Raw genomic sequence first — 71,655 nt, 5'->3', positions numbered from 1 at the left:
GCCCATCCCTAGTTGCCCGAGGGCAGTTGAGAGTCAACCACATTGCTGTGGCCCTGGGGTCACATGTAGGCCAGACCGGGTAAGGACGGCAGATTTCCTTCCCTGAAGTGACATTAGCGAACCAGATGGGTTTTTCCCACAATCGACAATGGTTTTACGGGAGGCACGGTGGTTAGCACTGCTTCCTCACAGCGCCAGGGACCCAGGTTCGATTCTGGCCTCGAGTGACTGTCTGTGTGGAGTCTGCACGTTCTTCCCGTGTCTGCGTGGGTTTCCTCCGGGTGCTCCGGTTTCTTCTCACAGTCCAAAGATGTGCAGGTTAGGCTGATTGGCCATGCTAAATTGCCCCTTAAGTGTCCAAAGATGTGCAGGTTAGGTGGATTGGCCATGCTAAATTGTCCCTTAGTGTCCAAAGATGTGCAGGTTAGGTGGATTGGCCACGCTAAATTGTCTCTTAGTATCAGAGGATTAACAGGGTAAATATGTGGGTTATGGGGCTCGGGCTTGGGTGGGATTGTGGTCGGTGCAGACTCGATGGGCCGAATGGCCTCTTTCTGCACTGTGGGGATTCTATGGTCAATTCTTAATTGCAGATTTTTTTTATTGAACACACATCTTACTATTTGAAACTTTGCCGCCGTGTTGCCCACCTTACAGCAGTGACTTGGCTTCGAGCCGGACCCCATCGACTGTCAAGTGGGTTGGGGTCACCCTGGGGGGCTGAAAGGCCGCCATGAGAAGGTCATTTTCTCTCTCCCCTCACTGCAGTCTGGCCGTCAGCAGTCAGTCAGCGGGATAATGTGGTTTGAGAGTTCGGTAGCTGCCCCGCAGATATTGGGAGGCCCTCGGGGAGGGGGGCGGTGGGGGGGTGACAGGTTGAGCTGCAAAGGTTCGGCAGCGACGGAAAGGAAGGAACACCATTCCTATCGATCAATTCATCACCCACCTCCCCCCCCCTCCACCTCTCCCTTCTCCCCAATCCTCTCTTCACTCCATCCCTGACGACAGCTTTGCCAAGTCTCCGGCTGATCTCAGGTGAAGATGAGTGAAGAATTCAGTCTGACTGTCTCTCTCTCTCTCTCCAGGCACTGGGAACTGTGAGGAACAACGCTGCTCCCTCCTGGTCAAAGAGCAAACGGCAATCATCCACTTACAGAACACGGTGGCACGGTGGTTAGCACTGCTGCCCTCACAGCGCCAGGGTCCCAGGTTCGATTCCCGGCTTGGGTCACCGTGTGGAGTTTGCACGTCCTCCCCGTGTCTGCGTGGGTTTCCTCCGGGTGCTCCGGTTTCCTCCCACAGTCCGAAAGATGGCCGTGCTAAATTCTCCCTCAGTGTACCCGAACAGGCGCCGGAGTGTAGCGACGAGGGGATTTTCACAGTAACTTCATTGCAGCGTTAATGTAAGACTACTTGTGACACTAATCAATTTAAAAAAATTACTTAATTACTTCTTTAGACAATTACCTTCAATCCGTGCCCCCTCATTCTCAAGCCTTTCAGCAGCGGCAACTTGTGGCATTTGTCCCTTTAATAGGGCGACCCCTCAAGAGGGTCACATGCCCCAGGTAAACCAATCAGGGATCGGGGTGGCGGATTGCCCGAGCAAGCGTGGGCTTCTGCTTCAGTTCAATCCTGGAAACTGAGTGGCAGCTACGCGGCTGCAAGCCTCTGCATTATAGTTATATACAAATAAATGTCGCAGTGGCCAATTTAGCATGGCCAATCCACCTAACCTGCACATGTGTTGAACTTGCAGGGGCCCTGGCAGACATATTTAAAATGTCAGTATTCACGGGGGAGGTGCCGGATGATTGGAGGGTGGCTCATGTTGTTCCGTTGTTTAAAAAAGGTTCCAAAAGAAATCCGGGAAATTATCGGCCAGTAAGTTTGACGTCGGTGGTGGGCAAGTTATTGGAAGGTGTGATAAGGGATAGGATCTACAAATATTTGGATAGACAGGGACTTATTAGGGAGAGTCAACATGGCTTTGTGCGCGGTAGGTCATGTTTGACCAATCTATTAGAGTTTTTCGAGGAGGTTACCAGGAAAGTGGATGAAGGGAAGGCGGTGGATGTTGTCTACCTGGATTTCAGCAAGGCCTTTGACAAGGTCCCTCATGGGAGGTTAGTTAGGAAGGTTCAGTCGCTGGGTATACATGGGGAGGTAGTAAATTGGATAAGACACTGGCTCAATGGAAGAAGCCAGAGAGTGGTTGTGGAGGATTGCTTCTCTGAGTGGAGGCCTGTGACTAGTGGTGTGCCGCAGGGATCGGTGTTGGGTCCATTGTTGTTTGTCATTTATATCAATGATCTGGATGATAATGTGGTCAATTGGATCAGCAAGTTTGCTGATGATACAAAGATTGGAGGTGTAGTGGACAGTGAGGAAGGTTTTCAAAGCTTGCAGAGGGATTTGGACCAACTAGAAAAATGGGCTGAAAAATGGCAAATGGAATTTAACGCAGACAAGTGTGAGATATTGCACTTTGGAAGGACAAACCAAAGAAGAACGTACAGGGTAAATGGTAGGACTCTGAAGAGTGCAGTTGAACAGAGGGATCTGGGAATACAGGTTCAGAGTTCCCTAAAAGTGACGTCACAGGTGGATAGGGTCGTAAAGAGTGCCTTTGGTACATTGGCCTTTATAAATCGGAGTATCGAGTATAAAAGTTGGAGTGTTATGGTAAGGTTATATAAGGCATTGGTGAGGCCGAATTTGGAGTATTGTGTACAGTTTTGGTCACCTAGTTACAGGAAGGATGTAAAGGCCAAAGATGTGCGGGTTAGGTTGATTGGCCAGGTTAAAAATTGCCCCTTAGAGTCCTGAGATGCGTAGGTTAGAGGGATTAGCAGGTAAATATGTGGGGGTAGGGCCTGGGTGGGATTGTGGTCGGTGCAGACTCGATGGGCTGAATGGCCTCTTTCTGCACTGTAGGGTTTCTATGATTTCTAAATAAGATTGAAAGAGTGCAGAGAAGGTTCACAAGGATGTTGCCGGGACTTGAGAAGCTGAGTTACAGAGAGAGATTGAATAGGTTGGGACTTTATTCCCTGGAGCGTAGAAGATTGAGGGGAGATTTGATAGAGGTGTATAAGATTTTGATGGGTATAGATAGAGTGAATGCAAGCAGGCTTTTTCCGCTGAGGCTAGGGGAGAAAAAAACCAGAGGGCATGGGTTCAGGGTGAAAGGAGAAAAGTTTAAAGGGAATATTAGGGGGGGCTTCTTCACGCAGAGAGTGGTGGGAGTGTGGAATGAGCTGCCGGATAAAGTGGTAAATGTGGGGTCACTTTTAACATTTAAGAAAAACTTGGACGGGTTCATGGATGAGAGGGGTGTGGAGGGATATGGTCCAAGTGCAGGTCAGTGGGACTAGGCATAAAATGGTTCGGCACAGACAAGAAGGGCCAAAAGGCCTGTTTCTGAGCTGTAATTTTCTATGGTTCTATGGTTCTATGTTTGGATACTAAAGGGCAACTTAGCATAGCCAATCCACCTAACCTGCACATCTTTGGACACTAAGGGGCAATTTAGCATGGCCAATCCCCCTAACCTGCACATCTTTGGACACTAAGGGGCAATTTAGCATGGCCAATCCACCTAACCTGCACATCTTTGGACACTAAGGGGCAATTTAGCATGGCCAATCCACCTAACCTGCACATCTTTGGACACTAAGGGGCAATTTAGCATGGCCAATCCACCTAACCTACACATCTTTGGACACAAAGGGGCAATTTAGCATGGCCAATCCACCTACACATCTATTGAGTGTGGGAGGAAACGGAGCACCCGGAGGAAACCCACGCAGACACGGAGAGAATGTGCAGTCTCCACGCAGACTTTGACCCAAACCAGGAATCGAACCCGGATCCCTGGCGCTGTGAGGCAGCGGTGCTGAATGTTTCAGTCTTCTCTGCAGTTTCTGGTTCAGATTTAATAATCCTGGTATCACAGATAAACCCGTTCTCCACCAACATTTACAGGCATGGCACCAGCTAACCCCGGAATAACCTCCTGACATGATGGCCTGGTGTTGAAATTGTCTGCATAACTGGTCTTGAAGCTTTCCCCAGGTCGCACTGTGACTATTTCCTTCAGCAGCTTGTTCCACTTTGAGATTGCCCCTGGGGGGAAAGATTGCTGAGGCTGAAATAAGTCCAATTCAGCGGATTCTGGAATTGGAAACAAGAACACAGGACGCTGGAAAAATTCAGGAGGCCTGGAAGCGGCTGCAAGGAGAGAGAAACAGAGTTAACATTTCGAGTCTGTTTGACTCTCCGTCAGAGTTAAAGAGAGGAGAAATGTGTTTGATGTTAACCTGTAGCTGGGAAGGATTGCAACAAGGTGTAGCAACCTTAAGAACGAGAGACAGATAGCCCCATGTGGGAGGGAGAGGGGAGGGGAGGGAGGGAGGGAGGGAGAGCGGGATGGTGAGGGAGGGAGGGATGGAGCAACGGAGGGAGGGAAGGAGAGCGGGAAGGTGTGGGAGGGTGGGAGGGAGGGAGAGAGGGAGCAAGGGAGGGAGAGAGGGAGGGAGCAAGGGAGGGAGAGAGAGGGGGCTGAGGGAGGGAGGGAGAGAGGGAGGAGGGAGGGAGGGAGGGAGAACGGTAAGGTGTGGGAGGGATGGAGGGAGGGATGGAGGGAGGGATGGAGGGAGCAACAGAGGAAGGGAGGGAGAGCAGGAAGGTGGGGGAGGGAGGGAGGGTGGTGGGTGGGGGAGGGAGGGAGGGTGGTGAGTGGGGAGGGAGGGAGGGTGGTGGGGGAGGGAGGGAGGAAAAATGGGAGGGAGCAAGGGAGGGAGCGAGGTGGGAAGGATGGAGGGTGCAAAGGAGGGAGGGAGAGAGAGAGAGAGGGAGGGAGTGAGGAAGAGAGAAAGGGAGCAAGATAGGGAGGGAAGGAGGGTAGGAGTGAGAGAGGGAGGGAGGGAGGGACGGAGAGAGGGAGGGAGGGAAGGAAGGAGAGAGGGAGGGAGGGAAGGAGGGAGGGAGGGAAGGAGGGAGGGAAGGAGAGAGGGAGGGAGGGCGGGAAGGAGAGAGGGAGGGAGGGAAGGAGGGAGGGATGGAGAGAGGGAGGGAGGGAAGGAGAGAGGGAGGGAGGGAGGGAAGGAGAGAGGGAGGGAGGGAGGGAAGGAGAGAGGGAATGTGTGAGGGAGGGAAGGAGGGTTATTGTTTGCAACAATAAATGTATGGGATTTTGTTTTTAAAAGGGGTTAAGTTGGAGGAGAAAGGTCGCAGTGTAATGTTGTGGAACTCAGTGTAGAGCCCTGAAGGGACATGTCAAATCAGAGGATGAGTCGCTGCTCCTGCAGTTTGCATTGAGCTTCACTGGAGCATTGCCACAGATCAAGGACAGCTGTGTGGGCAGGATTGTTGATGCATTATTGGAATTCTCTGGTGTTCATGCAGGCGGGATTCTCCGATCCAGCCACAGGTTTCCCAGCGGTGTGGGGTGGCTTCACTGGGAATTCCCATTGACAGCAGCGAGACCAGAAGATCCCAACACCAGGAAACGGCACGCCGCTCCCACCAGCGAGAGAAACTGCGGCAGGAGGTCGGAGAATCCGGCCCATTGCCTTTGCAGTTTGCGGGAATGACCACCTGATGTTTCGTCAATGCCGGAGGGCTTATCGACACCTCAGTGACATTGAAGATCCCACAGCAACGTTCCAAAAAGAGAAGGGAACTTCTCCCAGTGTCCCGGCCAAGATAATGGGCGCGATCTTACTGGCCGTTCACGCCACTCTCCCGCTGCAGCGAGGTGGGAGAATTTGGCGCCCAGCCAAATCTCCGTTCCCTACAGCGGAATGAGAAAACACCGCCAACGTGAACGGTGACAAGATTCCGGCCTTGGTGCCTCAACCAACACTGCCAGGGATGGCACAGTGGTTTGCACTGCTGCCTCACAGCGCCAGGGACCCGGGTTCGATTCCAACCTTGGGTCACTGTCTGTGTGGAGTTTGCACATTCTCCCCGTGTCTGCGTGTGCTTCCGCCGGGTCCTCCGGTTTTCTCCCACAGTCCAAAAATGTGCATTGACCATGCTAAATTGTCCCTTAGTGTCCAAAGATGTGCGGGTTAGGTGGATTGGCCATGCTAAATTGTCCCTTAGTGTCCAAAGATGTGCGGGTTAGGTGGATTGGCCATGCTAAATTGTCCCTTAGTGTCCAAAGATGTGTAGGTTAGAGGGATTGGCCATGCTAAATTGCCTCTTAGTGTCCAAAGATGTGCAGGTTAGGTGGATTGGCCATGCTAAATTGTCCCTTAGTGTCCAAAGATGTGCGGGTTAGGTGGATTGGCCATGCTAAATTGCCCCTTAGTGTCCAAAGATGTGCAGGTTAGGTGGATTGGCCATGCTAAATTGTCCCTTCGTGTCCAAAGATGTGCAGGTTAGGTGGATTGGCCATGCTAAATTGCCTCTTAGTGTCCAAAGATGTGCAGGTTAGGTGGATTGGCCATGCTAAATTGTCCCTTAGTGTCCAAAGATGTGTAGGTTAGGTGGATTGGCCATGCTAAATTGTCCCTTAGTGTCCAAAGATGTGCGGGTTAGGTGGATTGGCCATGCTAAATTGCCCCTTAGTGTCCAAAGATGTGCAGGTTAGGTGGATTGGCCATGCTAAATTGTCCCTTCGTGTCCAAAGATGTGTAGGTTAGGTGGATTGGCCATGCTAAATTGTCCCTTAGTGTCCAAAGATGTGCAGGTTAGATGGATTGCCCATGCTAAATAGATCCTTTGTGTCAGTGGGATTAGCATATTGGGCAGCAGGGATAGGCCTGGGTGGGATTGTTGTCAGTGCAGACTCGATGGGCTGAATGGCCTCCTTCTGCACTATAGGGATTCTATGATTCTATGAATTACGGATTAACAGAACCTTCGTGCTTTCTTCAATACCGTCTACAACTAAGGGCCTACATATTTTCCCCACACAGCAGCATTGCAGTGTAATTATTTCGATGATCAGAGGTAATAAAGCCTCTCTCAGCAAGAGCTGTGAAGCTCAGTGCTGCCACCTGGTGCCTGGACCCCCCCACTGCCTCTCTCCGTGCCTAACAACATTTGGCAGGAAACTGGGAGCATTCCATTACTGTGCAGCTAATTCTTGTTCGAGTGTCAGAACCTATACTTGTACAATACACACAGGGTAAAGGGAATGATTCACTACTAACTGGTACTGTGTGTGCCTCAGTTACTGATCCTGTACACTGCGCACAGGACCAAGAATAGTGATTCACTTCTGTCTGATACTGGGCATGTTTGGAATAATAATTTTAATATAAAATACCGACAGTGCAGAAGGAGGCCATTCGGCCCATCGGGTCTGCACTGACCACAGTCCCACCCAGGTCCTATCCCCATAACTGCATGCATTTACCCGAGCTAGCCCCTCCCTGACACTAAGGGGCAATTTAGCATGGCCAATCCACCTAACCTGCACATCTTTGGACTGTGGGAGGAAACCCACGCAGACACGGGGGGAATGTGCAGACTCCACACAGACAGTGATCGCAAGTCGGGAATCGAACCCAGGACCCTGGCGCTGTGAGTCAGCAGTGTGAGCCACTGTGCCACCGTGCTACCCCGTATATTATATATATCCATATGTATACATTAGTTATACATACATATCAATTTGGAATTTGAATTCAATAAAAATATCTGGAATTAAGAATCTACTGATGACCATGAAACCATTGTCAATTGTTGGAAAAACCCACTCCAGAGCCACAGCAATGTGGTTGACTCTCAACTGCCCTCAGGCAACTAGGGATGGGCAATAAATGCTGGCCCAGCCAGCGACGCCCATGTCCCACAAATGAATAAAACAAAATATATTTGATCCAGGTGCGAGTCTAACCTCGGTCACTGTCTGTGTGGAGTTTGGACATTCTCCCCATGTCTCTGTGGGTTTCCCTGGGTGCTCCTGTTTCCTCCCACACTTCAAAGATGTGTTGGTTAGGTGGATTGGCCATACTAAATTACCTTTAGTGTCCAATGATGTGCAGGTTAGGTGGATTAGCCATGCTAAATTGCCCCTTAGTGTCCAAAGATGTGTAGATTAGGTGGATTGGCCACGCTAAATGTGCATGGGGTTATGGGGATAGGGTGGAAGGCTGAGCCAAATGTCCCCCTGTGCATCGATACAATAATGTGGAGATGCTGGCGTTGGACTGGGGTATACACAGTAAGAAGTCTCATAACACCAGGTTAAAGTCCAACAGGTTTATTTGGTAGCACAAGCCACTAGTTTTCAGAGCACTGCCCCTTCGTCAGGTGAGTGGGAGTTCTGTTCACAAACAGGGCATTTAAAGGTTGGAATGCAAGTCTTTATAGGTAATCAAGTCTTAAAGGTACAGACAATGTGAGTGAAGCACAGGTTAAAGAGATGTGTATTGTCTCCAGCCAGGACAGTTAGTGAGATTTTGCAAGCCCAAGCAAGTCGTGGGGGTTACAGATAGTGTGACATGAACCCAAGATCCCGGTTGAGGCCGTCCTCATGTGTGCGGAACTTGGCTATCAGTCTCTGCTCAGCGACTCTGCGTTGTCGTGTGTCGTGAAGGCCGCCTTGGAGGACACTTACCCGAAGATCAGAGGCCAAATGCCCGTGACCGCTGAAGTGTTCCCCGACTGGAAGAGAACACTCCTGCCTGGTGATTGTCGAGCGGTGTTCATTCATCCGTTGTCGTAGCATATCGATACAATAGACAACCCATAGAGAAACAAAAACAGAAAATGCTGGAAAATCTCAGCAAGTCTGACAGCGTCAGTGGAGGGAGAATAGAGCCAACATTTCGAGTCCAGATGAGTCTTGCTTTTTATCCGAAGCAATAGAAACAGCAAGATTTACTTGGAAAAGACCACAGAGCAACAAATTATTGTTTCGCATGAGTCCAGAATCAAAGTCCAGCGCTAAATTCCTGCATTGAGGTCAGTACGTTGAAAGGATAATTCACATTTCCAGGAGAGGTGACATGCAATGAGATAGGCACGCTGGGGATGATTTGATTTGATTTATTATTGTCACATGTATTGGGATACAGTGAAAAGTATTGTTTCTGGCGCGCTAAACAGATAAAGCATACCGTTCAGAGAGAAGGAAAGGCGAGAGTGCAGAATGTAGTGTTACAGTCATAGCTAGGGTGTAGAGAAAGATCAACTTAATGCGAGGTAGGTCCATTCAAAAGTCTGACGGCAGCAGATGATTTAGTTTTGCAGGTAATAGTATCAAAGTTGAGAAGTTCCAGTCGCATCCTCTCCACTTCCACCCTGCACGGGGCAGCACGGTGGCACAGTGGGTTAGCACTGCTGCCTCCCAGCGCCAGTGAGCCGGGTTCAATTCCCGGCCTTGGGTCACTGTCTGTGCGGAGTTTGCACGTTCTCCCCGTGTCTGCGTGGGTTTCCTCCAGATGCTCCGGTTTCCTCCCATGGTCCGAAAGACATGCTGGTCAGGTGCTAAATTCTCCCTCAGTGAACAGGAGCCGGAGTGCGGCGACTCGGGGATTTTCACAGTAACTTCATTGCAGTGTTAAGGTAAGCCTTACTCGTGACTAATAAGTAAATAAACTATAAACAAAGGGTGTTTATTCCTTTGTCTGGGTTTCTAAAGTTGTTAATGTTCCGACCATTAAGGATTAGAAAGGAAGGACTCGATCAAAATATCGACACGATTCTCTTCCATTTTCACACTCATTCAGCACTTAAACTTTTTTTCCTAGAATTCCGCCCGTAGAGTTTTACAGCACAGAAAGAGGCCATTTGGCCCATCGAGGCTGCTCCACCATTCAATGGGATCATGACTGATCTGATGTGATAATCCTCAACTCCGCTTCCCCGCTTTATCCCCATAACCCTCGATTCCCTTACAGATTAAAAATCTGTCTATCTCAGCCTTGGACATACTGAACGACAGCCCTCTGCGGTCAAGAATTCCACAGATTCACTACCCTCGGAGAGAGGAATTCCTCCTCCTGTTTTAAGTGGGTGACCCCCTTACTCTGAGATGATGCCCTCTGGTCCAAGACTCTCCCACAAGGGGAAACAACCTCTCAGCATCTACCCTGTCAATCCCCCTGAGAATCCAATATGTCTCACTCTTCTAAACTCCAATGAGTACAGGCCCAACCTACTCACCCTCTCCTCATAACAAAATCCCTCCATACCCGGGATCGATCCCATGAACCTTCTCTGGACTGCCTCCAATGCCGGTATACCTTTCCTTAGATAAGGGGACCCAACTGTACACAGTACTAAAGGTGTGGTCTAACCAGTATAGTTTTAGCAAGACTTCCCTATTTTCATGCTCCATTCCCTTTGAAATGAAGGCGGACATTCCATTTGCCTTCTCAATCACTTGCTTTTTGTTGCTCGTGTTGCAGGACCTTATTGGAACCATCCCTACAGCGTAGAAGGAGACCATTCTGCCCATTGAACTTGCACTGATGACAATTCCACCCATCCCAATCCCCATTACCCCACTTATCTACCCTGCTAGCCCACATGACACTAAGCCCACAATTCACCATCCAGCACATCTTTAGACACTAAGGAGCAATTTAGCATGGCCAATCCCCCTAACCTGCACATCTTTGGACAGTAAGGGGCAATTTAGCATGGCCAATCCCCCTAACCTACACATCTTTGGACACTAAGGGGCAATTTAGCATGGCCAATCTACCTAACCTGCACATCTTTGGACAGTAAGGGGCAATTTAGCATGGCCAATCCACCCAACCTAACCCTAAGCGGCACGGTAGCACAGTGATTAGCACTGCGACTTCACAGCGCCAGGGACCTGGGTTCGATTCCCGGCTTGGGTCACTGTCTATGCAGAGTCTGCACATTCTTGCGATGGCTGCGTGTGTTTCCTCCGGGTGCTCCGGTTTCCTCCCATAGTCTGAAAGACGTGCTGGTTAGGGTGCCTTGACCCAAACAGGCGCTGGAGTGTGGCGACTAGGGGATTTTCACAGTAACGTAATTGCAGTGTTAATGTAAGCCTTACTTGTGACTAATAAATAAACTTTAAATTTAGACTGTGGGAGGAAACTGGACCACCCGGAGCAAACCCACACAAACACGGGGAGGATGTACAAACTCCACACAGACATCCAAGGCTGGAATTCAACCTGGGTCCCTGGCGCTGTGATGCAGCGGTGCTAACCACTGTGCCGCCGTGCCATCCTTGGACAGTGTGTCTACTCCCTGAACCATTAGATTATTGTACCCTTCATGTATTTACCCTTAGGACTAACTTATCCTTTGACAATGAGACTTTCCTTGTCTGATAAATAACTGGCTATCACTTTCTGCAGTGATTGTTGGGTCAGTGAGGTGCGAGCCCAGGATGATTTGTCCAGGATGATGGCAATTGGCAATAAATAGGTTTGTTACTCTTCACCGTTTTGGAGACGATGGAATTAATGATACTTTTCCAAACCTGGCCTCTGGGTAAAAATCAGCAGGCAACGAGGTGACAACAGGCAGTTATCTTTCCATTGTTTGCATAGAAGAAAAGCGGTGAAATTTCACTGTCAGGGCTTGTCAAGATCCTGTTTAAGCACGGGATCACAATCCCCCCATTCTTTCACCTCAGGATTGTACACTATCATCATTAAAACTATGTCGATTCGCTCATTTCCTTCCAGCCTGACCATCTCCCTATCTGTCACCGTATCAACCGCGGGACCCTGCCTTTCGAGTCTTAGAACTTTACACTCCAAATTAATGTCAACGGTTTGTTTATCTGTAGGATGGAAAAGCACAGGAGGCTATTCGGCCCACCGAGTCTGCAACGCCACAATCCCACCCAGGCCCTGTTCCCTTAACCCAATATATTTACCCGACTAATCTCCTGACACTAAGGGGCAACTTAGCATGGCTAGTCCACCTAACCTCCACATCTTTGGACACTAGTGGGAAATTTAGCAAGTCCAATCCACCTAATCTGCACACAGCATAGGAATAAGAGGCAATTTAGCATGGCCAATCCACCTAACCTGCGCATCCTTGGACACTAGGTGGAAATTTAGCATGGCCAAACCACCTAACCTGCACATCTTGGGACACTAAGGGGCTATTTAGCACAGCCAATTCACTAAACCTGCACATCTTTGGACACTAAGGGGCAATTTAGCATGGCCAATCCACCTAACCGGTGCATCCTTGGACACTAAGGGGCTATTTAGCATGGCCAATCCACCTAACCGGTGCATCCTTGGACACTAAGGGGCTATTTAGCATGGCCAATTCACTGAACCTGCACATCTTTGGTTCTTAATAAACGGTTGGTATAGTTTTTCCTGACACAATCTCAACTCATTCATGGAGCAAGCAAAACCTCAGCATGACATGGTGACAACACAAAACACTGACTGCAGATCGAGTGCTGAAAAATGGGATTAGAAGAAATTATTTATTTATGAGCGTCACAAGTAAGGCTTCCATTAACACTGCAATGAAGTTACTGTGAAAATCCCCCAGTCGCCACACTCCGGTGCCTGTTCGGGTACACTGAGGGGCAATTTAGCACGGCCAATCCACCTAACCAGCATGTCTTGGGAGGAAACCGGAGCACCCGGAGGAAACCCACGCAGACACGGGGAGAACGTGCAGACTTCGCACAGACAGTGACCCGAGCTGGGAATCGAACCCGGGTCCCTGGCGCTGTGAGGCAGCAGTGCTAACCCACTGTGCCACTGAAGACCTGCACAAAGGCGATGGGCCGAAGGGCCTCGTTCTGTGCTGTAAAATTCTATGACGCCATGGCGGAACCACGGCAACGTGGTTGACTGTTAACTGTCCTCTGCAAATGGCCCAGCAACCAACTCAGTTCAAGGCTTATTTAAGTTGGGTGACCAAAGCTGGACAATAGCACTGATTTCCCCCTTGGCTTGAGCAGCAGTTTTCACCTCCGAGCTGCTGGTGGCGCTGCAGGCGGGAGGAGCTGAGCCCCCTGAGGCCATTGCATCCACTCTTGTTATCCTGCGTCGCCTCGTTGGCATAACCGTTTTCACAGCGGGGAATGAACCGCCCCTTCCAGGTGACGACACCGAGCCGGCTGCGATTCCGATTGGTCGGGATCTTCGCCAGAAAGCGAATTTAATTGGTGCGCCGAGCTATCAATCAGGATCAATCACCACCTCCCGCCCCTTCCTGGTGGGCCCCACGTGGGGCCACGGGCGGTGATTGGTTGGTTTGAAATAATGCGAGGCGTTATTGGGCCAAGGGGCTGTCAGTCAAGGAGAGCGGGGCATCTGATTGGTAGAAGCTACTGTCAGTCAAGGAGAGTGGGTGGCTGATTGGCCGCGGGTTGTCAGTCAGCCAGGGTGGGCCAGTCTTCAGTTGGCCGGGGTGGGCTGTCCCTCCGGGGGGTGGGAGAGCGCCTGATTGGCCAAAGTAGCCGTCAGTCAGGATGAGCCAGTGCCTGATAGGTCTACGGGGCTGTCAGTCAGGGAGTTTAGAGGGTGTGATTGGCCACGGCCTGTCAGTCAGGGCGGGGCCAGTGTCCGATTGGTGGAGGCGGCTGTCAGTTAGTGAGGGCGGGCGGCTGATTGGTCGAGGCGGCTGTCAGTCAGTGAGGGCGGGCGGCTGATTGGTCGAGGTGGCTGTCAGTCAGGGCAAGGGAGGGAGGGTCGGAGCGGCCATTTTACGGGCGCCAGTCAGAGGGAGCGGGAGCGGTAAGTGGCTCGAGGCCGGCGGCGGTTAGAGCCGGGAACCGAGTGACTGACCCTCGGGGAGGGGGCGCGCGATAAACCCTCATCTTTAATCCCCCATTCCCCTCCTTTCTCTACAGCCTCGCTATGACTGTAACACTACATTCTGCACCCTCTCATTTCCTTCTCTATGAACGGTATGCTCTGTCTGGACAGCGCGCAAGAAACAATACTTTTCACTGTGTCCCAATACATGTGACAATAATAAATCAAATAAATCATCAACAAACATCAATCCCCAATTTCCCCCACCCTCTTCCACCCCTTCATCCCCCCCCCTTCCTTTCCCCCATTTCCCCCCCCGATTTCCCCTCCTTCCCCCCCATATCCCCCTTCCTTCCTCCCTGATATCCCCCTTCCTTCCCCCCTGATATCCCCCTTCCTTCCTCCCCGATATCCCCCCTTCCTTTCCCCCCCCTGATGTCTACCCCCTTCCTTTTCCTCCCCTTCCTTCCCCCCCTGATATCCCCCTTCCTTCCCCCCCTGATATCCCCCTTCCTTTTCCCCGATATCCCCCCTTCCTCCCCCCGATATCCCCCCTTCCTTCCCCCCCCGATATCCCCCCTTCCTTCCCCCCCGATATCCCCCCTTCCTTTCCCCCCGATATCCCCCCTTCCTTTCCCCCGATATCCCCCCTTCCTTTCCCCCCGATATCCCCCTTCCTTCCCCCCCGATATCCCCCCTTCCTTTCCCCCCCGATATCCCCCCTTCCTTTCCCCCCGATATCCCCCTTCCTTTCCCCCCCGATATCCCCCTTCCTTTCCCCCCCGATATCCCCCCTTCCTTTCCCCCCGATATCCCCCCTTCCTTCCCCCCCCGATGTCCCCCCTTCCTTCCCCCCCGATGTCCCCCCTTCCTTCCTTCCCCTCCCCCCCGATGTCCCCCCTTCCTTCCCCCCCGATGTCCCCCCTTCCTTCCCCCCCGATGTCCCCCCTTCCTTCCCCCCCGATATCCCCCCTTCCTCCCCCCCCCCCCCCCCTTCCTTTCTCCCCCCCGATATCCACCCCTTCCTTCCCCCCCCGATATCCCCTCTTCCTTCCCCCCCCGATATCCCCTCTTCCTTCCCCCCCCCGATATCCCCCCTTCCTTTCTCCCCCCCGATATCCCCCCCTTCCTTACCCCCCCGATATCCCCTCTTCCTAGCCCCCCCAGATATCCCCCCCCTTCCTTTCTCCCCCCCCTTTACCTCCATCACTCAGTCAACTGTCAAAACATGCACAAAATGTGTTTGAATTGACATTACTGCAGCTCATGAGAAGCACCCAATCCGAGTTTCCAACGCAGAGATATACAAACTCGAAACGCTAACCCTGTTTCTCTTCCCACAGATGCTGCCTGACCCGCTGGGTTTTTCTGGCACTGTTTTTCCGTCTCAGTACTCCAGCCTTTGTGGTATTCTGCTTTTAAGCTTATGCAATTTTCCTTCTCTTAAGTCTTATACACGTAAAAATTAAAGTTTGATGCTGTTCAACCATTATTTATACACATTGGTCACAGCGTGTTTCAAAACGTTATGGAAGCTCCAAAATTTAAGTTGAGGTGGCCCAGTGGGTTAGCACTGCTGCCTCACAGCGCCAGGGACCCGGGTTCGATTCCCAGCTTGGGTCACTGTCTATGCAGAGTTTGCACGTTCCTCGGGTCACTGTCTGTGTGGAGTCTGCACACTCTCTCCGTGTCTGAATGGGTTTTCTCCAGTTGCTCCCGTTTCCTCCCACAGTCCGAAAGATGTGCTGATTAGGTGCACTGGCCGTGCTAAATTCTCCCTCAGGGTACCCGAACAGGCGCCGGAGTGTGGCGACTAGGGTGTCTTCACAGTAACTTCATTGCGGGAATACATGCACTGTACTCACTAACATGGCTTCAATGAAGCTTCCCCTCAGCTAAGCCTCTCTTCATAATGCTCCGGTTTCCTCCCACTGTCTGAAAGACACGCTGGTTAGGGTGCTTTGACCCCGACAGGCGCCGGAGTGTGGCAACTAGGGGATTTTCTCAGTAACTTCATTGCCGTGTTAATGTAAGCCTTACTTGTGACACGAATAAAAAACACTTCAAATACGCAGACTCCACACAGTGACCCAAGTCAGGAATCAAACTCTGGCCCCTGGCGCTGAGAGGCAGCAATTCAAACAGTGCCACCCTGCTCCCGGAGGGTGCTTTCGGAGGATGTGTGTTGAATTGTGTCTTTTTCTTTTCCAAAACTAATTTGTTGCAACACGCTAAAATGTATCTACTTGGAACAATGAAAGGCCTTTATAGGCTGCGTAATGTGAGGGATGCGGCCTCCTGATGTTGGATCTCTTTTGTTCTCCCCTCTTCAAATGAAAGATTCCAGCAGCTGAGCAATGATGCGTCGTGATTCATGCCCGCTTGACTGCAAGGTCTACGTGGGTGACCTCGGGACCAACGGGAACAAGACCGAGCTGGAGCGTTCGTTCAGCTACTACGGGCCTCTACGCAACGTCTGGGTTGCACGTAACCCGCCGGGCTTTGCGTTTGTCGAATTCGAGGACCCGCGCGACGCAGCGGATGCCGTACGTGAGCTGGACGGCAGGTACCGAGAGTGCACGGGTGGGGGGGGGGGGGGGGGGGGGTGTGGGTGGAGGCAGGCGACTTTGAGGAGAGTACTGTGTATCCGTGCACTCAAAAGCAGGCGATGGCCTCGTGGTATTATCACCAGGCCAGAAACTCAGCTAATGTTCTGGGGACCCGGGTTCGAATCCCGCGGATTGAGAATCTACAAATGACCACGAAACCATTGTCAGAAAAACCCATCTGACTCCCTAATGTCCTTCAGGGAAGGAATTCCGTGGAATCCCAACACTAACCCGCGCATCTTTGGACTGTGGGAGGAAACCGGAGCACCCGGAGGAAACCCACGCAGACACGGGAAGAACGTGCAAACTCCACACAGACAGTGACCCAAGCCGGGAATCGAACCCGGGTCCCTGGCGCTGTGAGGCAGCAGTGCTAGCCACCGTGCCGCCCTAATTTGGCCGTCCTTACCCGGTCTGGCCTACATGCGGCTCCAAACTCACGGCAATGTGGTTGACTCTTAACTGCCCTCCAGGGGCAATTAGGAATGGGCAATAAAGGCTGACCAGCCAGCGACGCTCATGTCCCACGAATAAATCTCGAATTTCTGACACTGTGCCAGTCCCGATTATGAAGCTTTTAAACACTATCTAGTTACTTCAGTATCTGGAGACTGGAATGTGAAACAGCAGCAGTTTGTGTGAATTATACCAAGAGGAAACTTAATTCCGGAGACCCAAAATCATAGAAGCAAGTGTAGACCATTCAGCCCTTCGAGCCTGTTCCACCATTCGTTTTGATCGTGGCTTATCATCAAATTCAACATTCTGATCCTGCCTTTTCCCCCCATATCCCTTGATCGCTTTTAGTCCCACGAGCTATATTTAATTTCTTCTAGTGTTCACACTTCTTAAATTACCCTTCCTCCTATTCATGGACCTGGGCAAAATGGGGGTAGACATTCTATACCCTCTGGGATATGGTTAAAATCCCCCTGGTGGGGTAAGCTGTGGTCATGTGTTACCCTCATACCTGAGATTTCGATTCTTAATGCTATAAATGTTTAGTTTAGTGACAGGGTAGAGGCAGAGAGATTCTTTCCACTTAGAAAGGAAACCAGAACTAGAGGACACAGCCTCAAAATAAGGGGGAGCCAGTTTAGGACAGAGTTGAGGAGGAACTTCTCTCAGAGGGTAGTGAATCTCTGGAATTCTCTGCCCACTGAAGTGGTGGAGGCTACCTCGTTAAATATGTTTAAGTCACAGGTAGATAGATTTCTGATTAATAAGGGAATTAAGGGTTATGGGGAGCGGGCGGGTAAGTGGAACATAACCACTATCAGATCAGCCATGATCTTATTGAATTGCAGGGCAGGCCCGAGGGGCTCGATGGCCTACTCCTGCTCCTATTTCTTATGTTCTTAAGATTGATGAGGTCTTGAACATTTCTGTCAATTTATTGTTGACCAACCGTCGGTAGAAGTTTAGTGCTTTGGCACGGTGGTTAGTACTGCTGCCTCTCAGCGCCAGGGACCCGGGTTCGATTCCCAGCTTTGGGTCACTGTCTGTGTGGAGTTTGCACATTCTCGCCGTGCCTGCGTGGGTTTCCTCCGGGTGCTCCGGTTTCCTCCCACAGTCCAAAGATGTGCGGGTTATGTTGATTGGCCATGCGAAATTGCACCTTAGTATCAGGGAATTATCAGGATAAATATGTGGAGTTACGGGGATAGGGTTAGGTGGGATTATTGTCGATGCAGGCTCAATGGGCTGAATAGCCTCCTCCTGCACTGAGGGGATTCTAATCTATTCTATGATTTAAATCTCTACGGTGCAGAAGGAGGCCATTTAGCCTATCGAGTCTGCACCAACAACAATCCCACCCAGGCCCTATCCCCTTTATCTCACATATTTACATTACTAATCTGCCTGACATCCATCTAACACCTAAGGGGCAATTTAGAATGGTCTACCAACCTAACCCGCATGTTTTTGGACTGTGGGAGGAAACCAGAGCACCTGGAGGAAACCCACACAGACACAGAGAATGTGCAAACTCGACAGTGACCCAAGCCGGGAATTGAACCCGGGTCCCTGGCGCTGTGAGGCAGCAGTGCCAACCACCATGCCGCCCTATTATATATATTTTTTCTGAGCTCAGAATTTGGCTTTTCTCTATACCCATTCCTCTTGTCCCTTCCAGAGAACTGATTCCTATCAAGCCCTGATTCCAGTAGTGCTGACTGCCCTCCAGCACCTCATCTAAGTGGCTACCTTTATGTATGAACCTGAGCAGAGAGTGTTAGGCTGCTGCGCCCTGGTTCCTGTTCTAAGCTAGCATCCACGTAGATCTACTTTGCAGTGAATGTCACTAGCAGCAATCTAGGAGTCATGCGTTCCCTGTGCAGCCCACAAAAAGGCCAAAACTTTGTCTGATTTCAAGAAGAAATTAGATATAGCTCTCGGGGCTAAAGGGATGTGGCGGGGGGGGGGGGGGGGGGGATCAGGATATTGAATTCGATGATCAAAATGAATGTGGAACAGGCTTGAAGGGCCGAATGGCCTACTGCTTCTATTTTCTATAAAACCAATTGTTATTCAGCTGCTGCTCTGGCTGAGATGGGCAGCACGGTGGCACAGTGGTTAGCACTGCTGCCTCACAGCGCCAGGGGTCCATGTTCAATTCCCAGCTTGGGTCACTTGGAGTCTGCACATTCTCCCCGTGTCTGCGTGAAGTCTGCACATTCTCCCCGTGTCTGCGTGGAGTCTGCACATTCTCCCCGTGTCTGCGTGGGTTTCCTCCGGGTGCTCCGGTTTCCTCCCACTGTCCAAAGATGTGCGGGTTAGGTGGATTGGCCACGCTAAGTTGCCCCTTAGTGTCAGGGGGAGTAACGGGGTAAATATCTGGGGTTGCGGGAATGGGGCTTGGGTGGGATTATGGCAGGCGCAGACTCAATGGGCCGAATGGCCTCCTTCTGCACTGTAGGGACTCTGAACTACCAGAGCACAGACTGAAACTCGAACCAGGGAGCTTCTGCTTTGTGTGGCTTGGTGCCATCAGGGTGTCCCTGCATTCTGAAATGTTTGAACTTTGCTGGTAGTGGAATTTGGAACCATCTCATGGGGTCAAAGTGCAGGTACGCTGCCATAAACCCTTGTGGGTTGGTGAGTGCCCCCTCCCGTCGCGCTGAGGTTCAACAGCGCCGGGAGGAAGCGGGAACGTTTTTTTGTTTCCGTTCCTGTATCCCCAGCGCAGCTGATGCTGATCTCTGGATTGCAGGACATTGTGCGGAGTTCGTGTCCGAGTGGAGCTGTCCTCTGGCGAAAGGAGGAAGCGCTATCGTGGGCCACCGCCACCCTGGACCCGACGGCCACGTTACGATGAATCCCGTCATCGCAGTCCACAACGTAGACGCTACTCCAGGTGAGGGTGGATCCGTCGACACTAACCATTCTCTCTTCCCACACACACATACACACTTTCCTGCCCAGTCTGAGGGGTATGTATGGAAGTTGGAATTGGTAGAGGGATGGACAGGATTCCCATACCCAAGGCCCAGGGGCTGCAGAGTTTTGGTCAGGGTTGGGGGGTGGGTTGGTGATTGTGGGCACTGAAATTATGAAATCACTTGGGATAGAACCATATAACTGAACTATTGAGAACCCTAAGGGACTATTGCGCTATCATATCTGGGAATCTGAATATTTTGATACTGCCATCCTGGTCAGTATACTCACATGCATGTATCGGCAATACACAGGTCTTTGGTTTACGGTCTGCACAAATTTGAGGCCTTCAGTTTTACGTTGGGTAAGAGGGTGCGGTGGCACAGTGGTTAGCACTGCTGCCTCACAGCGCCAGGGACCTGGATTCAATTCCGGACGGGTCACTATCGGTGTGGAGTTTGCACGTTCTCCCTGTGTCTGCGTGGGTTTCCTCCGGGTGCCCCGGTTTCCTCCCACAGTCTGAAAGACGTGCTGGTTAGGTGCCCAATTCTCCCTCAGTGTACCTGAACAGGCGCCGGGGTGTGGCGACTAGAGGATTTTCACAGTAACTTCATTGGAATGTTAATGTAAGCCTATTTGTGACACTAATAAATAAACTTTAAACTTCATTTCAATTTCAGAGACTGAGGATTGATGGAACTTGCATTTTTTGGAAATAATCCTGGAAGCCGCTACAATGCTTTGTCATTGCAGTAGCCCCCTTTTCCCATTGCGTGCATAGATGTACTACTGCATTGCTTTGATGTCCAACAGTCCCTGTCAACAGCTGTTTCGTAGACTCGCTGAATCTACCTCAACTTTGACACATTATACCCGTTGGTGACACTGGGCGACTCCCAGCTTGGGCCACTGTCTGTGTGGAGTTTGCACGTTCTTCCCGTGTCTGCGTGGGTTTCCTCCGGGTGCTCTGGTTTCCTCCCACAGTCCAAAGATGTACGGGTTAGGTGGATTGGCCATGCTAAATTGCCCCTTAGTGTCAGGGGGACTAGCTAGGGTAAATGCATGGGGTTACGGGGATAGGGCCTGGGTGGGATTGTGGTCTGTGCAGACTCGATAAGCTGAATGGCCTCCTTCTGCACTGTAGGGATTCTATGATAAGCTCACCGAGTGTCTGGTTTAATACCACAGGAGGAATCTGGAGTAACCAACATGAAAGTCACAATTATTTTAGTAACATGGAGTAATCTGATTTGAAACCCGCTGGTAAATTTCTTAATCAGGTTGCCTCACGTGCATCGTGAGTTCTAACTCCAGCCTTAGGACCCTGAGAATTGGCTTTGGAACACTTGAAGGGACCCTGGATGTAACTGCGCCGCTCCTTCAAAGTAACTGCTGGAAAGAAGGATATCGGTGCTGTACTATAGGATGACTCGTCCTAAATTGAACAAAATGCATCACGTTTTTTGTTTGTCAGATTTCTAATCCAGCCCCCCTCCCACCTTTGTTTAAAAAAAACAACTTAACTGAGAATGCCTCAACTGTATTCTTAACAAGAGCTTTACAGAGCACATGATGCAATAGAGGAACGCAGCAATAGTGAAGGATTCCAGAAGACCAAACAGCAAATCATTTCTTTGCAAATGGAGGGCTTTGAGCTGGTCTAAAGCACTGTGCCACTGGTCGCTGCACCCTATCATTTTAATAATATCTGTTTAAACGGAGTTAATGGGAGAATAGACGACATTAACTCTCCAAAATGAAAGAATGTGCAAGATTATGGTAGCACAGTGGTTAGCACTGCTGCCTCATACTGCCAGGGACCCGGGTTTGATTCCGGCCTAGGGTGACTGTCTGGAGTCTGCCCGTGTCTGCGTGAGTTTCCTCCGGGTGCTCCAGTTTCCTCCCACACTCCAAAGATGTGCAGGTTAGATGGATTGGTCATGGTAAATTGACCCTTAATGTCCAAAGATGTGTAGGGTAGGAGAATTATTATAGAATCCCTACAGCACAGAAGGAGGCCATTCGGCCCATCGAGTCTGCACCGACCACAATCCCACCCAGGCCCTACCCCCGCAACCCCATACATTCACTTGCTAATCCCCTTGACACTAGGGTCAATTTAGCACGGCCAATCCACCTAACCCGCACACCTTTGGACTGTGGGAGGAAGCGGAGCACTCGGAGGAAACCCACGCAGACACGGGGAGAGCGTGCAAAGTCCACACAAACAGTGACCCAGGGCTGGAATCGAAGCCGGGTCCCTGGTGCTGTGAGGCAGCAGTGCTAGCCACTCTGCTGCACTAAAGTGAGGTAAATATATGGGGTTACAGGAATAAGGCCTGGGTGGGTTTGTTGTCAGTGCAGGTCACGCTATGGGGTTGTGACAGTGGAATGGGATAGCTGGAGTGTTTTTTCAGAGATCTGTGCGGATTCAATGGGCTGAATGGCCTTCCCCTGTGATTACCTGGTTTTTGAGCACTCCCCGTAAGTAACGTTTCCGGATCCGTTTCAAGGCACCAAGTGTTCAGAATCGTAAATCGCAATGAAAGTCAGTTAATTATTTTCCATCAGAACCTTGATGAGATTATTGGCTGGAAGTTGGTAGTGTTTAATAATGTAAGCTGTGTGGTAGTGATGTTCTCGAATGCCAACACTTATTGTTGCTGCACTCTGTGTTATTGACATAATAATGTTTGTACAGGAGGATGAGTCATTGATACCCTTACTTCCAGTCCAGAACAAATGATTCGGTCACCAGCCGATACAATGTCTGGCATATAATCCGCCCCGAGGGATTTCTGCTTTTTCAGGATGATGCAAATTTGGGATGCATTTTCCATCTGAGTGAAATTAACAAGGCTTGTGTCCATGAAATTAGACAGGAAGGATCAGCTGAGGGTTCCCCCCCACTTCCTGATGGCTGCTTGGTTGCCCCCCACTGAAATGTGTGTGCAGACATCGGGTGAGGTCACGATCAGACTAGGCTGTGGGCAGACATCACGGTCAAACGTTCTGAAACAATCTATTCACACGTAAATATGTAGCAGCCAGCCATGGAGCTGTGCTCGAGGAAAGTCAGGATGCCTTTTAGGGAGAAAATGGATCCCAAAAAAAGATTAAATTAGGGCTTGTGAGAATTGGTTTGTCTCTTTCTCTCTCTCTCTTTCTTCTTTCTCTCTCTCTTTCTCTCTCTCTCTCTTTCTTTCCCTCTCTTTCTTTCCCTCTCTTTTTCTCTCTCTCTCTCTCTCTCTTTCTTTCTCCCTCTCTCTCTTTCTCTCTCTCTTTCTCTATCTCTATCTCTATCTCTTTCTCTTTCTCTATCTCTTTCTCTATCTCTTTCTCTATCTCTTTCTCTATCTCTTTCTCTCTCTTTGTCTCTCTCTCTCTTTCTCTTTCTTTCTCTCTCTTTCTCTCTCTCTCTCTTTCTCTCCCTCTCTCTCCCTCTCTCTTTCTCCCTTTCTTTCTCTCTCTCACCCCCCCCCCCCCCAAACCTTTATTCTGCAGAGGGATACAAGGAGTTGATTTCTTGAGAGTAAACTTGCTTTGTATGCCCCAGGTGAATGAGAGAAACACAGCTTTCATTTCAGATAAAGGCAAAATCCTGCGGATGCTGGAATCTTAAACAAAAACAGAAAATGCTGGAAAATCTCAGCGGGTCTGACAGCATCTGTGGAGAGAGAATAGAGCCAACGTTTCGCGTCAGGATGACCTTTCGTCAGCTGCTCTGGTTATCCAGATTCGGAACGCTGGCTCTTTTCTTTTGATTTGATTTATTGTCACGTGTATTGGTATACAGTGAAAAGTATTGTTCCTTGCGCGCTACACAGACAAAGCATACCATTCATAGAGAAGGAAAGGAGAGGGTGCAGAATGTAGTGTTACAGTCATAGCTGGGGTGTAGAGAAAGATCAACTTAATGCAAGATAGGTCCATTCAACAGTCTGACGGCAGCAGGGAAGAAGCTGTTCTTGAGTCGGTTGGTACGTGATCTCAGACTTGTGTATCTTTTTCCCGACGGAAGAAGGTGGAAGAGAGAATGTGCGTGGGGTCCTTAATTATGCTGGCTGCTTTGCCGAGGCAGATGCTCCACAGATGCTGTCAGACCTGCTGAGATTTTCCAGCATTTCTGTTTATGTTCCACTTGAGACAGTTCCATCTTCACTTGAAGTCTGGCTTTTAATCTTATTTCAATTTCTGTTCAAGGTGGCTTTTCTTTTAAGCTTGTTTGTGTTATCCAGGTTTCTGACACTGTGCACAGGCGGCCAGAGCGAGGCTGTGGAATTGTGGTTCTACCCTCCTCTATTTTGGACAGAATTCCTGTGGGAAATAACTTCTTGGCTCCCTTAATTACCGTGGGTGTACTCAAGACTGGAAAAGCTTTTTAAAGTTTATTTATTAGTGTCACGAGTAGGCTTACATTAATCCATTCGGCCCATCGAGTCTGCACCGACCACAATCCCACCCAGACCCCATCGCCATAACCCCACTTATTTACCCTACTAACCCCCCTGACGCTAAGGGGCAATTTAGCATGGCCAATCCACCTAACCCACACATCTTTGGAATGTGGAAGGAAACCAGAGTTTAAGTTTATTTATCATAGAACATAGAACATTACAGCGCAGAACAGGCCCTTCGGCCCACGATGTTGCACCGACCAGTTAAAAAAAAACTGTGACCCTCCAACCTAAACCAATTTCTTTTCGTCCATGAACCTATCTACGGATCTCTTAAACGCCCCCAAACTAGGCGCATTTACTACTGATGCTGGCAGGGCATTCCAATCCCTCACCACCCTCTGGGTAAAGAACCTACCCCTGACATCGGTTCTATAACTACCCCCCCTCAATTTAAAGCCATGCCCCCTCGTGCTGGATTTCTCCATCAGAGGAAAAAGGCTATCACTATCCACCCTATCTAAACCTCTAATCATCTTATATGTTTCAATAAGATCCCCTCTTAGCCGCCGCCTTTCCAGCGAAAACAATCCCAAATCCCTCAGCCTCTCCTCATAGGATCTCCCCTCCATACCAGGCAACATCCTGGTAAACCTCCTCTGCACCCTCTCCAAAGCCTCCACATCCTTCCTGTAATGTGGGGACCAGAACTGCACACAGTACTCCAAGTGCGGCCGCACCAGAGTTGTGTACAGTTGCAACATAACGCTACGACTCCTAAATTCAATCCCCCTACCAATAAACGCCAAGACACCATATGCCTTCTTAACAACCTTATCTACTTGATTCCCAACTTTCAGGGATCTATGCACACATACACCTAGATCCCTCTGCTCCTCCACACTATTCAAAGTCCTCCCGTTAGCCCTATACTCAACACATCTGTTATTCCTACCAAAGTGAATTACCTCACACTTCTCCGCATTAAACTCCATCCGCCACCTCTCGGCCCAACTTTGCAACCTGTCTAAGTCTTCCTGCAAACTACGACACCCTTCCTCACTGTCTACCACACCACCGACTTTGGTGTCATCAGCAAATTTGCTAATCCACCCAACTATACCCTCATCCAGATCATTAATAAATATTACAAACAGCAGTGGCCCCAAAACAGATCCCTGAGGTACACCACTTGTAACCGCACTCCATGATGAATATTTACTATCAACCACCACCCTCTGTTTCCTATCCGCTAGCCAATTCCTGATCCAATTTCCTAGATCACCCCCAATCCCATACATCTGCATTTTCTGCAGAAGCCTACCATGGTGAACCTTATCAAACGCCTTACTAAAATCCATATATACCACGTCCACTGCCTTGCCCCCATCCACCTCCTTGGTCACTTTCTCAAAAAACTCAATAAGGTTAGTAAGGCACGACCTACCTGCCACAAAACCATGCTGACTATCACCTATCAATTCATTACTCTCCAAATAACTATAAATCCTATCCCTTATAATTTTTTCCAACATCTTGCCGACAACAGAAGTGAGACTCACCGGTCTATAATTCCCGGGGAAGTCTCTGTTCCCCTTCTTAAACAATGGGACAACATTCGCTAACCTCCAATCTTCTGGTACTATACCAGAGGCCAACGACGACCTGAAGTAGTGTCACAAGTAGGCTTACATTAATACTGCAATGAAGTTACTGTGAAAATCCCCTAGTCGCCACACCCCGGCGCCTGTTCGGGTACACTGGGGAAGAATTTAGCACGGTCAATGCACCTAACCAGCACGTCTCTTGGACTGTGGGAGGAAACCGGAGCGCCTGGAGGAAACCCACGCAGACATGCTCCAGGGTCCCGGGTTCGATTCCCGGCTCGGGTCACTGTCTGTGTGGAGTTTGCACATTCTCCTCGTGTCTGCGTGGGTTTCCTCCGGGTGCTCCAGTTTCCTCCCACAGTCCAAAGATGTGCGGGTTAGGTTGATTGGCCAGGTTAAAAATTGCCCCTTAGAGTCCTGGGATGTGTAGGTTAGAGGGATTAGCGGGTAAAATATGTGGGGGTAGGGCCTGGGTGGGATTGTGGTCGGTGCAGACTCGATGGGCCGAATGGCCTCCTGCACTGTAGGGTTTCTATGATTCTATGTGGAGAACATGCAGACTCCACAGGTGGTGACTCAAGCTGGGAATCGAACCCGGGTCCTTGGTGCTGTGAGGCAGCAGTGCTAACCACTGTGCTGCCCCTGGAGTGTCTGCCCCTGGAGTGTCTGCCATGGGGATCTAGTCCCCTACTCTGGAAGAGTGCACTTCCGATTCACCCTGTCCTTATTCTACCCGTGGGGTTTTTAGTAATGAGAAAAACAATGTGAAATGTTTTTTATTAAAGAGGACTCCTGATCCTAACCAAACTGCGGCTTTCAAATACTTTCAGGAGGCTAGAATCATTCACCTGAACGTTGATCATCCCATTCCTTTGCCCAAACCTACAAAAAGACACCGCTGTACATATTACCGGTTACCTGTCAAATTCTGCCAGTTTCCCCTCTCACCTTTCTCAATTGTCTCCTGTTGCAACAGGACAGCAAGTGAAGAGAGAGTCAAGGAGCTATGCTCTTCAATGTGTTATTAAGATAACAATTGTCTTTTCTTTTAAGATATCTGGTGGTTTGACCTTTTAAGGATATGGCTGTAGCCTTTTAGTCATGCGGTCTACTGTTAAAACGTTCTATATTAAAGGCTGAATTGTTGCATACATGTGAAGCTGATGCATTCCCTGTGCAACAGTTCAGCTGAATTAACATTTCTGTGTCTCCGTCGGGTAAAAGGGTTCTGAACAGCCTCTACGTTATCTGATTCAGAAAGCACTGTGCAAATTTATCTATCGTTGTGTGATTTGTTACACTGTTTTTCATGTACAAATATTTCAGGGCCTTTGTGTGAACAAATCCTTTGTCTTGAAAGAATCCAAACTTCCACAATGTTGCTAATTATTTTTTTATCGGAGGCCACAGTTCCACACGCTGTACTTCTCAATGGCCATTCTAAGAATGCTGACTGGGCCAGTGCTCCCTTTGCTTAATGCTCGCTTGCATATTTGGCCATGATGTGCACCACGGTTGCGACTGATCATGCCACAATCGGCAAAGGTTGCTGGATAACGATTAACGGCAGAAAACGTGGCTGATTCATATTCGCCCCTTTATTTGTTTATTTATCTATTAGTGTCACAAGTAGGCTTACATTAACAAAGTTACTGTGAAATCCCTTAGTCGCCACACTCCGGTGCCTGTTCGGGTACACTGAGGGAGAATCTAGCATGGCCGGTGCACCTAACCAGCACGCCTTTCGGGCTGTGGGAGGAAACCCGCGCAGACATGGGGAGAATGTGCAGGCAGTGACCTAAGCTGGGAATCGAACCCTGCTCCCTGGCACTGAGAGACAGCAGTGCTAACCACCGTGTGACCCCTTCACCTAGAGGTACGAAGGCCAGCGGAGGACTTTTATTCCCCCGAGCTCAATTAACTCACCACAGATCGAGGATCAAACTTGGGGCATTCCGTCTCACTCGGGTTTTAATATGGAACGCGTTCCAAAGATTTTTTTTTTGTTTTGTATTTCTCCTTGGGTTAAGAGCAGGCCTCGCGGTTTCCAGTCAGATCAACGGTGGCCTTTGAGAAGCAGAAATGAATTGGCCCTGACAATTTACAGTCCTTGTGTATCGGTTTAGTATCAGTACTTGAGTCGGACCAGCCTGCGGCAGACTTTCTTGTTGTTGCTTTTGAACTTGCTTTGCGAGCAATCTGTAAATAAATGTTCAAACGATAGGCTTGCCGTTACATCCATGCCATGGTCTTTGTACTCTGGCTCTGTGGCTGCCTTGAGTAATGCGGAGGAACGCAGTTTCTTGAAATTGTGGGAAATTAATAAGGATTTCAGGGGTTGAAGTTTGTAGCGATGACAGAGGCTGATGTTTCGACTCAACACTGATCAAACCGATGCATTAGGATTTCTTTGGTATTGGATGATATTAAATCGGAGTTGGGTGATATCTAATACTGATGCGTATATTTAAAAGTTAAATGAAATGAAGTTCTGTCGTGCTTGGTTAGATAGTAACTGGTATTTCTATGCATTTTTTTTTCTTTTGATGAAATGTGCAGTTGAAATCCACGCACTCACCCCCTACCCCCCTCTCAGAGAGCGTCCACTACTCCGAGTCTGCATTAGCCAATCAACTGGTTGTGTCTACATCAGGGGGAATCAGCGCGCCCCAATCTAAACAACGGCTCACACCGCAAACATCCAGCATTCACGTGTGTCTGTGAGTGTGTGCGACCGAACCACCAACCGCTCGACCGGCAAGTTTGGGTCCTTTTTCCTGCGTACCCCAGCACGCTGTTTTATATATTTTTTAAAAATCAACCATCCCTCCTCTACTGTTTCTGCCGGCGGCCCGTAACGACCAAAACAGCCAACGGGGGAAAGCACAAAAAAAACATAACCATCTGAAATCCTCTCGCTCCGTCAGTGGGTTGTCTGTCAGCCTTTACAAACCCAAGATCTGCATCGGCAGTGATCTGGTACCGACGCACTCTACAAGGGGGCTGCTTCGATTGGTCTGCATGCCAATACACAGCAGATAAATTAATACCATTTTTACTTTTTAATTCTACAACGTGCATGAATCCAGTTTGTCAGGGTCCCTTTTTTTTCCCCCCCCCCTCCTTCCTCCCCGCACCATCGCAAAATGCCACGCTCTGCGGACATCCGTAGATTCGTTTTAATTGTTGACTGTTCTAGTAAGTTTTTTTTTAAATCTGCTTTTCACGCTTTCGTTAGACAATTCGAACTGTGTTCCTCCCGTCGCCACTTTTCTGTTCTTAGCTAATTTTTTTTTCCTCTCTCAATCTCCCCCTTCCCCATCGTTCATGCCTCCATCCAAGTGTTGGTCGCTGTGGACTCAAACCCGCAATTTCTGGAATGTGAAGTAATTCGTTTTGCGCTGAACTTTGATGGTTCCCTTTTTTTTTCCTTTTAGTTGTAGGACAGAAACTCGGTTTCTGTGTATCGTAGAATCCCTGCAGTGCAGAAGGAGGCCATTCGGCCCATTGAGTCTGCATCGACCAGAATCGTACCCATGGCCTAACCCCATAAACCCACTTATTTACCCTACTAACCCCCTCCCCCAACACTAAGGGGCAATTTAGCATGGCCAATCAACCTAACCCGCACATCTTTGGAGCGTGGAAGGAAACCAGGGTTTAAGTTTATTTATTAGTGTCACAAGTCGGCTTACATTAACACTGCGATGAAGTTACTGTGAAAATCCCCTAGTCGCCACACTCCGGCGCCTGTTCGGGTACACTGAGGGAGAATTTTTAGCATGGCCAATGCACCCTAACCAGCACGTCTTTCGGACTGTGGGAGGAAACCGGAGCACCCGGAGGAAACCCACGCGGACACGGGGAGAACGTGCAGACTCCACACAGACAGTGATCCAAGCCGGGAATCGAGCCCGGGTCCCTGGCGCTGTGAGGCAGCAGTGCTAACCACTGTGTCACCATCTGTAGATGTGCAGCCAAAGATCATCTTGGATGCTGATGGATGTTCCCATTTTCTTTTCTTTTTTATGTGGCTTTCGGCTTGCCCGGGTAGTTTGGTTTGTGTTCTGACACCAGTTTAGATGTGCCTAAACCAGTCTGGAGAGTAACCTTACAAGGCGACTTGTTATCTGGCGTCAGCAGGCCTAATATAGATCTAACTCTGAACCTACCACCGAACCAGCTGTGAAATGGTCTTCAGCTGGGATTCTGTTTTCCTTCCTACACCATGGGTATCGTGGTGGTGAGCACTGCTGCCTCACAGGGCCAGACCCGGGTTAGGGGGATTAATATCTGTGTGGAGTCTGCACGTTCTCCCCGTGTCTGTGCAGGTTTCCTCCGGATGCTCCGGTTTCCTCCCACAGTCCAAAAGATGTGCGGGTTAGGTGGATTGGCCATGTTGAATTGCCCTTTTAGTGTCCCAAGATGTATAGGTTAGGGGGATTAGTGTCTGTGGAGTTTGCACATGGAAATCTCCACGGATTGTGTGGATTTCCTCCCACAGTCCAAAGATGTGTAGGTTAGGTTGGATTGGCCATGCTAAATTGCCCCTTAGTGTGCCAAGGTATAAGGTTAACGAGATTAATGGGGTAAATGGGGATAAGACTCAGGTAAGAGTTGGTGCACACTCGATGGACTGAATGGCCTGCTTCTGCGTTGAAGGGATTCTGTGAAAATGAAATGGGTAAGAAATAATGGCAGGCGATTGGATTATCCTAGTTTAAACCCCTGTTACTTGTCATCCTTTGCTTTCCTGTCCCTTTTGGAGAAGGTACGTGGCCTTCATACATCAGCTACCTGAAGTGACACAAAGTGAGGAGCCGTGTATTTGAGGGACTGCACATGTATCTCATTTTTAGTTGTGTTTTTACAGCATTCTGGAGGATCCCTTGGGAATTGTAACTGGGCTAGGTTTGATTTACTCTTCTGCGTAAGCAGAGAGAGTGTAAATGCCACTGAGGTCGGAGTTTGATCCCATAGTCCGAGCATGTATAAAACATTGACTCCCATTGGATTTGCCTGTATTTCCCGCTACCTTTCTGATCTGCGTGATTACATAGAAGCTAGAAGCAGGAGGAGGCCCTTCGAGCCTGCTCCGAGCCTGCTCCGCCATTCATTTTGATCATGGCTGATCATCAAATTCAATATCCTGATTCCCCCCCCCCCATATCCCTTGATACCATTAACCCCAAGAGCTATATCTAATTTCTTCTTGAAATCACACAAAGTTTTGGCTTCAACTACTTTCTGTGGTAGTGAATTCCACACATTCACCACTCTCTGGGTGAAGAAATTTCTCCTCACCTCAGTCCTGAAAGGTTTATCCCTTATCCTCAAACTATGACCCCTAGTTCTGGACTCCCCCCACCATCGGGAACATTCTTTCTGAATCTACCCTGTCTAACCCTGTTAGAATTTTATAGGTTTCTATGCGATCCCCTCTCACTCTTCTTAAACCCAGTGAATATAATCCTAACCATAATGTGGAGATGTGGGCATTGGACTGGGGTAGGCACAGTAAGAAGTCTCACAGCACCAGGTTAAAGTCCAACAGGTTTATTTGGTAGCACGAGCTTTCGGAGCACTACTCCTGATGAACTTTAACCTGGTGTTGTGAGACTTCTTACCATAATCCTAACCAACTTAGTCTCTCCTCATATGACAGAGCTGCCATCCCAGGATAATCAGCCTGGTAAACCTTCACTGCACTCCCTCTAGAGTAAGCTTCCCAGCTCCCACGAAACCATCCCAGTACGCTGTTAAATCCTGTTGCTGAACTGGGGTTTCGATGCACTTCTGACAGGCAAGCAGCGGCTAAATTTCAATGGCTCCTTTATTAACGGGGCACTGTTTTAAAACAACACAGCCTTGCTTCACAGTTCAGACCTTGCAGGTTGCGATTGGCTTTATTTTTTAAAAAGTGAGTCCTTCGGCTAGGAGGGCAGTGTGGTTCCAGTTCATGGATTTACCTGTGAATTCTACCAGTGCTGTTATCACTGAACTCTCAGGCACGCTGGCGGCAGAGATGTCACTGGGCTGTCTGAATCCAAACAAGTTGATTTGTTTAAAGTTGCTTAATATTTTGTCGTGGTGAAAATGACCTAAAATCCCCGTTAATTGATTGGGCGCGAATCTGTGTTTGAAGATCCCCAACTCTGCAAAGACCACCTAAACCTGGTCTTGGAGATGATCCTTGTGAGAAGGCGACCAAAGCTAATGTGTTGAGTGTGTGTGTGGTTACAAACAATGACCCAGATGCCCGTAGTCATGGTGGGCTATCACTTTCATTAGAAACAGCCAGCTCACCACTTGGATCTCAATAGCTTTTTACTAATGAGGGGCAGAGGACAGAGTACCGAACCTTTCCCCAGTTTAAGATCAAAGATTTAGCATTTCAGAAGCTAAGTTAGGCAAAACTGTAATGATAGCATTAATAATGGTTAAATCCAGTATAGGGCAGGAAGTTGAAATGTGAATAATGATAATTCAAATAGCTCTTTTATCCTAACTTTCATCATAAGTTCCCAGGTAGGTGCTGCTCAACTTAAGCCGTTGCGAGAGAAAGGAAAGGTTACCGGAGTTCTCCCACTGAGCCCCTGGTACTGAGGAGTTGGGGTGGGATTTTCCGGTCGCATTCACCCCTAGACCGGAAAATCCCGCCCGAGGTCGTGTCCCGCCTGCTACACTTCCCGTGGCGGGCAGGATGGGAGAATTGCGCCCTTAGAGTAAGTAGTGGTGTTGAGGGTATAGCAAGGAGGACAGTGTCGGATGGTATCGATTACAGTTGGGGGAGGAAAGTTCAGAGGGAAATGATCATTGGGTTAGCAACAAGGAGGAGAGCAGTTTGCTGGCCCTTATAAGGACATAAGCACCAGGAGCAGGAGTAGGCCATCTGGCCCCTCGAGCCTGCTCCGCCATTCAATCAGATCATGGCTGATCTTTTTGTGGACTCAGCTCCACTTACCCGCCCGCTCACCAGAACCCTTAATTCCTTTACTGTTCAAAAATGTATCTATCCTTGCCTCAAAAACATTCAATGAAGTAGCCTCAACTGCTTCACTGGGCAGGGAATTCCACAGATTCACAACCCTTTGTGTGAAGAAGTTCCTCTTCAACTCAGTCCTAAATCTGCTCCCCTTCATTTTGAGGCCATGTTCTAGTTCTAGTTTCACCCGCCCTGCTTCTATCTTATCTATTCCCTTCATCATCTTATATGTTTATATAAGATCGCCCCTCATTCTTCTGATAAGGAAATGTGCCTGGCCATGTCGATTGTTAGCGAGGGGCAGTTCGCGGTTCCTAGGACAGCAGAAATGCGTTGGTCTGGGGATAAAATGACTTTGGAATAACATATTGGCTCCTCAAGTGGTTACTGGCCTGGTCAGAGGCTCCTAATGACTACACCCGGCACTGGGCTTTGTTGCAAGGTTACAGGGGAGGGCACTTGGGATCGATTTGCCTCATCCAAGAGAACAGTTGCCCCAGAATTTTTTTTTAATGCAAGTAGAATCTTGTGCCAATGAAACACCACTAAATGGTCATAGTGCTCTTTCCTGGAATAAGAACCTAATATTTCTTTGATTCAGTTTTCAAAAGGGTTGTTGAACCATGGTTGGCCAAACGGATGATTTTGCTTGGAGCTGAAATGCTATCACCAGTGAATCCCCCCCAGTTCATTGTACTTTTAAAAGGTGCATCCCTATCTATGGATGAATCCAACCAAACATTCGGTTTTTTAAAAAGTTGTTCTTTGCATGTATTTGCAGGCTTATTCCGAGGGTGCACTGACAACATTTAGTGGTATTAACATGGACTGCTGCCTAACTCTGGTGTGGGTTGTATCTTGAGCACTCGTGATATTTTTTCAGTCTTGAGGGGTTTTCCTCCACCTTTTTATAAGCTCCCTCCACGTTATCGTTTCTCCCCCCCCACCTCCTCCCCCCAAACACCCCACCCCACCCAAACACCCCACCTCCCCCCAAACACCCCACCCCACCCCACCCAAGTAATGGGGTTTCTGGCACTTGGCAACGAGTGGAGTGGCCTGATACTTTTGTTTAATCTTGTCCTGTACGCTCCCCGGCAGGTCTCGATCCAGGGAGAATCGGCGTCGCGAGCGATCAATTTCTCGGGACAGAGACAGACGCGAGCCATCGAGATCCTTCTCCAGGTCACACAGGTTAGTCGCTTTTTGCGAAACGTCTCGATGCGGGTTCCTGCCCCGGGATGATCAGCGGAGAAATACTCTGGCGCAGTATTGAACCGTCCTTTGCTTGCTCTGTATTGGGAAAGGGATCGGCGCAGTCAACGCTGCCAGATATGTAGGGACCAGCAACACGGAACCCTGCAACCTGCTCCCCCCTTGTTGCTATTTTGTTTCTCATGCAATGATCACTTATCCCCCTGAACTTCTCACCTAAACTGTGATTAATAAAGTCCTACAATTGACCTCTGCGGTCTTTTTTGGGATCGAGGGAGAATAAAGTACATCAGTCGAAGCTTTTCCTTTGTCACTATCCAGTGCTGGGACAGGCTCACACGTTGGAGTATCAGCTGTTATCGCGGAATTCCTACAGTACAGAAGGGACCATTCGGCCCATTCAGCCTGCACCAAGCCCGTAACCCCACGCATTTACCCTAGCTAGTCTCCCTGACACTGAGGGGCAATTTAGCATGGCCAATCAACATCTTTGGCGTGTGGGAGGAAACCGGAGCACCCGGAGGAAACCCACGCAGACGTGGGGGAGAACGTGCAGACTCCGCTCAGTGACCCAAGCCGGGGATCGAACCCGGGTCCCTGACGCTGTGAGGCAGCAGTGCTAACCGCTGTGCCACACCGCTGCCAGGTCCTTCAGAAAGGGAGAGGCAAAGACGGACAAAAAGCAGTTGCGTCTCTTGTCGGCACAAGGTGGGCATGCAAGATGGCCGCCAATGTCTTTTTGTGCATGCGTAGAAGCCACTGATGTCATTTGCAAGAGATAACAATGCTGGTTAGATCTTATTTGGATCCTGGATCGTTTAAAGTTTATTTATTAGTCACAAGTAAGGCTTACATTAACACTGCAATGAAGTTACTGTGAAAATCCCCTAGTCGCCACACTCCGGCACCTATTCAAGTCAATGCACCCTAACCAGCACGTCTTTCGGACTGTGGGAGGAAACCGGAGCACCCGGAGGAAACCCACGCAGACACGGGGAGAATGTGCAAACTCTACACAGACAGTGACTCAAGGCCGGGAATCGAACCCGGGACCCTGGCAATGTGAAGCAGCAGAGCTAACCACTGTGCCACCCCTCACCAGGTTTCTGAGCCCCCCCGTCCCCTCTGAAATTTATTCCGACATCTTGGGGTAAAATATTCTAAAATGCTGTTTTCGTTGTGCTTTTGACAATTAAAAGGAAACTATTACCTCTCCTCCCACTTTCATTGTCTCCATTGCCATAGTTAGGTCATTTGTTCTCGGGCCTCAGCTCGGTTCCTGTGAGCTTGACAACTATTTGAGTGTTCCGGGATGACCTTTACTATCGTCTCCTGCTCCAGTTCAAAGCTGCACATCAGCTTATACCAAACGGGGCAAGTGCTGTTATCGTGCATGTAACACCCTGCTCAATCTATCTCAGAATATCAGTGTGAGTGTTTCCTAGTACATTTGTCAACTGGTATGAGCTTGGTAGTGTGTCAGTCTTAATAAGATTTTGCAGCCCATGTGAAGTGTAATCCCGTTGATGTCCTGACACTTCCATTGTATTTCTGAAAACTCACGGAGAATGGCGAGACTGCCATTGGGTGGCACAGTGGTTAGCACTGCTGCCTCACAGCGTCAGGGACCCGGGTTCGATTCCCAGCTTGGATCACTGTCTGTGTGGAGTTTGCTCCTTTAATGTCCCAAGATATGTAGGTTAGGGGATATAGGGGGGATAGGGAGAGAGGGTTGGTGTAGGCCTGATGGGCCGAATGGCCTCCTACTGTATTGTAGGATTTTTGTGGGACACCGTGGCATGTTGGCACAGTGGTTCGCACTGCTGCCTCACAGCTCCAGGTACCCAGGTTCAATTCCTGGCTTGGGTCACCGTCTGTGTGGAGTTTGCACCTTCTCCCCGTGTCTGCGTGGGTTTTCTCCGTGTGCTCCAGTTTCCTCTCACAGTCCGAAAGCCGTGCTGGTTAGGGTGCATTGGCCGTGCTAAATTCTCCCTCAGTGTACCCGAACAGGCGCCAGACTGTGGCGACTAGGGGATTGTCACAGTAACTTCATTGCGGTGCTAATGTAAGCCTACTTGTAACAGTAATAAATAAACTTTAACAAACAGCGGCAGGGATTCTGAGGCTGTCTGCGCAGGGTTTGATCCAGTGGCAGACTGAAGTCTGGCTGAGCTTGTCCCTGACCACTTGTTTGCTGTAATTGTTGAGCAATTTGCTGCTGATGAGTAGTTTGCTGCGGGGCTGTCACAACAAGGAGCAGAGTACATGCCGATGAACAAATGGTAACGAGGGGCCTGTAATTAAAAACAATTGAGGCAAATTAAGAGTTTGGTTCTGCTGCACAGCGTGAAAATTATAGAGTTATGTTGACAAAGAACAAGTTCTGCCAACTGCTTCCACGTGGCAGCAACCTTGGGTACCTTCCAACTCTCGGGGTGGAATGGAGCAGAGTCAGGAGGGTGCCTCTCTCTCTGTTTTTAAGCATGGATTAGTGGCCCAATTGCCTGAAAATTGGTTTGACTCGTTCACTCATGAGATCTTGAGAACCTGTCAGTGTCATTCTGTTGATTAGGACCCCATAATGCACGGCGGCACAGTGGTTAGCCACTGCAGCCTCAAAGCGCCAGGGACCCGGGTTCGATTCCCGGCTTGGGGTCACCGTCTGTGTGGAGTCTGCACGTTCTCCTCGTGTCTCCGTGGGTTTCCTCCGGGTGCTCCGGTTTCCTCCCACAGTCTGAAAGACTGTGCTGGTTAGGATGCATTGGCCGTGCTAAATTCTCCCGCAGTGTACCCAAACAGGAGCCGGAGTGTGACAGACAAAATGGCACCAATAATAACCAAAACAGAACCTGCACAAAAAACATGTGGGGCAGCATGGTGACAGTGGTAAGCACTGCTGCTTCACAGCGTCAGGGAGCCGGGTTCGATTTCCGGCTTGGGTCACTGTCTGTGTGGAGTTTGCACCTTCTCCCCGTGGCTGCGTGGGTTTCCTCCGGGTGCTCCGGTTTCCTCCCACAGTCTGAAAGACATGCTGGTTAGGTGAATTGGCCGTGCTAAATTCTCCCTCAGTGTACCCGAATAGGCGCCAGAGTGTGGCGAATAGGGGATTTTCACAGTAACTTCATTGCAATGTTAATGTAAGCCTTACTTGTGACTTAATAAACTTTAATACTTCTTTGGGCCATTTGTACAACTGTGGCTGTCTTTGCTTTGCTATTGGCAGTCTTGCCTTCAGTTGTCTAGTCTCCCAAGCTCTGAGATCCCTCCATAAACCCCTCTGCTACTGCCTGCTTTAAAACCCACCTGTCAAATTTTATCTTGACATAGGCGACATGGTGGCACAGTGGTTAGCACCGCTGCCTCACAGCGCCAAGGACCCAGGTTCGATTCACGCCATGGGTCGAGGTTCATGCCTGAGTTCTGCATCTCCTCAAGAGACAACGCCTTCCTCTGCGAAGTCTGCATATTCTCCCCGTGTCTGCGTGGGTTTCTTCCGGGCGCTCCGGTTTCCTCCCACAATCCAAAGATGTGCGGGTTAGGTTGATTGGCCATGCTAAATTGCCCTTGATGTACCATGATATGTAGATTGGGGGGATAAGTCATGGAAAATGTGTGGGGGTTATAGGGAATGGGCCTGGGTAAGATACTCTTGGAGGGGCAGTGTAGACTCAATGGGGTGAATGGCCTCCTTCTGTACTATAGGGATTCTATGTCTGTGAAGTTGGAAGTTTTACTGTGTTGAAAGCATTCTATAAATGCGAGTAACTCGCAGCATGGCCTTGAAAACTAACCTCCAGAATGCTTTCCTGGCCAGGGGTGCTGAGCCATCAATGACTAACCACCCACTGTCATACTAAACTGTCCGAGACACTCGGCCCGTGGCAATCCCATCAGTGTACCCGTCAATAATTGTAAGCCAAGAGACCACTTGCAATGTGCGCCGTCTTCCAATATATCATACGTATTCAGCAACAAAGTAACTGGGGGTCCCCTAGTACCACCAGAAGATCATCAAATTCCTACAATTCAAGGGGAGACTATTTGTTCCACTGAGCCTGGACCGACAACAATCCCACCCAGGCCCTAACCTGTAACCCCGTGTATTTACCCTGCTAATCCCTCTGACACTAAGAGGCAATTTAGCATGGCCAATCCCCCTAACTTGCATGTCTTTGGACACAAGGGGCAATTTAGCATGGCCAACCCACACATCTTGAACTGTGGAGGAAATCCAGGCACCCGGAGGAAGCCCACGCAGACACCGGGAAAACATGCAGGCTCCATGCTGACAATTACCCAAGGCTGGAAACAAACCCGGGTTCCTGGCGTTGTGAGGCAGCAGTGCTAACCACTGTGCCACCCATAACACTTGAAACTGCTGTAATGCTTTCGTAGTTTGAGAAAACCCGGGTAATATCTGAAAGGAAACTCCATTTTGTCTATGTTTTTGTGACTGATGTCTTTTTTTTCCCCCCCTCCTCCCTTTTGCAGTCGCTCCCGGTCTATAGAGAGGAAGTAGTGTCTGCGATGGGGACAGTTCTCCTCTCCACACCTCCTTGGCAATGAAGAATGTCTGCGACTGTCCTCCTGAAATGGTGAAGATTGAAAAGCAGCGAGGGAGGGAGGGCTGTAACCTGTTTAATTCCGGTTTGGAAAGATGAGCTGCTGTTTGCAGCTCCACTATTTTTTTGAAACCATTTTTTTTTAAAAAGCAAAAGACAAAAAAAAAAATAACTTGTGACACAAAAGCTATGAAACATGCTCCTGCTTCCCCCAGAAAGGAGACCGGTGTTTGAACAAAACCCCCTTAATTGGTTAGGCAGTTGTCCGGTAACTTGTTTCTTGTACATACACCGTGATCTCACTTACCTTTCGCAGACTTCCCCGACAGTGCACTGTAATCTGCAAAATAGACGCAGCGACGAGAAGCTACTGTAACGGGGGGTAGAATGCTTTCAGCAGGGGCATCCTCCAAACGTACTAAATTCATACTTTTGAACTACCCTGTTTCTTGGCGTGTAACTCTTGAGGGTCTTGAGTTTTGAAGAGGGGAAGGCAGCTTTCAATTGCGAGGAAGTAAGAGAATATGCCATGGTCGGATCTCTCAGTGTTGAGCTGAGTGAGGCGAATGATTTGGGCATTGAGGCAGCCGGTGGGATAGCGATTGAGGGAAGGGTGTTCATTATCTAATAGTCCATCTCGGAGCGAAGGTTTAGGATGATTTTCGGTACTGGTGAGGAGAGATCTTTACCGACTGCTCAGCGATTGTTACTATACTCAGAGGCATAAACCTAATGGGACCACGTATATTGCTGTTCTTGTGTATGGGACCAGGAGTGTGTAGCATGCTAAATTGCACCTTAGTGTCCAAAGATGTGCAGGTTAGGGGGATTGGCCATGCTAAATTGCCCTTAGTGTCCAAAGATGTGTAGGTTAGGTGGATTAGCCATGCTAAATTGCCCCTTTGTGTCCAAAGGCGTGCAAGTTAGGGGGATTGGCCATGCTAAATTGCGCCTTAGTGTCCAAAGATGTGCAGGTTAGGGGGATTGGCCAGGCTAAATTGCCTCTTAGTGTCAGGGGGATTAGCAGGGTAAATACATGGGGTTACAGGTAGGGCCTGGGTGGGATTGTTGCCATGCTGGTCTCTGGCAAAAAGTCCACGTTTGGCGGGTTTTTGCGAGCAAGGGAGGTTTCCCCTTTTCCGTTAGGCACCAGCGGTAGCTTGGGAACCCGGATAAATGTTGGCGATTCCAAATCCTTGAGGCAAAAACCGCCACGTCCTGTAAAGTAACCGACCACCGTGACGTTAGCGACAGCCAGCCTGCCCACCGAGGCCCTCCTTCCCCAACGCGGCAAAGTCCACCCCCTTCAGCTCCTCTACCTCCTGAAACCTTTCCCCTGGTCTTGTCTGCAAAGGAGTTGATGACTGGGGTCTGGGAACAGATTGGGCTCTGACCACTTGCAGTTTGAAAGCAGCCCTCTTGGGTTCAGCTGATTCCGTTTGACCGCCGCAGCCTAAACAACTCGCCAATGTTCACTTTTCTAGTGTTTTTTTTTCCCAATCTGTAGGAGCTCTGTTCAAAACCTTTCAACTTCCCTTCCAACTGGCGCTGATACTGTGGTGTAAAGGTCACCGCTGGCCAGCTGCGCCACTGCCCCCACTCCCCGGTAGGATTTTATTCCAACAACAGTTGCTGACAGCGATCGTTTGGCTGCAAGTGCTCCGTCTACATGTTGCACCTCGTTGCTGGCCACTTGATGTTTTCTTTCTGCTTGGGTTGGTGCTCGGACTGAAGGGATGATGAGAACTGACACAGACAGAAAATAACCCAGTGGTGCAGAAATCCCAGCATAGCCGTGGATTTTGCTTTGATCGGGTTAGCGCACGGTATTGCTTTGGCGTGACATCCCGCGGTCCCATCTCCCCTGAGCGATTTTAAAGGATTGGGCTCCTTGGATGTCGGCAGTAGGTGGACGTTAGATCAGTGAGTCCAGTGATCTGCTAAACGAGAGCAGTTGATGAAGGAAAGGTTGGTGCAGGAATTAGTCAGCCAGGAATTAGACACAGCCTGAATAGCAACCTGGACTCCCGAGCAAATTTCCATCGCAGCAGGACCGAGCCGCTCCAGCAGCTACGTTGAAGAGTTTTATTTGTGCAAACCCCCTCTCTTTGCCCACCCCCTCGCCTCTGAAGTCGCCACAAACGTGAATCTTGATGTCCAATCCGTTTTTGAAATGCGTTTCGCTGTGTTGGGAGTGAGATGCATCGCCTACTACGGTTCTAAAGGCGTACGTGACGCCTGTCACTTCTTTGTGAAACTGGAACATATTCTGACATTCCCCAGCCTGTAATCTGTGTAGCTTTACTGTTATCGGAAAGCCCACCCCACCCCCCCCCCCCACCAACCATCCCCTCCCCCAACCACCCCCCCCCCTCCCCCAAACCATCCCTGACTCAGCCTGTTTGAATGCTGTCCTTAAGTTGGCAACGCCTCGATAATGGAGTGTAATTGAGTTGTCTCTAAACCATTGTTTTATGGCAGCAGTGTTTTATCATTGGAGCTGGGCTGGCACGTTTAGAAGGGAGGAATTTCTGCAGCGAGGCGCTGTGCAAAGGAACGTGCTTTCAACTGCAGGCCAATTTTGGATTAAAAGCGTATAATTAAAACGAGAGCAGTTATCTCCACAGCGTCGCTCCCTTCTTGTTTCCAAGTTTGCTTATGAAGCACCATGTTCACTTAATCGCAGTGATGGATTTTTTAAAGCCCAAAAAAAAAAGAAATTGCCTGCATTGGTACTCGGGCGTTTAGGCTGAATTATGGTGCACCGGCTGCGGCAGCCCTCGTTAAGGAGAAGTACCTGGAACTTGTTTTTTAAAAAATGTATTTACAAGACCTCCTACACTTGAGGCAACTTAACCTCACCCTGTGCAAAGCTTTCCAGGAGTCCGCATGTCCAGGTGCACCTTGTACAAGTGTTTCTTTCCTTGCTGTTGTGCAGGCTGTTCATTTTGTAAATGGATTCAGTGCCAGGTTAAGTGGCTGCCTAAGTATTAGAATGCATTGTTGATGGGTCCCTGACATGTCACCTGTGCTGAGGAGATGGCTCTTGATTGTACAATTGAGATTATTTTGTGATGTCGGCATAGCCCTCCTGATGTCACTGAAAATCTACAACCAAACTGTTAACTTTTTTTAAAAAGGATTATTGATTATGAGCTGGTTTGAAGTTTTGATATCAGTTTTTGTTTTGGTTCTGTGTTTCTGCATAAAAGTTATTAAAATCCCAGCTGTCTTTTAGTGCATTGTTTGTTTGTGGTTGTTTATGCGTGAGCCAGTTGATTTCTTCACAAGCTACACCGAGATCCAAGAGAGGGAGACAGGCGTCATCTAGTGCTCCACATGTCCTCCAAGTAAGATGTCTCACAACACCAGGTTAAAGTCCAACAGGTTTAATTGGAATCACGAGCTTTCGGAGCGCTGCTCCTTCACCAGGTGAGTGGAGGTCGGTTCACAAACGCGGCAAATGTCGACAAAGACACAGTTGCAAGGTAATTGCAGATTGTGAATGTGAAGAATTGTTGGAATGCAAGTCTTTACAGGTTCGCATTCACAATCTGTAATTACCTTGCAATTGTGTCTTTGCCTATATATGCCATGTTTGTGAACCTACCTCCGCTCACGTGATAGAGGCAGTGCTCTGAAACCTTGTGATTCCAAATAAACCTGTTGGACTTTAATCTGGTGTTGTGAGACTTCTTACTGTGCCCACCCCAGTCCAACGCCGGCATGTTCTCTCAGCATCCAAATTCCTGCTGTGAATACTGTCTGGATATCGCCAATCTGGAATACCTTCCCTAACGGCATTATGGGACAACCCACAGCACGTGGACTGCAGCGGTTCAAGAAGGCAGCTCACCACCTCAAGGGGCAACTATGGCTGGGCAACAAATGCTGGCCCAATCAGCAACCCCCATGCCCCATAATCTTTAAAGAAAAGTCACCTTTCACCCAGTGTTGGATTATTAAAGAATGTCTAGATTACAGTCGTTAGCACTGCTGCCACACAGCACCAGAGACCTGCGTTCACTTCCCAGCTTGGGTCACTGGACAAGAGTCTGCCCATGTCTGTGTGGGTTTCTTCCGGGTGCTCCAGTTTCCTCCCACAGTCCAAAGCCGTGCTGGTTAGGTGCATTATCCGTGCTAAATTCTCCCTCGGTGTACCTGAATAGGTGCCAGAATGTGGCAACTAGGAGCTTTTCGCAGTAACTTCATTGTAGTGTTAATGTAAGCCTAGTTGTGACACTAATAAATAAACTTATAACAAAAAAACTTTAGGTTACACAGGTGGAATAACCAACCGTGAGATTATACTGACTTTGCAGGGATGGTTGGCCTTAGTCTCTTGTAAAGAGGTGACCGAGGAGTGGCCTAATCTGAAGTCTTCAAAATTATGAAAGACTTTGATAAGAGTAGACCCAAAAGTGGGGGAAGGGTAAGACCCACAGAACATCAGTATAAGACAGGCACCCGTGAATCAAATAGGGAATTCAGAAGAAACTTTGTCATCTGGAGGTTATTGAGAATGAGGAGCTTGCTCACAACATTGCACAGAAGAATAGCCATTACATCCGTATTAACATTGCAATTCCATCCACTGGAGTGAGAAATTCCAATCTCAGCGCATCCCACAAAGCAACAGCCTTTAATCTCGGCCATAGAGATTTACAGTATGGAAATAGGCCCTTTGGCCCAACTTGTCTGAACTTAGCTGGACTTGCAGATAGTGAGGAACATTGTCAGATGCTACAGAAGGATATAGATAGGCTGGAAATTTGGGCAAAGAAATGGCAGATGGAGTTCAATCCAGATCAATGCGAAGTGATGCATTTTGGTAGAACTAACATAGGGGGGAGCTATATGATAAATGGCAGAACCATAAAGGGTGTAGATACGCAGAGGGACCTGGGTGTGCAAGTCCACAGATCCTTGAAGGTGACGTCACAGGTGGAGAAGGTAGTGAATAAGGCATATGGCATGCTTGACTTTATAGGGCGGGGCATAGAGTATAAAAGTTGGGGTCTGATGTTGCAGTTGTATAGAACTTTGGTTCGGCCGCATTTGGAATACTGTGCCCAGTCCTGGTTGCCACACTACCAGAAGGACGTGGAGGCTTTAGAGAGAGTGCAGAGGAGGTTTACCAGGATGTTGCCTGGTATGAAAGGGCTTAGTTGTGAGGAGAGATTGGGTAAACTGGGGTTGTTCTCACTGGAAAGACGGAGGATGAGGGGTGACCTAATAGAGGTGTATAAAATTATGAAAGGCATAGATAGGGTGAACGGTGGGAAGCTTTTTCCCAGGTCGGTGGTGACGTTCACGAGGGGTCATAGGTTCAAGGTGAGGGGGGGGGAGGTTTAACACAGATATCAGAAGGACATATTTTACACAGAGGGTGGTGGGGGCCTGGAATGCGCTGCCGGGCAAGGTGGTGGAGGCAGACACACTGGGAACGTTTAAGACTTATCTAGATAGCCACATGAACGGAGTGGGAATGGAGGGATACAAAAGAATGGTCTAGTTTGGACCAGGGAGCGGCGTGGGCTTGGAGGGCCGAAGGGCCTGTTCCTGTGCTGTATTGTTCTTTGTTCTTTGTCCATGCCGCCCTTTTTTATAACCACTATGCTAGTCCCAAATGCCTGTGTTTGGCCCATATCCCTCTATACCCATCTTACCCATGTAACTGTCTAAACGCTTTTTAAAAGACAAAATTGTACCCACCTCTACTACTACTTCTGGCAGCTCGTTCCAGACACTCAACCACCTTCCGTGTGAAAAAATTGCCCCTCTAGACCCTTTTGTATCTCTCCCCTCTCACCTTAAACCTATGCCCTCTAGTTTTAGACTCCCCTACCTTTGGGAAAAGATATTGACTATCTAGCTGATCTATGCCCCTCATTATTTTATAGACCTCTTTAAGATCACCCCTAAAACTCCTACGCTCCAGGGAAAAATTTGGGGGGTAGGTACAGGGGAAATGTTAGGGGGAAGTTTTTCACACAGAGGGTGGTGGGCGAGTGGAATCGGCTGCCGTCAGTGGTGGTGGAGGCAAACTCAATAGGGTCTTTTAAGAGACTCCTGGATGAGTACATGGGACTTAATAGGATGGAGGGTTATAGGTAGGCCTAAAAGGTAGGGATATGTTCGGCACAACTTGTGAGGCCGAAGGACCTGTTTTGTGCTGTAGTTTTCTATGTTTCTAAAAAAGTCCCAGTCTATCCAGCCTCCTTATAACTCAAACCATCAAGTCCCAGTAGCATCCAAGTAAATATTTTCTGCACTTTTTCTAGGTTAATAATATGTTTTCTATAATAGGGTGACCAGAACTGTACACAGTATTCCAAGTGTGGCCTCACTAATGTCTTGTACAACTTCAACAAGGCGTCCCAACTCCTGTATTCAATGTTCTGACCAATGAAACCAAGCATGCTGAATGCCTTCTTCACCACTCTGTCCACCAGTGACTCCACTTTCAAGGAGCTATGAACATGTACCCCTAGATCTCTTTGTTCTGTAACTGTCCCCAACGCCCTACCAATAACTGAGTAAATCCTGTCCTGGTTCAATCTACCAAAATACATCACCTTGCATTTATCTAAATTAAACTCCATCTGCCATTCGTCAGCCCACTGGCCCGTTGCAATCGGAGATAACCTTCTTCACTGTCCACTATGCCATCAATCTTGGTGTCATCTGCAAACTTATTAACTATGCTTACTATATTCTCATCCAAATCATTAATATAAATGACAAATAACAGTGGACCCAGCACCGATCCCTGAGGCACACCGCTGGTCTCCAGTTTGAAAAACACCCCTCTACAACCACCCTCTGGCTGTCCAAAAATATGCAGATCAGGTAAATTGGCCATGCTAAATTGTCTCTTGGTGTCCACTGATGTGTCAGGGATTAGCATGGTAAATACATGGGGTTACGGGTTGGAGATGCTGGTGTTGGACTAGGGTGGGCACAGTAGGAAGTCTTACAGCGCCAGGTTAAAGTCCAACAGGTTTATTTGGTATCACAAGCTTTCGGAGCGCTGCTTACCCACCTGATGAAGGAAAAGCGCTCCGAAAGCTCGTGATTACCAAATAAACCTGTTGGACTTTCACCTGGTGTTGTGAGAATTCTTACTCAGGTTATGGGGATCCCCTGGGTGGAATTGTGGTCAGTGCAGACTCGATGGGCCAAATGGCTTCCTTCTGTACTGCAGGGATTCTATGATTTAAAGCAAGAAGCACAAAACTAATCACCTTTTGTTTTCCAGTCATACTGACATTGGAACCAATAGATTAATGGTACGCAAGAATGATCCCTGGAATGAAGAGCTTGTCATATGAGGAACGGTTGAGGACTCTGGGTCTATACTCATTGGAGTTTAGAAGGATGAGGGGGGATCTTATTGAAACTTACAGGATACCGCGAGACCTGGATAGAGTGGACGTGGAGAGGGTGTTTCCACTAGTAGGAAAATCTAGAACCAGAGGGCACAACCTCAGGCTAAAGGGACGATCCTCTAAAACAGAGATGAGGAGGAATTTCTTCAGCCAGAGAGTGGTGAATCTGTGGAACTCTTTGCCACAGAAGGCTGTGGAGGCCGGGTCATTGAGTGTCTTTAAGACAGAGATAGATAGGTTCTTGATTAATAAGGGGATCAGGGGTTACGGGGAAAAGGCAGGAGAATGGGGATGAGAAAAATATCAGCCATGATTGAATGGCGGAGCAGACTCGATGGGCCGAGTGGCCTAATTCTGCTCCTATGTCTTAGGGTCTTATGTCTAATGGTTATAATTAGCAGAATTTAAATGGTTTTCCCTTTTTAAAATTACATTTTATGGTGAAACCTCAATAAGAAAAGTAATTTTATACAGATTTTGAAAGCACAAATACCATGCAACAGCTTTATGTATGTATCGAGGAGATGGGAAAATGAAAGCATAACTAAAACCACACCAGAAAGTGATCGCCTTTAGAAATATATTTAATGCTGTAGATTTGGTGGTCTGTTCGTGAATAGCCAACTTGTGAGCCAAATATATTTGTCTGCTCCAGGACAGTAAACTTACTCAGACAAATATCTATTAATCATAGAACACCTACAGTGCAGAAGGAGGCCATTCGGCCCATCAAACCTACACCAACCCAATTCCACCCAGGCCCTGTTCCCATAACCCCAGGTATTTACCCTGCTAATCCCCCCAACACTAAGGGGCAATTTAGCATGGCCAATCCACCTAACCCGCACGTCCACCTAAGCCGCACCTAGATAACAAGGACACCTATGTCAGACTCCTATTTATTGACTACAGCTCAGCCTTCAACACTATTATTCCCACGAAACTCATCTCAAAACTCTGTGGCCTGGGCCTCGGCTCCTCCCTCTGCGACTGGATCCTGAACTTCCTAACTCACAGACCACAATCAGTAAGGATAGGCAACAACACCTCCTCCATGATCATCCTCAACACCAGTGCCCCACAAGGCTGTGTTTTCAGCCCCCTACTATACTCCTTATACACCTATGACTCTGTGGCCAAATTCCCCTCCAATTCGATTTTCAAATTTGCTGAAAACACCACCGTAGTGGGTCGGATCTCAAACAATGGTGGGACAGAGTACAGGAATGAAATAGAGAATCTGGTGAACTGGTGCGGCAACAATAATCTCTCCCTCAATGTCAACAAAACGACAGCGATTGTCATCGACTTCAGGAAGCGTAAAGGAGAACATGCCCCTGTCCACATCAACGGGACGAAGTAGAAAGGGTCGAGAGCTTCAAGTTTTTAGGTGTCCAGATCACCAACAACATGTACTGGTCCCCTCCATGCCAATACTATAGTTAAGAAAGCCCACCAATGCCTCTACTTTCTCAGAAGACTAAGGAAATTTGACATGTCAGTTACGACTCTCACCAGCTTTTACAGATGTACCATAGAAAGCACTCTTTCTGGTTGTATCACAGCTTGGTATGGCTCCTGTTCTGCCCAAGACCGCAAGGAACTACAAAAGGTTTACCGTGGTTTACTAAGGAGGTTGAATCTCTTGTGAAGTGGAAGAAGGAGACTTATGTTAAGATGAGACGTGAAGGCTCAGTTAGGGAGCTTGAGAGTTACAAGTTAGCCAGGAAGGACCTAAAGAAAGAGTTAAGAAGAGCCAGAGGGGACATGAGAAGTCTTTGGCAGCTAGGATCAAGGAAAACCCTAAAGCTTTCTATAGGTATGTCAGGAGTAAAAGAATGACTAGGGTAAGATTAGGGCCAGTCAAGGACAGGAGTGGGAAGTTCTGCGTGGAGTCTGAAGGGATAGGAGAGGCACTAAATGAATATTTTTCGTCAGTATTCACACTGGAGAGGGACAGTGTCGAGGGGAGTACTGAGATGCAGGATGTTGGACTGGATGGGATTGAAGTTCATAAGGAGGAGGTGTGAACAATTCTGGAAAGGGTAAAAATAGATATGTCCCCTGGGCCGGATGGGATTTATCCTAGGATTCTCTGGGAGGCTAGAGAGGAGATTGCAGAGCCTTTGGCTTTGATCTTTGGGTCGTCATTGTCTACAGAAACAGTGCCAGAAGACTGGAGGATAGCAAATGTTGTCCCCTTGTTCAAAAAGGGGAGTAGAGACAACCCTGGTAATTATAGACCGGTGAGCCTTACTTCTGTTGTGGGCAAAGTATTGGAAAGGATTATAAGAGATAGGATTTATAATCACCTGGAAAGGAATAATTTGATTAGGGATAGTCAGCACGGTTTTGTGAAGGGTAGGTCGTGCCTCACAAACCTTATTGAGTTCTTTGAGAAGGTGACCAAAGAGATGGATGAGGGTAAAGCGGTTGATGTGGTGTATATGGATTTCAGCAAAGCGTTTGATAAGGTTCCCCATGGTAAGCTTTTGCAGAAAATACGGACACATGGGATTGAGGGTGATTTAGTGGTTTGGATCAGGAATTGGTTAGCTGGAAGAAAACAGAGGGTGGTGGTTGATGGGAAATATTCATCCTGGAGTTCAGTTACTAGTGGTGTACCGCAAGGATCTGTTTTAGGGCCACTGCTGTTTGTCATTTTTATTAATGACCTGGATGAGGGCATAGAAGGATGGGTTAGTAAATTTGCGGATGACACTAAAGTCGGTGGAGTTGTAGACAGTGCGGAGGGAAGTGGCAGGTTACAGAGGGACATAGATAAGCTGCAGGGCTGGGCTGAGAGGTGGCAAATGGAGTTTAATGCGAAAAAGTGCGAAGTGATTCACTTTGGAAGGAGTAACAGGAATACAGAGTACTGGGCTAATGGTAAGATACTTGGTAGTGTGGATGAACAGAGGGATTTGGGTGTCCATGTGCATAGATCCCTGAAAGTTGGCACCCAGGTTGATAGGGTTGTTAAGAAGGCATACGGTGCATTAGCTTTTATTGGTAGAGGGATTGAGTTTCGGAGCCAGGAGGTCATGCTGCAACTGTACAAAACTCTGGTGCGGCCGCATTTGGAGTATTGCGTACAGTTCTGGTCGCCGTATTATAGGAAAGATGTGGAAGTGTTGGAAAGGGTGCAGAGGAGATTTACCAGGATGTTGCCTGGTATGGTGGGAAAATCATATGAGGAAAGGCTGAGGGGCTTGAGGTTGTTTTCATTAGAGAGAAGAAGGTTAAGAGGTGACTTAATAGAGGCATACAAGATGATCAGAGGATTAGATAGGGTGGATAGTGAGAGCCTTTTTCCTCGGATGGTGATGGCTAACACTAGGGGACATAGCTTTAAATTGAGGGGTGAGAGATATAGGACAGATGTTAGAGGTAGGTTCTTTACTCAGAGAGTAGTAAGGGTGTGGAATGCCCTGCCTGCAGTAGTAGTGGACTCGTCAACATTAAGAGCATTCAAATGGTTATTGGATAAACATATGGATGACATTGGAATAGTGTAGGTTAGATGGGCTTTAGATTGGTTTCACTGGTCGGCACAACATCGAGGGCCGAAGGGCCTGTACTGCGCTGTAATGTTCTATGTTCTATGTTCTATGTTCTATGAATGTAGCCCAATCCATCACTCAAACCAGCCTCCCATCCATTGACTCTGTCTACACTTCCCGCTGCCTCGGCAAAGCAGTCAGCATAATTAAGGACCCCCACGCACCCCGGACATTCTCTCTTCCACCTTCTTCCTTCGGAAAAAAGATACAAAAGTCTGAGGTCACGTACCAACAGACTCAAGAACAGCTTCTTCCCTGCTGCTGTCAGACTTTTGAATGGACCTACCTCGCATTAAGTTGACCTTCCTCTACACCCTAGCTATGACTGTAACACTACATTCTGCACTCTCTCGTTTCCTTCTCTATGAATGGTATGTTTTGTCTGTATAGCACGCAAGAAACAATACTTTTCACTGTATGAATACATGTGACAATAATAAATCAAATCAAATCAAAATTAGTCTTTCGGACTGTGGGAGGAAACCGGAGCACCCGGAGAAAACCCACGCAGACACAGGAAGAACATGAAAACTCCACACAGACAGTCACCTGAGACAGGAATCGAACCTGGGTCCCTGGCACTTTGAGGCAGCAGTGCTAACTCATTCATTGGAATTTAGAAGAGGGAGAGGTGATCTCATGGGAACTTATAAAATTCTAACAGGGTTAGACAGCGTAGATTCAGAAAGAATGTTCCTGATGGTGGGGGAGTCCAGAACTCGGGGTCATAGTTTGAGGATAAGGGGTAAACTTTTTAGAACTGAGGTGAGGAGAAATTTCTCCACCCAGAGGGTGGTGAATATGTGGAATTCATAGAAAATAGTTGAGGCCAAAACATTGTGTGAAGAAATAAGATATAGCTCTTGGGGCTAAAGCGATATAGGGGAAAGGGGGCAATCAGGATATTGAATTTGATTGTCAAAATGAATGGTGGAGCCTATTTGATGGGCCGAATGGCCTTCTTCTGCTTCTAGTTTCTCTTGTTCCTATATATTCACGTTAGTCTTGAAAGCTGTATCTGCCCCCCTCCCCCCCCCCCCCCCCCCCCACCCCACCCCCACCCCCCCCAACTCCTGAATAAAATCAGAAACTATTGGAAAATCTCAGCAGGTCTGGCAGCATCTGCGGGGAGAGAATAGAGCCAATGCTCCAAGTCCTGGGTTCAATTCCCGGCTTGGGTCACTGTCTGTGTGGAGTCTGCATGTTCTCCCCGTGTCTGCGTGGGTTTCCTCCGGGTGCTCCAGTTTCCTCCCACAGTCCAAAAAGACATGTTGGTTAGGGTGCATTGGCCATGCTAAATTCTCCCTCAGTGTACCCGAACAGGCGCCGGAGTGTGGCGACGAGGGGATTGTCACAGTAACTTCATTGCAGTGTTAATGTAAGCTTACTTGTGACACTAATAAATAAAATAAACTCGCCTTAAGTGCATGACCCCTAGTATTCGACATTTCAACCCCAGGGGTGAATTTTCCCATTCTATCCGCCATGGGAATCGTAACAGGCGAGGGGCTGACCATGAAAACGTCCGTTGACTTTGGGCAGGATTTTCCAGTTCCGGGACGGGTGCTGCCAGAAATTCCCACCCACTGACCGTCAACCCTATCTGTGCCTCTCATAATTTTACAGACTTCTAACAGGGGCGGCACGGCAGCACAGTGGTTAGCACTGCTGCTTCACAGCTCCAGGGACCTGGGTTCGATTCCCGGCTTGGGTCACTGTCTGTGTGGAGTTTGCACATTCTCCTCGTGTCTGCGTGGGTTTCCTCCGGGTGCTCCGGTTTCCTCCCACAGTCCAAAGATGTGCGGGTTAGGTTGATTGGCCATGCTAAAAATTGCCCTTAGTGTCCTGAGATGCGTAGGTTAGAGGGATTAGTGGGGAAATATGTGGGGATATGGGGGTACGGCCGGTTTGTGGTCGGTGCAGACTCGATGGGCTGAATGGCCTCTTTCTGTACTGTAGGGTTTCTATGATATTCTATGAGGTCTGCCCTCAGCTTCCGCCGCTCCAGAGAAAACAACCCTAGTTTGTCCAGCCTCTCCTCATAGCTCATATTTTCCAATCCAGACAGCATCCTGGAAAACCTCTTCTGCACTCTCCCCAAACTCTTACTCTGTGAGAATGCCATACCCATACTGTGCCTGGTGAGGGGGGATTATCCTTTAATGAGAAGCTGAATAAAATGGGCCCATACTTACTGAACTTAAGGAGAGAGAAAGATTTTTTAAAGTTTAAACTTTATTTATTATTGTCACAAGTATGCTTACATTAACACTGCAATGAAGTTACTGTGAAAATCCCCTAGTCGCCACACTCTGGCACCTGTTTGGGTCAATGCACCTAACCAGCATGTCTTTCGGACTGTGGGAGGAAACTGGAGCACCCGGAGGAAACCCACACAGACATGGGGAGAACGTGCAGACTCCGCACAGACAGTGACCCAAGCCGGGAATCGAACCCGGGTCCCCGGCGCTGTGAGGCAGCAGTGCTAACCACTGTGCCACCGTGCCACCCTAACTGGAGCACCTGGAGGAAACCCATGCAGACACGGGGAGAACTGGCTCTGCACAGCCAGTGACCCAAGCCAGTGACCGCATTGAAATATGGAACATTCTGAAGGGGTTACCTAAAGTTAAAGTTTATTTATTAGTCACAAGTAAGGTTTACATGAATATTGCAATGAAGGTACTGTGAAATTCCCCTAGGATTACCTCTGTCCCAACCCAAAAGGCACAATCTCAAAAATCTCCTGGGAATAGATATCGCCTTAAAACAAATTTGCACAGTACACCAAGAACACACTCGCTTCAGACACAGAATTCTGCCAAGGCACATAACGTGTTTACATTTCTCCACACTGATAGCTTAATCTATTTAATAAGAACATAAGAAATAGGAGCAGGAGCAGGCCATCTGGCCCTTCGAGCGTGCCCCGCCATTCAACAAGATCATGGCTGATCTGAAGCGAATCAGTTCCACTTACCCGCCTGCTCCCCATATCCCCTAATTCCCTTATCGATCAGAAAACTATCTACCCGTGATTTAAACATATTCAACGAGGAAGCCTCCACCACTTCAATGGGCAGAGAATTCCAGAGATTCACTACCCTCTGAGAGAAGAAGTTCCCCCTCAACTCTGTTCTGAACCGGCCCCCCCTTATTTTGAGGCTGTGCCCTCTAGTTCTGGTTTCCCTTCTAAGTGGAAAGAATCTCTCCACCTCTACCCTATCCAGCCCCTTCATTATCTTATATGTCTCCATAAGATCACCCCTCATCCTTCTAAACTCCAACGAGTACAGACCCAATCTGTTTAATCTCTCCTCATAAGCTACACCCCTCATCTCCGGTATCAACCTGGTGAACCTTCTCTGCACTCCCTCCAAGGCCAATATATCCTTTCGCAAATAAGGGGACCAAAACTGCACACAGTACTCCAGTTGCGGCCTCACCAGTGCCCTGTACAGTTGCAGCAAGACCTCCCTGCTTTTATATTCTATCCCCCTCGCGATAAAGGCCAACATTCCATTCGCCTTCTTGATCACCTGCTGCACCTGCAGACTGAGTTTTTGCAATTCGTGCACAAGGACCCCCAGGTCCCTCTGCACAGTCGCACGATGTAATTTTTCTCCATTTAAATAATATTCCAATTTACTATTATTTCTTCCAAAGTGGATAACCTCACATTTGCTAACGTTATATTCCATCTGCCAGATCCTCGCCCACTCGCTCAGCCTATCCAAATCTCTCTGCAGACTTTCCGCGTCCTCCACGCAATTCGCTTTCCCACTCACCTTCGTGTCATCAGCAAACTTGAATACCCTAGATTCAGTCCCCTCCTCCAGATCATCTATGTAAATGGTAAACAATTGAGGCCCCAGCACCGATCCCTGCGGCACGCCACTGGTCACCAACTGCCAACCAGAAAAGCACCCATTTATCCCAACTCTCTGCTTCCTGTTAGATAGCCAATCCCCAATCCACGCCAACACCTTACCCCTAACTCCGTGTACCCCAATCTTCTGCAGCAACCTTTTGTGAGGCACCTTATCGAACGCCTTCTGGAAATCTAATTAAACAGATCGAATAGTTAATTAATTAATCTGACCAACATTTCCCACTGATAGCTCAATTCCACTTCCCACTTTGCAGTTCAGTTTAAAAACACTCCCATCTTATCTCAGAGAATCTTAGGGAGGGTTCGGTGGCACAGCGGTTAGCACTGCTGCCTCACAGCGCCAGGGACCCGGGTTCGATTCCTGGCTTGGGTCACTGTCTGAGTGGAGTCGGCAGGTTCTCCCCGTGTCTGTGTGGGTTTCCTCCAAAGATGTGCGGGTTGGGTGGATTGGCCATGCTAAATTGCTCGTTAGTGTCCAGGGAGATTAGGAGGGTAAATATGTGGGGTTATTGGATAGGGTCTGTTTGGGATTGTTGTTGGTGCAGGCTCGATGGGCTGAATGGCCTCCTCCTGCACCGTACTATGATTCTATGAAATGTTGCCTCTATTCTCTCTCCACAGAGGCTGTCAGACCTGCTGAGATTTTCCAGCATTCTTTGGGTTTTTTTTCAGATTCCAGCATCTGCAGTATTTTGCCTTTATTTTTGTAATTGGATGTTGAAGTGTTGCTTAGTAGTTACTCTGCAGTCTACAGCTGAATGAAGGAACCGTGACACTTTTATTCTGATTTAAGTGGCTAGTGTCTTGACCTGAACTAAAGATTGTTGCATTGCGGGGTGTGCTGGAGATTGGGATTTCTCTCTCCAGTGGAGAAAATCCTATTGTCAGGATGGGTGTAATGGCCCTGTTTTTGTGCAAAGAACTCCTACAGTGCAGAAAGAGGCCATTTAGCCCATCCAGTCTGCACTGACTCTGAAAGACCATCCACACAGGCCCTAGCCCCATGCATTGGGCATGGCCAATCCACCTAACCCACACATCTTTAGACTCTAAAGGGCAATTTAGCATGGCCAATCCACCTAACCCACACATCTTTGGACTCTAAGGGGCAATTTAGCATGGCCAATCCACCTAACCCACACATCTTTGGACACTAAGGGGCAAATTAGCATGGCCAATCCACCTAACCCACACATCTTTGGACACTAAGGGGCAAATTAGCATGGCCAATCCACCTAACCCACACATCTTTGGACACTAAGGGGCAATTTAGCATGGCCAATCCACCTAACCCACACATCTTTGGACACTAAGGGGCAAATTAGCATGGCCAATCCACCTAACCCACACATCTTTGGACACTAAGGGGCAATTTAGCATGGCCAATCCACCTAACCCACACATCTTTGGACTCTAAGGGGCAATTTAGCATGGCCAATCCACCTAACCCACAACATCTTTGGACACTATGGGGCAATTTAGCATGGCCAATCCACCTAACCCACACATCTTTGGACACTAAGGGGCAAATTAGCATGGCCAATCCACCTAACCCACACATCTTTGGACACTAAGGGGCAATTTAGCATGGCCAATCCACCTAACCCACACATCTTTGGACTCTAAGGGGCAATTTAGCTTGGCCAATCCACCTAACCCACACATCTTTGGACACTAAGGGGCAATTTAGCATGGCCAATCCACCTAACCCACACATCTTTGGACTCTAAGGGGCAATTTAGCATGGCCAATCCACCTAACCCACAACATCTTTGGACACTATGGGGCAATTTAGCATGGCCAATCCACCGAACCTACACATCTTTGTTTTAAAGTTTACTTATTAGTGTCACAATTCAGCTTACATCAACACTGCGATTAAGTTACTGTGAAAATCCCCTAGTCGCCACACTCCGGCGCCTGTTTGGGTACACTGAGGGAGAATTTAGCACGGCCAATGCACCCTAACCAGCACGTCTTTCGGACTGTGGGAGGAAACCGGAGCACCCGGAGGAAACCCACGTAGTCATGGGGAGAAACTCCACATAGACAGTGACCCAAGCCAGGAATCGAACCCGGGTCACTGGTGCTGTGAGGCAGCAGTGCTAACCACTGTGCCTCTGTGCGAGTCGCCGCACTCCTGCGCCTGTTCGGGTACACTAAGGGGCAATTTAGCACGGCCAGGCCAATGCACCCTAACCAGCACGTCTTTTGGAGGAACCTGGAGGAAATCCATGCAGACACGGGGGAGAATGTGCGGACTCTGCGCAGACAGTGACCCAAGGGCTAAAAGGGGACATGAGAAGACTTTGGCGGATAGGGTTAAAGAGAATCCTAAGGCGTTCTATAGGTATGTCAAGAACAGAAGGTTGGTTAGGGCAAGTTTAGGGCCAGTTATAGATGGCAGAGGGAAGTTATGTGTGGAACCGGAGGAGATTGGTGAGGCATTGAACCAATATTTCTCTTCGGTGTTCACGCAAGGGGACATGAATATAGCTGAGGAGGACACTGGGTTGCAAGGGAGTAGAATAGACAGTATTACAGTTGATAAGGAGGATGTGCAGGATATTCTGGAGGGTCTGAAAATAGATAAATCCCCTGGTCCGGATGGGATTTATCCAAGGATTCTCTGGGAGGCAAGAGAAGTGATTGCAGAGCCTCTGGCTCTGATCTTCAGGTCGTCGTTGGCCTCTGGTATAGTACCAGAAGATTGGAGGTTAGCGAATGTTGTCCCATTGTTTAAGAAGGGGAACAGAGACTTCCCCGGGAATTATAGACCGGTGAGTCTCACTTCTGTTGTCGGCAAGATGTTGGAAAAAATTATAAGGGATAGGATTTATAGTTATTTGGAGAGTAATGAATTGATAGGTGATAGTCAGCATGGTTTTGTGGCAGGTAGGTCGTGCCTTACTAACCTTATTGAGTTTTTTGAGAAAGTGACCAAGGAGGTGGATGGGGGAAAGGCAGTGGACGTGGTATATATGGATTTTAGTAAGGCGTTTGATAAGGTTCACCATGGTAGGCTTCTGCAGAAAATGCAGATGTATGGGATTGGGGGTGATCTAGGAAATTGGATCAGGAATTGGCTAGCGGATAGGAAACAGAGGGTGGTGGTTGATAGTAAATATTCATCATGGAGTGCGGTTACAAGTGGTGTACCTCAGGGATCTGTTTTGGGGCCACTGCTGTTTGTAATATTTATTAATGATCTGGATGAGGGTATAGTTGGGTGGATTAGCAAATTTGCTGATGACACCAAAGTCGGTGGTGTGGTAGACAGTGAGGAAGGGTGTCGTAGTTTGCAGGAAGACTTAGACAGGTTGCAAAGTTGGGCCGAGAGGTGGCGGATGGAGTTTAATGCGGAGAAGTGTGAGGTAATTCACTTTGGTAGGAATAACAGATGTGTTGAGTATAGGGCTAACGGGAGGACTTTGAATAGTGTGGAGGAGCAGAGGGATCTAGGTGTATGTGTGCATAGATCCCTGAAAGTTGGGAATCAAGTAGATAAGGTTGTTAAGAAGGCATATGGTGTCTTGGCGTTTATTGGTAGGGGGATTGAATTTAGGAGTCGTAGCGTTATGTTGCAACTGTACACAACTCTGGTGCGGCCGCACTTGGAGTACTGTGTGCAGTTCTGGTCCCCACATTACAGGAAGGATGTGGAGGCTTTGGAGAGGGTGCAGAGGAGGTTTACCAGGATGTTGCCTGGTATGGAGGGGAGATCCTATGAGGAGAGGCTGAGGGATTTGGGATTGTTTTCGCTGGAAAGGCGGCGGCTAAGAGGGGATCTTATTGAAACATATAAGATGATTAGAGGTTTAGATAGGGTGGATAGTGATAGCCTTTTTCCTCTGATGGAGAAATCCAGCACGAGGGGGCATGGCTTTAAATTGAGGGGGGGTAGTTATAGAACCGATGTCAGGGGTAGGTTCTTTACCCAGAGGGTGGTGAGGGATTGGAATGCCCTGCCAGCATCAGTAGTAAATGCGCCTAGTTTGGGGGCGTTTAAGAGATCCGTAGATAGGTTCATGGACGAAAAGAAATTGGTTTAGGTTGGAGGGTCACAGTTTTTTTTTTTAACTGGTCGGTGCAACATCGTGGGCCGAAGGGCCTGTTCTGCGCTGTAATGTTCTATGTTCTATGTTCTATGTTCAAGGCCAGGAATCGAACCCGGGTCCCTGGCACTGGGAGACAGCAGTGTGTGCCACGGTGCCACCCATAGCTGAGGCAGTCCAGAAGGATAAGTGGTCAAGACACTCCAAACTTCATTCTCTTTAGAGTTGCAGACTTGCTGGTGTCTGTCTTCGCTCTGTGTGGCGGTTATTTATTGAAGGCTGGATAGTTCATCAGGACCCTTGGCAACGTGGCGACATTGGAACGATGCATTTGGTTTTCCGTGCATAGATGAAACAAAAGGCCCACGCTTAGGTCTGAGTAAATAGCAATGTTGTCATTAACAGCTGGCAAATGGATAGCGTATGAGTTAACTTCTCTGGTGCTGTCTGGGTTCTCTGGCAGCTTTAGAATTCCATTATCTCTGCACAGTTCACATCCTCATTAAAGCCACAAAATGAATTGTTCATAGAATCCTACATTGCAGAAGGAGGCAATTCGGCCCATCGAGCCTGCACCTAACCCACCCTGGCCCTATTCCCACAACCCCATGCATTTACCCCAGCTAGTCCCCCTGATACTAAGGGGCGATTTAGCACGGCCAATCTACCTAACCTGCACATCTTTGGAGTGTGGGAGGAAACTGGAGCACCCGGAGGAAACCCACGCAGACACGGGGAGAACGTGCAGACTCCACACAGACAGTGACTCAAGCCGGGAATCGAACCCGGGTCCCTAGCGCTGTGAAGCAGCAGTGCTAACCGCTGTGGTGCTGTGACGCCCCACTGAGGGAGAATTTAGCATGGCCAATACATCCCAACTTCCACATCTTTCGAGTGTCGGAGGAAACCGGAGCACCCGGGGGAAACCCACACAGACAACGCGCAAACTCCACACAGATGGTGACCCAAGCCAGGAATCGAACCCAGATCCCTGGCACTGCGAGGCAGCAATGCTAACCACTGTGCCACCGTGCTGCCCCGCAGTTACAACTGTGATTAAGCTCGGCAAATCAACGTCTGTGTCAGTTGGACTCAAATCCGACTCCAGCCACTTTGTCAGGAAATTGTATTCAAAAAGCAGCAATGCTGGAAATAAAATGGTCCAGTGGTATTATCTCTAGACTATTAATCCAGAAATTCAGCTGATGTTCTGGGGACCCCAGGTTCGAATCCCGCCACGGCAGCTGGTGGAATTTGAATTCAATAAAAAATATCTGGAATTAATAATCTACTGATGACCATGAAACCATTGGTTTGATTTATTATTGTCACATGTATTAACATACAGTGAAAAGTATTGTTTCTTGCGCGCTATACAGACAAAGCATACCGTTCATAGAGAAGGAAAGGAGTAAAGTTTATTTATTAATCACAAGTAGGCTTACATTAACACTGCAATGTAATTATTGTGAAAATCCCCTAGGGTGCAGAATGTAGTGTTACAGTCATAGCTAGGGTGTAGAGAAAGATCGACTTAATGCACGGTAGATCCATTCAAAAGTCTGATGGCAGCAGGGAAGAAGCTGTTCTTGAGCCGGTTGGTACGTGACCTCAGACTTTTGTATCTTTTCTGAGGTCACGTCGATTGTCAGAAAAACTCATCTGGTTCACTAATGTCCTTTAGGGAAGGAAGTCTGCCGTCCTTACCCGGTCTGGCCTACATGTGACTCCAGAGCCACAGCAATGTGGTTGACTCTCAACTGCCCTCCAAGGGCAACTAGGGATGGGCAATAAATGCTGGCCCAGCCAACGACGCCCATGTCCCAGGAATGAATAAAAAGAAAGATACAGGGGCAGAAGTAGCCCATTCGGCCCATCGAGTCTGCTCCACCATTCAATGCGAGCATGACTGATACGACATTCCTCAACTCCACTTTCCCACCTTGACCCCATAATCCTCGATTCCCTTACTGATTAAAAATCTGTCCATCTCAGCCTTGAACATACTTAACGACCCGGTCTCTACAGCCCTCTGCAGGAAAGAATTCCACAGATTCACTACCCACTGAGAAGAAATTCCTCCTCATCTCTGTCTTCAGAGTAAGGGTAACCCCCTTACTCTGAGATTATGCCCCCTGACCCGAGACTCTCCCACAAGGGGAAAGAACCTCTCAGCATCTACCCTATCAAACTCCCTGAGAATCCGATATGTCTCAATGAGGTCTCCTCTCATTCTTCTAAACTCCAATGAGTACAGGCTCAACCTCTCCTCGTAAGAAAATCCCTCCTATCGACCCTATGAACCTTCTCTGGACTTAATGCTGGAAATATTCAATGGGTGATGGCAGCATCTGCGCAGAGAGACAGAGTTAACATTTCAGGCCTGTAACCTTTCGTCAGAACTAATGATCAGTCCCGCCCATACAACGAAGAGCAGGGAAATCCCGACAAACATTCACCCCTTAACCGTCACCTCGTGCGAGAGTACCTGGTTACCTCATGGCTGTTTGTAGGAGTTACTGTGCCACCGTACAGTGGTTAGTGGTCTTAACCAAAAGAGAAAATGCTGGAAAATCTCAGCAGGTCTGGCAGCATCTGTTAGGAGAGAAAAGAGCTGACGTTTCGAGTCCAGATGACCCTTTGTCAGAGCTAAAAGGCCTAGAAAGTGGGAGATATTTATACTGCAGGGGGAGGGAATGAAAGATGAGTCACAAAAAAAAGGGGAAAGGGCTGCTAATGGCAGCCCAAAGAGAGAATAAAGGGTGTGAATGGCCAAACGGCAGAGAAGCTGAAATGAAGATGTTGGGGGAAGGAGGGGGGAGGGATGGAACAGGGGTAAGATTTAGAAAAGGAAAAGCAAAGGGGCAGAAAAGGTAAGGGAAGGGGGATAAAGTAGGGGGAAAGAGTAGGGGGGGGGGGGGAAAGGTGGGGAGGTTAGTTTTGTCCCTTTCCTACAACTCGCCAAACCTCCTTCAACAGCACCTTCCAAACTTCTACTACCTGGAAGGACAAGGGCAGCAGAGACACTGGGCACACCACAACTTGTAAGTTCCCTTCCCAGCCACACGTCACCCTGACTTGGAAATATATCAGCCGTTCTTTTCATTGCTGTCTGAAAACCCCTTCCTAACAGCATGGGGGGTCTACCTACACCCCATGGAATCCATGTCTTCAGGAAGGGGGCTCACCAACACACCTTCTCAAGGGTGCCACACTCTGGCACCTATTTGGGTACACTGAGGGAGAATTTAGCACGGCCAATGCATCTAACCAGCACGCCTTTGGACTGTGAGAGGAAATCGGAGCACCCGGAGGAAACCCACACAGACATAGGGAGAACGTGCAAACTTCGCACAGGCAGCGACCCAAGCTGGGAATTGAACCTGGGTCCCTGGCGCTGTGAGCCAGCAGTGCTAACCACTGTGCCACCATGCTGCCCCTAAACTCCAATGAGTACAGGCCCTACTCAACCTCTCCACATAAGACAATCCCTCCATAACCGGGATCGACCCTGTGAACCTTCTGTGAACGTACTGCTGGCAATATTCAGTGGGTGATGGGTAACAATGGGTAAGAATGGGTAACAACTGCTGCCGGTGTCACCCACATCCCATGAAAGATCCTCATAATTGCAGCAGGACACAAACAGAGCTAATTTAACATGTGGCAGGGGTTCAGCTTTCCTGGTCTAGGTTAATTAATAGCACACAGATGCAGTCGCAGAATGATAGGCCGGGGAAACTGGCCATTTGCTTTGCGTGTCCAAGGGCGCGACAGGGTGGCACAGTGGTTAGCACTGCTGCCTCACAGCGCCAGGGACCCGGGTTCGATTCCAGGCTTAGGTCACTGTCTGTGTAGAGTCTGCACATTCTCCCCGTGTCTGCATGGGTTTCCTCCGGGTGCTCCGGTTTCCTCCCACAGTCTGAAAGACGTGCTGGTTAGGGTGCATTGACCTGATCAGGTGCCGGAGTGTGACAACTAGGGGAATTTCACAATAACTTCATTGCAGTGTAAATGTAAGCCTTACTTGTGACTAATAAATAAACTTTGAAAAACTTTTATTAATATATTAATGATGAAGATTTTCTATAACTCGTTATGAAATATTCAGCGTGTATTAAATGTATTTAATCTTCTTCATGGGGTCACGGTTAGTGAACAAACCCAGTTTCAATCTTGCGGCCCACTGAGGTAGAGTCATCGAGGTTTACAGAATGGAAACAAGCCCTTCGGCCCAACTTGTCCATGCCGCCCTTTTTTTTTAACCACTAAGCTAGTCCCAGTTGCCCAATTGGCCCATTTCCCTCTATACCCATCTTACCCATGTAACTGAACCCATGTAAAAGACAAAATTGTACTCGCCTCTACTACAACTTTTGGCAGTTTGTTCCAGACATCCAGCACCTTCTGTGTGTTGATTAAAGAGGGCCACTCATGCAGCCCACTCACTAGCCTAGGTTGCCCATCACTGCCTTAAAGTCTACAGTAGTATTTTCGATACAAGTGGCAGGATCTACGAGAATTCAGGTAAGGTTAGAAATAGTATATACAATAATGTTACTCAGGCAAACAGGGCTCACTTTTTCATTGTCAGTCTACACTGGGACAGCAATTGGCTTGAAGGTAGAACAAAGAACAAAGAAAATTACAGCACAGGAACAGGCCCTTCGGCCCTCCAAGCCTGCACCGACCATGCTACCCTTCTGGGGACTATATCCCTCTATTCCCATCCTATTCATGTATTTGTCAAGATGCCCCTTAAATGTCACTACCGTATCCGCTTCCACTCCCTCCCCCGGCAGCGAGTTCCAGGCACCCACCACCCTCTGTGTAAAAAACCTGCCTCGTACATCTTTAAACCTTGCCCCTCGCACCTTAAACCTGTGCCCCCCAGTAATTGACTCTTCCACCCTGGGAAAAAGCTTCTGACTATCCACTCTGTCCATGCCCCTCATAACCTTGTAGACTTCTATCAGGTCGCCCCTCAACCTCCGTCATTCCAGGGTGAACAAATCAAGTTTCTCCAACCTCTCCTCATAGCTAATGCCCTCCATACCAGGCAACATCCTGGTACTTAGGTAGTTAGGTATTTAGCTAGGCGAAGAACTTACTATTTGTATGGCACCTTTCTCAATCTGACAGTGTCACGAAGAGTGCGACAGCCAATTTAAATACTTCTGAAGTCTGGTTGCTGTTTGAAACAGGAAACAAATTTAAAGTTAAAGTTTAATTCTAGTGGACCTGCTGAGACATTCCAGCATTTTCTGTTTTTGTTTCAGATTCCAGCATCTGCAGTGTTTTATCTTTATCTCTACCGTAAGTTTATTAATTAGTATCACAAGTAGGCTTACATTAACACTGCAATGAAGTTACTGTAAAAATCCCCCAGTCGCTACACAGCGCCTGTTTGGATACACTGAGGGAGAATTTAGCATGGCCAACGCACCTAACCAACACGTCTTTCGGACTGTTAAAGGTTATTTATTAATGTTGAAGCTTATTTATTAGTCGAAAGTAAGGCTTACAACAATGAAGTTATTGTGAAATTCCCCCAGTCATCACACTCTGGTGCCTGTTCGGGTCAATGCACCCTAACCAGCACGTCTTTCGGACTGTAGGAGGAAACAGGAGCACCCGGAGGAAACCCACGCAGGCACGGGGAGAACATGCAGACTCCACGCAGACAGTGGCCCAAGCCGGGAATCGAACACAGGTCCTTGGCACTGTGAGGCAGTAGTGCTAACCACTGTGCCACCGTGTCACGGCAATGATAGAACAATAAGGCATGAAACAATGTTTTCTGAGGAGAAATTTAAGGGGGGGAAGAGTGGAAGCCTTTAAATAGCTTTAGATGTTGTTTGCAAGTCTTAAACAAGAAAACTGATGAGTAACTGGTAGTAAATCTTTATGATGTGGAGATGCCGGCGTTGGACTGGGGTAAACACAGTAAGAAGTTTAACAACACCAGGTTAAAGTCCAACAGGTTTATTTGGTAGCAAAAGCCACACAAGCTTTCGGAGCTGCAAGCCCCTTCTTCAGGTGAGTGGGAATTCTGTTCACAAACAGAGCATATAAAGACATAAACTCAATTTACATGAATAATGGTTGGAATGCGAATACTTACAACTAATCAAGTCTTTAAGAAACAAAACAATGTGAGTGGAGAGAGCATCAAGACAGGCTAAAAAGATGTGTATTGTCTCCAGACAAGACAGCCAGTGAAACTCTGTGGGGGTTACAAATAGTGGGACATGAACCCAATATCCCGGTTGAGGCCGTCCTCGTGTGTGCGGAACTTGGCTATCAGTTTCTGCTCAGCGACTCTGCGCCGTCGTGTGTCGCGAAGGCCGCCTTGGAGAACGCTTACCCGAATATCAGAGGCCGAATGCCCGTGACCGCTGAAGTGCTCCCCAACAGGAAGAGAACAGTCTTGCCTGGTGATTGTCGAGCGGTGTTCATTCATCCATTGTCGCAGCGTCTGCATAGTTTCCCCAATGTACCATGCCTCGGGACATCCTTTCTTGCAGCGTATCAGGTAGACAACGTTGGCCGAGTTGCAAGAGTATGTACCGTGTACCTGGTGGATGGTGTTCTCACGTGAGATGATGGCATCTGAGTCGATGATCCGGCACGTCTTGCAGAGGTTGCTGTGGCAGGGTTGTGTGGTGTCATGGTCACTGTTCTCCTGAAGGCTGGGTAGTTTGCTGCGGACAATGGTCTGTTTGAGGTTGTGCGGTTGTTTGAAGGCAAGAAGTGGGGGTGTGGGGATGGCCTTGGCGAGATGTTCGTCTTCATCAATGACATGTTGAAGGCTCCGGAGGAGATGCCGTAGCTTCTCCGCTCCGGGGAAGTACTGGACAACGAAGGGTACTCTGTCCACTGTGTCCCGTGTTTGTCTTCTGAGGAGGTCGGTGCGGTTTTTCGCTGTGGCGCGTTGGAACTGTTGATCAATGAGTCGAGCGCCATATCCTGTTCTTATGAGGGCATCTTTCAGCGTCTGGAGGTGTCTGTTGCGATCCTCCTCATCTGAGCAGATCCTGTGTATACGGAGGGCTTGTCCGTAGGGGATGGCTTCTTTAACGTGTTTAGGGTGGAAGCTGGAGAAGTGGAGCATCGTGAGGTTATCCGTGGGCTTGCGGTACAGTGAGGTGCTGAGGTGACCGTCCTTAATGGAGATGCGTGTGTCCAAGAATGCAACCGATTCCGGAGAGTAGTCTATGGTGAGTCTGATGGTGGGATGGAACTTGTTGATGTCATCATAGAGTTGTTTCAGTGATTGTTCACCATGAGTCCAAAGGAAGAAAATGTCATCGATGTATCTAGTGTATAGCATCGGTTGAAGGTCCCGTGCTGTGAAGAAATCTTGTTCGAACCTGTGCATGAAGATGTTGGCATATTGAGGTGCGAATTTGGTCCCCATGGCTGTTCCGTGTGTCTGGATGAAGAACTGGTTGTTGAAGGTGAAGACATTGTGGTCCAGGATGAAGCGGATGAGATGTAAAATTGCATCTGGAAACTGGCAGTTGTTGGCGCTGAGCACTGAGGCCGTTGCAGCAATGCCATCGTCATGAGGGATGCTGGTGTAGAGTGCCGAGACATCCATTGTGACGAGGAGTGCTCCTGGTTCAACTGCTCCATGTGTGCCGAGTTTCTGTAGGAAGTCCGTCGTGTCGCGACAAAAGCTGGGGGTTCTTTGTACAATGGGTTTCAGGATGCCCCCGACATAGCCGGAGAGGTTCTCGCACAGGGTCCCATTGCCCGATACGATGGGACGGCCGGGTGTGTTTGCCTTGTGTATCTTCGGGAGGCAGTAGAGATCTCCAACAACCTCGTCACAATGGATGTCTCGGCACTCTACACCAGCATCCCCCATGACGATGGCATTGCTGCAACGGCCTCAGTGCTCAGCGCCAACAACTGCCAGTTTCCAGATGCAATTTTACATCTCATCCGCTTCATCCTGGACCACAATATCTTCACCTTCAACAACCAGTTCTTCATCCAGACACACGGAACAGCCATGGGGACCAAATTCGCACCTCAATATGCCAACATCTTCATGCACAGGTTCGAACAAGACTTCTTCACAGCACGGGACCTTCAACCGATGCTATACACTAGATACATCGATGACATTTTCTTCCTTTGGACTCATGGTGAACAATCACTGAAACAACTCTATGATGACATCAACAAGTTCCATCCCACCATCAGACTCACCATAGACTACTCTCCGGAATCGGTTGCATTCTTGGACACACGCATCTCCATTAAGGACGGTCACCTCAGCACCTCACTGTGCCACAAGCCCACGGATAACCTCACGATGTTCCACTTCTCCAGCTTCCACCCTAAACACGTTAAAGAAGCCATCCCCTACGGACAAGCCCTCCGTATACACAGGATCTGCTCAGATGAGGAGGATCGCAACAGACACCTCCAGACGCTGAAAGATGCCCTCATAAGAACAGGATATGGCGCTCGACTCATTGATCAACAGTTCCAACGCGCCACAGCGAAAAACCGCACCGACCTCCTCAGAAGACAAACACGGGACACAGTGGACAGAGTACCCTTCGTCGTCCAGTACTTCCCCGGAGCGGAGAAGCTACGACATCTCCTCCGGAGCCTTCAACATGTCATTGATGAAGACGAACATCTCGCCAAGGCCATCCCCACACCCCCACTTCTTGCCTTCAAACAACCGCACAACCTCAAACAGACCATTGTCCGCAGCAAACTACCCAGCCTTCAGGAGAACAGTGACCATGACACCACACAACCCTGCCACAGCAACCTCTGCAAGACGTGCCGGATCATCGACTCAGATGCCATCATCTCACGTGAGAACACCATCCACCAGGTACACGGTACATACTCTTGCAACTCGGCCAATGTTGTCTACCTGATACGCTGCAAGAAAGGATGTCCCGAGGCATGGTACATTGGGGAAACTATGCAGACGCTGCGACAACGGATGAATGAACACCGCTCGACAATCACCAGGCAAGACTGTTCTCTTCCTGTTGGGGAGCACTTCAGCGGTCACGGGCATTCGGCCTCTGATATTCGGGTAAGCGTTCTCCAAGGCGGCCTTCGCAACACACGACGGCGCAGAGTCGCTGAGCAGAAACTGATAGCCAAGTTCCGCACACACGAGGACGGCCTCAACCGGGATATTGGGTTCATGTCCACTATTTGTAACCCCCACAGAGTTTCACTGGCTGTCTTGTCTGGAGACAATACACATCTTTTTAGCCTGTCTTGATGCTCTCTCCACTCACATTGTTTTGTTTCTTAAAGACTTGATTAGTTGTAAGTATTCGCATTCCAACCATTATTCATGTAAATTGAGTTTATGTCTTTATATGCTCTGTTTGTGAACAGAATTCCCACTCACCTGAAGAAGGGGCTTGCAGCTCCGAAAGCTTGTGTGGCTTTTGCTACCAAATAAACCTGTTGGACTTTAACCTGGTGTTGTTAAACTTCTAACTGAGTAAATCTTTACTCAGGATTGCATTTCCAGGAACTAACAGGGAGAGGAATTGTTGGAGACTGGAAGCTGTTTCTACAGCAGCTGCAATGGATGTTGAATCTCACTGCCAAACATTTTCTCATTCAAAGAATGCAGACTTATTTGCTTTTGGGATCTGCCTGCATTCTTGGACTTAACCCTGTTGTGCTTATTCACAGCACGGTGGCACAGTGGTTAGCACTGCTGCCTCACAGCGCCAGGGACCCAGGCTCGATTCCCGGTTTGGGTCACTGTCTGTGCGGGAGTTTGCACGTTCTCCCCCTGTCTGCGTGGGTTTCCTCCGGGTGCTCCGGTTTCCTCCCATGGTCTGAAAGACGTGCTGGTTAGATGCGTTGGCCGTGCTGAATCCTCCCTCAGTGTACCCGAATAGACGCCAGAGTGTGGCGACTAGGGGATTTTTCACTTTAACTTCATTGCAATGTTAATGTAAACCAACTTGTGACGTGGGTAAATAACTTGAAAGGTTAAACAATCAACTCTAACCATCACATCTTTGGACTGTGGGAGGAAACCGGAGCACTCAGAGGAAACCCACGCAGACACAGGGAGAACGTGCAGACTCCGCACAGACAGTGACCCAAGCCGGGAATCGAACCCGAGTCCCTGGCGCTGTGAGGCAGCAGTGCTAACCACTGGGCCGCCGTGCCCTTGTTGTATTGCCCTTGTCTACCTCATCAGTCATCACATTCAACCGATCATCCTCTGCCATCTCCAATGTAATACCACCACCAAATATATCTGTCCCTCCCAGGATATCTGTCACTTGAGCTGGTAATGATTGCATTGTTGCCAGTTCCATTTTGAGGCCGTGTTAAATTGCCCCTGGTTGCCAAAGATGTGCAGGTTAGGTGGATTGGCCATGCTAAATTGCCCCTTAGTGTCCAAAGATTGCAGGCTAGGTGGATTGACCATGCTAAATTGCTCCTTAGTGTCAGCGGGACTAGCAGGGTAAATACATGGTGTTACAGGGATATGGTCTGGGTGGGATTGTTGTTGGTGCAGAGTCAATGGATCAAATGGCCTCCTTCTGCACTGTAGGGATTCAGTGATTCTGTATCTAAAAAAGTTATTTCAAAAAACAAAGGCCTTCGCTTTGTCCCAAGGTGCTTGCATCAGCCGTCTGGAGTTTCGTATTCCTGGCAACCTTAGATACAACCAAGGGTAACCAATCCTAAATGGTTCTGAATAAACTGACAGGGCCCAAAGTAATAATTTACTTGTCCCATTGCGTATGTCAAAGAATTGGTGTGAGAGATCACCTCTGAGGCTGGAAGTTCAGACACATACTCTAACTGTGCAGGCTTGACCAGACAAGAGCTTGGTAGATCCCCTGGCAGAACGTTCATGGTTTGCAGCGATTGGGGAGCCATTTCATTTTTTATTCATTCATGGGACACCTGCGTCGCTGGCTGGTCAGCTTTTATTGCCCATTCTTGGAGGGCAGTTGAGAGTCAACCACATTGCTGTGACTCTGGAGTCACATGTAGGCCAGACCGGGGTAAGGATGGCAGATTTCCTTCCCTAAAGGGACATTAGTGACCCAGATGGGTTTTTCTGACAACTGGTCATCTTAATTCCAGATATTTTTTTTATTGAATTCAAATTCCACCGTGGTGGGATTCGAACCCGGGTCCCCAGAGCATTAGGTGAGTTTCTAGATTAAGAGTCTAGCAATTATACCACCAGGCCATCACCTCCCCTCGGAAATGTAGTTATGATTACTTTTTTGTTTGCGAAGCTAGCTTTGTTTTACAACTCTCCGGAGACACATAAATAACCAATTCTTCAGGCTGATAAGTTGGGACACGGAATTGGCAAATTCTTGTACTTGGAATTATTGTCCATGGCTGATGTGGTTAATGTCTGGGGAGGCGAGATAGAGCCACAAGCAGCAACCATTAGTTACCTTGCCAGCCCCCTTGGAATGTCAAACACTACAATGCCGGGGACCTGAATAATTTTTTTTTGTTGGTTTTCAGGAGAAATGTGCGCCGTGACATGGGGCTGATTTAGTGCAGTTCCATGGCTATAAGTTCACATCGCAACGTTCCACCATCTCTCTAGTGTCTCTTGTCACCCGCGAAAGCACCAGTCAAGCAATGCAAGACTAGAGGAGACTTGTCCTGCTTTTCACCACCAGTGGGTAAGACTTTCCATCATTCTACCTCCTCACCGTGCAAGCGATGTGGCTTCGCTTCCAGCCTTGGGTCACTCTCTGTGTGGAGTTTGCACGTTCTCCCCCACGTTGGCCTGGGCTTCCTCCGGGTGCTCCGGTTTCCTCCCACTCTCTAAAGATGTGGGTGGGGTTTGGGGGGAGGGGGCGATTCTCCCATGTAAAGCAGCGCAGTGGGCCGGGAGACTTGAGTGGAGCCTGTTTTGCGCGCTTCTCGCTGGGCGCCACGAGTCTCCGGCAGCCCGAATTCCAACGCCCTCAACTCCGCGCCAGAAATCGGTGTGGAGAAGGATAAATTATGGTAATCTACATTACCATATATTTTATATACCGTTAGCAACCCCGGGGCTGAAACCTCCGGGCACACAAATGTCTAACCGCCCCCCCCGCCTCCCTCACAACCAGGAGTGGTTCATTCCAGCGTGGTTTACAGTAGCTCCCCACTTGCAGAGTGCTGGTGGCCCGACCCCTCTGGAGTAAAGGGGGGGCAATCGAGTCCCTCCCCAAAGGGTTGGGTGCCGGGGTGTGTGCCCCCTGGCAGTGCCAGCCTGGCCCCCGGCACTGCCCAAGGGGCAAAGTGCCAATGCCTAGGGTGCACACACCCTTTTGGTAGATCGAGGTTGCCGGTTGAGGGGGGAGGGGGGGGAGCAGCGTGGTGGGTGACTGAGGCTGGGCCTGGACATGTATGGGGGGGGGGGGGCGGAGGGGGTCAGCGATTGGGCCATGGGGGCGTCACACGGCTGGCGATGTGGAGGTCGCGGAGTTGGCCAGTGACCGGGAGGCCGGCAGTGCGACGCTACTGCACATGCGCCGATCTCGGCGCTGACAGATCAGCGCATGAGCAGTGGCCCGCTCAGCACTATGCTGCCAGCCTCCCCAGCGGGAATAGGCCACACCCACTGATTTATGGCGGGATTTATGCTAGTGCACTCTGCAGTGCTCAGCGTGTGGGAGATTCTTTTTGAAACTCCCACTGAAAAGAACAATGGGATTTAGTCCAGTTTTTATGCAAATTCGACAGTTCGAATTTTTTTGGGAGAATTGCCCCTGTGTAGGTTTGGTGGATTGGCCATGGTAAATTGCCCCTTAATGTCCAAAGATACGTAGATTAGGTGGATTGGCCATGCTAAATTGCTCCTCAGTGTCCCAAGGTGTGAAGGTTAAGTGGATTGGCCATACTAAATTGCCCCTTAGTGTCCAAAGATGTGCAGATTAGGTGGATTGGCCATGCTAAATTGCCCCTTAGTGTCTAAAGATATGTAGGTTTGATGGATTGGCCATGTTAAATTGCCCCTGAGTGTCAAAAGATGTGTAGGTTAGGTGGATTGGCCATGTTAAATTGCCCCTTAGTGTCCCAAGGTGTGAAGGTTCGGTGGATTGGCCACGCTAAATTGCCCCTTGGTGTCCAAAGATGTGCAGGTTAGGTGGATTGGCCATGCTAAATTGCCCCTTGGTGTCCAAAGATGTGCAGGTTTGGTGGATTGGCCATGCTAAATTGCCCCTTCGTGTCCAAAGATGTGCAGGTTACGTGGATTGGCCATGCTAAATTGTCCCTTCGTGTCCAAAGATGTGCAGGTTAGGTGGATTGGCCATGCTAAATTGACCCTCAGTGTCCCAAGATGTGTAGGTTAGGTGGATTGGCCATGGTAAACGCACAGGGTTAAGGGGGTAGGGGAGAAGGGGATGAGCCTTGGTAAGATGCTCTTTCAGAGAGTCGGTGCTGACCCGATGGGTTGAATGGTGATCTATGTCCCTGAGAAGCCATAAAGTCTAACAGCTGTTAACTAAGGAATTGGACGAGGACAGTTCGGAGAATAGACAATCTCCATTGCAGATCAGAAACAGGACGAAGCTGTGCTTTTTTTTAAAACCATTTTTTTCCAGCAAGTCTGATCGCTGAGGTCAGCGAGCGGTTCCGGGAATCCTGACCTCTATCCCAATCAGGTGCTTCCAATTGAAAATAATTTCTCCGTCTGTTCTGTTAGAAGCATAAGGCTAGAAATTGTTTTCAATATTAATGTATAAATACTTATGGTCATAGAAACATAGAAACTAGATGCAGGAGGAGGCCATTCGGCCCTTCGAGCCTGCTCCACCATTTATTTTGATCATGGCTGATCATCAAATTCAATATCCTGATCCTCCCCTTCCCCCCTATATCCCTTGATCCCTTTAGCCACAAGAGCTATATCTAATTTCTTCTTGAAATCACACAATATTTTGGCCTCAACTACTTTCTGTGGTAGTGAATTCCACACATTCACCACTCTCTGGGTGAAGAAATTTCTTCTCACCTCAGTCCTAAAAGGTTTACCCCTTATCCTCAAACTATGACCCCTAGTTCTGGACTCCCCCCACCATCGGGAACATTCTTTCTGAATCTCTCCTGCCTCACCCTGTTAGAATTTTATAAGTTTCTATGAGATTCCCTCTCACTCTTCTAAACTCCAGTGAATATAATCCTAACCAATTTAGTCTCTCCTCATATGACAGACCCGCCATCCCAGGAATCAGCCTGGTAAACCTTTGCTGTATACCCTCTATAGCAAGGACATCCTTCCTCAGAAGGAGTGAGACCTTGCTGAAAAGAGACACATGT

General features: G+C 48.7%; 1 protein-coding gene across 5 annotated transcripts; it reads left to right on the top strand.

Moving 5' to 3' along the window:
• The first annotated feature begins 13,635 nt into the window (after positions 1–13,635).
• Positions 13,636–41,677, top strand: LOC144509015 (serine/arginine-rich splicing factor 3-like). Of its 5 annotated transcripts, none has more exons than XR_013500379.1 (6): positions 13,636–13,670; positions 16,032–16,257; positions 19,515–19,658; positions 28,245–28,405; positions 33,772–33,864; positions 38,377–41,677. XR_013500379.1 is itself a non-coding variant. In XM_078237268.1 (5 exons), exons 2-5 carry the CDS (start codon positions 16,049–16,051, stop codon positions 38,402–38,404), a joined length of 474 nt encoding a protein of 157 aa, XP_078093394.1. In that variant the 5' UTR covers positions 13,639–13,670; positions 16,032–16,048; the 3' UTR covers positions 38,405–41,677. The 5 variants fall into 5 exon arrangements, 3 of the variants coding, with proteins under 3 accessions (XP_078093394.1, XP_078093396.1, XP_078093395.1); XR_013500378.1 differs by having other exon boundaries at positions 13,639–13,670; positions 28,245–28,442; XM_078237268.1 differs by lacking the exon at positions 28,245–28,405 and having other exon boundaries at positions 13,639–13,670.
• Positions 41,678–71,655: the final 29,978 nt, after the last annotated feature.

This window comes from Mustelus asterias, chromosome 21 (assembly GCF_964213995.1).
Source record: "Mustelus asterias chromosome 21, sMusAst1.hap1.1, whole genome shotgun sequence".
NCBI classification, from domain to species: Eukaryota; Metazoa; Chordata; class Chondrichthyes; order Carcharhiniformes; family Triakidae; genus Mustelus; species Mustelus asterias.
Note: the sequence above shows the minus strand (reverse complement) of the source record. Positions and strands in the feature narration are given on the sequence as shown.

What these genes read in the sequence shown, in the direction of transcription:
- LOC144509015 (XM_078237268.1), top strand. Translation starts at nt 16,049, where the DNA reads ATGATGCGTCGTGATTCATGCCCGCTTGACTGCAAGGTCTACGTGGGT. An exon ending in GTACGTGAGCTGGACGGCAG is followed by an intron (nt 16,258 to 19,514) that starts GTACCGAGAGTG and finishes TCTGGATTGCAG; the next exon opens with GACATTGTGCGGAGTTCGTG. An exon ending in CAACGTAGACGCTACTCCAG is followed by an intron (nt 19,659 to 33,771) that starts GTGAGGGTGGAT and finishes GCTCCCCGGCAG; the next exon opens with GTCTCGATCCAGGGAGAATC.